Below are 72,089 nucleotides of genomic sequence, written 5' to 3'. Positions count from 1 at the left end.
AGCTGCCAGAGGGCAGGCCACCCACATGCATAAGCTGTTGCTTGGAGCGCAGGTGCGCCTGCAAGACTTGCGGGGCGGGTCTTCAAAACGTGTGGGGCGGGTCCCAGGGCGGGGTGGGTCCCGGGGCGGGGCGGGGTCTCAGGGCGGGGCAGGGTCTCAGGTCGGGGCGGGGTCTCAGGGCGCCAACAGGCCATGGCGCGGCGAACCGCAATGGCTGCGAGTCTGCTCCTTCTGCCTTCCACGTTTCTAAGCCCCCTCGTTCCGCACTCCAGCGCAGCAAACACTGATTGCTGGGTGCACCTCCGCAAGAGTCCCGCCTCTCCCCGCAGGTGTCTGGGTCTCCCGCGCGTCCCCAGAAGCTGGATTTCAGCGTGATGGGGAGCTAATCTCCCCTAGGTTTGGAACAAAAGCCCCCTTCCCCCGCCACCAGCCCGACCCACGCGCCTCTGCACCTCATCCCCTCTGATTTCGCTGGTTTCCTCTTCCCTCTTAGCTGTAAATCCACCATTCAGCCATCTCTCCTGTAGTTCTGGGTGGCAGATGCTCTGTCCTCCTGAAATTGCTGTGTGCGGCGCAGTTCGCAGTTCCTTTGTTTAACTTTGCCGCCTTCTTGGTTCTCCTCTGTCAAAATGGCTAAAGGACTTGAATGTAAGATGGGAAATCCTAAGAATCCTCCAAATCGGTGTTGGCGGCCTCCGGGGCCCCGAGGATCTCTCTGGGCAGCTCGGCCAGGTCGGTGGCGCCGATGAGCCCCTCCTGCAGAAAGATGGTCTCTTCCTTCACCGAGAGCCGCTGCGCCGAGTCCGTGGCCGCCGCCACAGCAGCTGCCACGGCGCCCACGAGCCCATGGCCCCGGCTGCGGTGCTGACTGAGAGGAGCAGCCGCCCGGTCTGGGGAGACGCGAGCAGCAGTCGCCACCCTCACCAGTCCATGTTTCAGTTGTATTTCCGAAACTGCAATGCAAGGCAACAGATCAGCCTTTCACCTCCGCCGCCATCTTTCTCGGTCTCCAGTCGCCCTGTTTTTGAGGTCTCTTTTTCTCTCCTTTACACCATGGTTCTCACAGTATTTGGGGGAGGGGGCGGAGGATGTACCTTGAGCAGAATATAGTGGGAAAAGAATTTTTGCCCCTTTCTGTTCCAAATTCATTTTTATCCCTTCCTTTCTCAAGAAAAACTTAATGGAATCAACACCATCCTGCTCTGTGAGAAAAAAGAAAAACCTTCTGCTCCCTTAGCTCTGCTGGGAGCTGGAGGTTGCTAGGCCCCTGTGTAGGAGTGCATAGAATTCTTGCTTTTCCCTCCTTTCTCTGTATATTGGGCTCAGAGATTACACTGTATCTCTATGTGAATATGGATACTTAGCATTTACCAAATGTATCTGTCTATTTTCTCTTGTTTAAAACTAAAAAAGGGGCGGGGGGTTATAGATTTTTACTTAGCATTTACCAAATATATCTGTCTATTTTCTCTTGTTTAAAACTAAAAAAGGAACGGGGGGTTATAGAGCAAGGGGTGGGTTTGAGATTTTTTTGGGTGGGTTAAGTGGATTTTTGACAACATGGCTTCTCCTTTTGCATGTTTAATTGGGATGTTTAACGGACATCCTTGCAGTCTAAGATGGCACCTTTAAAATAAAATTCTCTCCTAATGATGACTTGAGCACTGCCACTCGATGGGAGAATCAGCAGAACCTGTAGGATCTTATTCGGAACTGACATTTCTCTATTGTCATTTTGTTCCTGTTTATTTTTAAATTTTCCTTTTGTTTCACTGGAAAGAAAAGATGATGCTCAGTTTTAAACGTTAAAAGTGTACAAGTTGCTTTGTTAAAATAATACTAAATGTGTACACACAAAAAAAATTGAAAAAGTTTCTGAGCAGAACTGTCAACATAGAGATAAAGACAGTGTAAATGCATAAAGAAATGCTCGCAATAAAAATTTCTTATGGAAATGAATTAAAACAACACTGTACTGATTTGGGGCATTCAATTTAAAAATATTAAAAATCGCATGTGTTTATAGGGATAAAAATACTAGAATTTTCATTATTCTGTGTGTCTGGGAAGGCAAAGGAAATGAGCATTTTAGGTGACAGTTTTGTATATCTTCAAAAGCAAAACATGCACCTTCACCGTAACATTTAGGTAAGTAAAACATACATTTATATAAAGAACTGAACACAGTATTTCCAGAAAATTTATTTATAATACCCTACACATGGAAATAACAAAAACTATAGACAACAGATCAACAGATAAAGTTTTTATACACAGAGCACAATACTACTCAGCAATAAAAAAATAACATTTCACAGAAGCATTAGTGTTCAATCTCAAAATAACTGTGTAGCATGAAATATACCAATATTTATTAAAGAATAGAAATATTATAGTGCTTACAATATTATGGAAAATATGAACTAATCTTGTAAAGGAAGAAAAACCAATGAATGCATTTAGGGATAGGGAAGGCAGAAGACAAATTATAAAGGAAGGAGGTAAATATAGGGTGTAGTAAAGTAGCTTTTGAGTTGTTCTATGGAAATTAATTCAACAATAAATAAATAATAATACAAGTATACACTCTTCCCTGGCCATTGTACTTCAGTTGGTTGAGCACCACCCCTTGCCCTGAAAGTTCACTGCTTCCATTCCAGGAGAGAGAACATACTTATCTGGATGCCCTGTAGGTGGTGTACAGGAGGCAGCTATTTGATGTTTCTCATATCACCATTTCTTTCTCCCTCTCTCTCTCTCTCCCTCCCTCTCTTTTAAAAAGTCAATGAATATATTTTTAAATATATAAAATATTAATTTAAAATAGAGAATAATCTCTTTTGTATATATACTCACTACTGTAACTGCTTTTGCCCTAACCTGTATATGGGTGAGAGATAAATTTATTTCACATGTGATGGTTTTAAAGTTTGATCCGTTTGTCCAAGCTCAACAAATAGTACACACATTAGAAAATGTTGCATGTCAGTTATAAATATACCTAAATAAAGCCTTAAAAAGTGCTTCCAAATGAAGACCTAGATATCTCTGTCTTGCTGGAAAATTGCAATGGCAACCCTATATGGGCTCTACCATCTCTCTCCTAATTTCCTGGGAGGACCAGCCTTGCCTCATTGAAAGCAAATATTGCAAGCAGTGAAGACTATTGCCATCAGAATCAGCATGAATGCTGACTGGTTACAAAAGACACACCCTTGGATTGAGTACAGGATTATCCTTCCTCTAGCTTTGAGAATGTGCTGATCAGGAAACCTTGAGGTGAATGCCCTAGATCAGTGGTCGGCAAACTCATTAGTCAACAGAGCCAAATATCAACAGTACAAAGACTGACATTTCTTTTGAGAGCCAAACTTTTTTAAACTTAAACTATATAGGTAAGTACATTGCTATTAACTTAATTAGGGTATTCCAAAGCTGGCCTTTGCTAAAAACTCAAGGGGCCAAAGAGCCGCATGTGGCTCCAGAGCCGCAGTTTGCCGACCACTGGGTTAACAGAACAAAAAAGTCAAAATGAGCACCTGGAAAGAAACACCCAAACCAATCAACACTGGATAATACCCCTGGCCTGGGCTTTCATTGGCTAAATGCAGCCATGATTAGACGCAGTGCGCTTTGGGTAACTTACCTTTTCAGGCCCAACAGGTAGAATTAGGATCTCAATCACTGACTGATCATTGTAAATTCTGGTGTTGGGGCAACCGAGTGGTGCAGGAAAATGACAAATGTAGGATTTGGGGGCTGGTCGCAGGTTTCTTGGACGTGTTGTCTGCAACTGATCTCTTGTTTTGAGATATAATTTTAGATTTCATGAAGTTCAGGGGAGGTGAAAAGCGTTATTTCAATTATTCCTGAAGACCACAAATCTAAATGGATATATTGTTTTAACTTTTTTATTTGATTTTTATAGAGACTGAGGGGGGAAAAAAGGAAAGAACACTGATTGGTGCCTCCTTTATGGCTCCCACACACCTACTAGGCTTACACCCAAAGAACCTGGCTTGTGCCTCATAAGGAATCTAACTGGTAACCTTTCTGTGCATGGGACTACACTCAACCAACCGACTCACTCAAACCAACAGATATTATATTTTTATCAAAAACATCATATTATTAAGAGAAAAAATCAAGATAGGAGAAAATACACATAATTCTGTCCTAGTTGTTTAAAACCAAAAATTTAAAGGATACATAAGCCAACAAGTTGATATTTCCTACATTTTTTGCATGTTTGTAGTCATTACACAGTGTGAAGCTATGTAGCTAAGAGTTACTGAATTTTTACTACCTGGGAAACGCCCTGGATTCAATGCTTTACATGAATAATTATTTCAATGCAAATTGCATGATTATAGATTTAATAAAAGGCAGGGCGGGAAGTCAAACCCATGTGTCTCTAAGAGCAGAGCTCTGACTTCCACTGTAAGGGTCTGTGGCTGCCTAAAGAATAGATTCGGTACTGCATAACCATTAGGATTGGCTAGATGTTATTGAAGATTACAAACAGGCCCAAAAATTGTTGCCTTATTTTAAACTAGGAGTCCAGTGCCCAAAATCCATGCAACAGTTGGCCTTCCTTCCCCTGAGTGCCGGCATCAGCTTCCCTCTGGCACCCAGGACCTGGGCTTCTCTTTGGCCACCAGCAGGCACCTGGCTTCATCTAGAAGGTCATCTGGAAGGACGTCTGGAAGGATGTCCATTCTAATTAGCACATTATGCTTTTATTATTGTAGATAAGGCATCTTTCTTGTTCATGGCACATGTTCTCCCTGGCTCTCCTGGGACTTGTATAAAGAGAAGCTACTCTGTACATGCCTCCTGGGTATATCAGAGATGTACAGAGAGGTTGGCCAGTCTCAGTGCTTCAGATGCTTCTGTTATCAGTGACAGGCTTCACTCACAGTACATTTCATTGGTCAAAGTATATCACAGGGCTGCGGCCAAATTCAGGTGGTCAAGAGGGAAGTCTGACATACTTGATGGGCCTCATTCATGTGACTACATGGGGCCAGCCTCTTTGGGGGCTGTATACGGGCAAAGAAGAGCAGTGAGGATTGGTAGGAAATGACAGTTGAAATTATTTCAGATGTTTCACTTTCCATTCATCCAGGCGCACTTTGTCCCAGAGCTGCCCACAACCACCACTGTCAAGTTTCAAAGGAGTGAACTTCAATAAAAGGAATTTGGTCAGAAGTCATTGGCCATGACCTCAGAGCCCACTTCTGAGTGTGACCTTTGACAAATCCCTGGCTGCCTTGGTTCAATCACTTTGGTTGAGGTGAAGACCCACATGTTGAGAATGTTGATTAGGAAGGGTACAGGATTGCAAGCATTCCAGCATCCATGTTCTTTGAAAATAACATCAGTCACTACTCTGTCTCCAAGTCTCTTTATCCTTTGCTTTGCTCAGCTGAAGTCTCCATCAGGTGGGGTGATTTTAAAAATGCTGACATTAACATCAATGTTGATCCTGGGTTTCCATTCATTTGTGCCTGAACCTGTGCTAAATGTGGTCCCTCCATAGTTCTCTCCAACCCCAGGAGAGGGAGCACTAGACCTAATTTTCCCTCCTTGTCCCAATGTTCCTGGGTGTCCAAGCTCACCCATTAAATGATGAGAGCCCAGAGGTCATAAAGTGATGCACTGAGAAACCCCAGGCACCCTCCTTATTAGGTGTCAGAATAGATTACACATGGGAAGAGATTGATCTTCTCTTCAGGGACCAGAAGTACCACCTGACTATCCCAGCCCTCTCCAGGGGTATCCAGTTCCTCATTTCTAGGGATCAGGATTCTAGGATTCTTCACCATCAGCTTTCCCCCATATGCACCCACCCACTGATTTCTTTTTTTTTTTTTTAATATATTTTATTGGTTTTTTCAGAGAGGAAGGGAGAGGGGTGAAAAGCTAGAAACCGATGAGAGAGAAACATCTATCAGCTGCCTCCTGCACACCCCCTACTGGGGATGTGCCTGCAACCAAGGTACATGCCCTTGACCAGAATCGAACCTGGGACCCTTGAGTCCGCAGGCCAACGCTCTTATCCACTGAGCCAAACCAGTTAGGGCCCACCCACTGATTTCTTTTCAGGGATCCAGGATCTTTCAGCTTCTCCTCAAAGGCTTTTTTTTTTTTTTTTTTGAGTCCTCCCAAAACAGCACCTCCACACTCCATTCTTCCTTTCTGCCACCAGTCTTTCCCAATTACCCAACTTTGCTCAGCCTGCCCTTCAGCTCATCTATTCATGATCCTGATATGGGACCCAAAGGGGTAGAACAGTGGCTTGGAAGAGCAGGGGCAGAAGAGGCTCAGCCTGGGGAGCATAGAATATAAACACATTGTCCTCTGAATCACCCCTTTGGAGATTGCCTATGCATTTGCCTGTTGTTGGGGTGCACACATACACAATCTCACAGGGAACATACAGACACCATAAGCACAGAAACGCACAGGTACAGAGCACCCCCAGGCAAAGATGGGCTCTCAGGTGCAGGGCTTGTGGCCAGGCTCACACAGACCAGACTATAGACTCAGACATAAGAACACATGGGAACAAGACAGTGTCACGATGCATACCCACACACACAATGGACACACACAGGCACACACCAGAAGAGACATACATGGACACAGAAGACAGACACAAAGAAATAAAAACACACAGAAATAGAATCAGGAACACCCAAAGGGGCAGCAAATTCACACATATAACCAACACTGACACATGCAAAAGCAACACTCCCTTTAATGCTGAGTCATACAAATACACTGTTCTGAAGAAAATATTAAAAATTGAGGTGCTGTCTTGGCAAGGTGGCACAGTGGGTTGGAGAATCATCTCATAATGCGCCACACACACACACACACACACACACACACACACACACACACACATAATAGATTGTGGATGGGAGGCAACTGATGCATGTTCCTCTCCCATTGATGTTTACTTCTTTCTCTCTTTCTCCTTCCTCTTTCTCTAAAATCAATAAACATATCCTCAGCTGAGGATTAAAAAAGAAAGAAATCATAATTAAGGTATTGAATTCTCAAGAACATAGCATTAAATCCAGAGCAATCTCTCTAGAACAGTTACCAGAATCATTTGAATGTAGTCAATGTGTCTTCTTTCACCTGAGAAGCTAATAGAATCAATATTGCTGATCTCAGAAAAATGCCACATGTTTAGTGTCGTAGTCATGATCCCCTCCTTGCTTTCATTTAAGGACTAAAATATGATGCTTTCTGAATAAAGTCATCTCTTCATTTTCATAACTTAGGATAGACTTTGAGTGATAAACATTAACTTACTCTTAGTAGAAGCTGTTTCTATGAGATTCCAACATAACTTCAGGCACTCGGGTGCCTAATTCTCCCTCCAGGCCCCAGTGTCCATGTGGCCATCCTCCCCCTGTAGATGTCTGGAAACCAGAGGTCCAGGAGAGATGCTATGAGTAGCCCAGTGACTTTCATCTATTACTTGTCAGCCTAGCTTTCACATGGGCAAGAGACACCCTCTCCAGGGATGTCCAGTTCCTCATTCCTAGTGGGGACTTAGGAGCCTAGAAGTCTTCCCCTCAGCTGTCCCCCAGATGCATCCATCTTCACATTCCTTCCCAAGGATCCTGGGCTATCCAGCTACTCCAAGAAGGCAGAGTCTTCCACAGACATTTCCAGTCCACACTCAATACCTCCTGTCTGTCATCACAGTCTTCCCCCATTTCCCACCTTGCTACAGCCTGAGGTTCTATGAACTGACCCTGTGCTTAATCCATCCCTGAGATGATACCTTCAGAGGGACACCAGATGCCCGGATGAGCAGGAGAATAAGGGGCTCACCTGGGGGTGAGGAAGAAAAACAGATAGTCCTCTACATCACCTCTCTGGAGATCGACTATGCACTTGCCTGTGGTGGGGGTGCACAGATTCAGAGAGAAACATACAGATAACATGAGCACAGAAACATGCAGGTAGAGGACACCTCCAGCCTCTGCTGGGCACTCAAGTGCTGGACTTCAGTCCAGGCTCACACAGACCCTCTCTGTAGACATAAGCAATACCTTGAGGGAAACACACGTGTGTGCAAGAACACACACATGCACATACATGCAGTGCACACACAGAGAAACACACATGGAAACAAACAATTGGGTGCCACAGTACACACACACACACACACACACACAATGGACACTCGCCCATATGCATGCAGGAAACCCCATCACCAATCCTGTCCCAACACCCAAACTCTCTGCCCCCTCAACCTCACATCCCACAGTGTATTGTCCCTCAGAGCCCCGGCTCCACCACCTCCCTTCAGGTGAAGGGTCTGCTCTGTACAGGCCAAACTTGTTGGAGGGAGGAGGCCACCTGTAATGCATCCCCCCAATGTGGTATCATGTGGAGACCAAGCCTCTCCTTCTGGAAATGCCTGTATTGCAGAATGGTCTCACCATTTAAAAAACACCACACCGTTTCCTGGAGAATCCATGATACCTCCAGGACTGGTTGGGTAGTGGTATTTTTAATGAAATCAAAATGGAAAATTACCCAGAAATGCAAAAATAGAGAGATTCAAAGAATGCCTGTGGGGCTCAGGGGTGTGTGTGGGATGCTCATCGGTATGTGAGCTGATTTGAGGGCTTCAAATTTCAAAAGCTGCTCCACAACATCTGGGAGGGATAGGGGCTCCTCAAATACCTGAATCCAAAATAGCCCAGTCTCAACCCCTGGCTGGAAGGTGCTGAGACCACAAGGCCCATGTCCAGGCCCAGAGCTTTTCCCAGCCCCTTAGGGTTTAGTCTCAGGGAGCCCAGAGGTCATTACCTGTGGGTGACTGCACCTCAGCCACAGTTCCCGACCCTCCACACTGACAGCAGGGGCCCCTCCCCTCCTGTTCTCTCCCTCACTGTGAGCTCTGCCCTCATGAGAACCCTTATGGCTGGTTCACCACAGGGTCCCTCGTCTGTGATGGTGTTCACATGTGTGACTCATTTGGTGAAAAAGCACACACAAATATACTGATTAGAGAGCTACCGAAGACTAGGGATAGAGAAACACCCATTTGTTGTTCTACTAATTTTATACAGTCATTGTTTGATTCTTGCATGGAGCTTGACTGAGGATGGTGCCTGCAACCTTGGTCTAATTGAAATGCTTTAATCAACTAAGCTATCTGAGAATGGATAGATAACAGAAATACTGTGATGAGAGAGAGTGATGAAAGGCTAGACTGGGATTCATGAAGTTTCCAAAGTGTTTTCTTTATATGGATCTATTTGAAATAAGCTATTACAAAGGTGGATTGTGTCCTTACATCAGTAATTTCATATGCCAATTAGGGAGCACTGAAAAGGGGAGGAGGATTTGGTTTCAGGGATGCAGGTATGTATGGAAACATAAAAGTGCATGTTAAAAAATGTGTTTTACCCTGGCTGGTGTTGTTCAGTGGTTCAGGATCAAGCTATGAACCAGGAGGTTACAGTTGGATTATTGTCAGGGGAAATACCCGGGTTGTAGCCATGTTACCCAGTGTAGGTCTTCAGGAGGCAACTTATCAATGATTCTCTCACATCATTGATGTTTCTCACTCTCTCTCCCTTCCTCTATGAAATAAAAAAAAACACATATCTATATCTATCTATCTATCATCTATCTATCTATCTATCTATCTATCTATCTGCCTAATCGACCACAAGACCGGTTGCTATGATGCACAATGACCACCAGGGGGCAGACGCTCAATGCAGGAGCTGCCCCCTGGTGGTCAGTGAGCTCCCACACTGGAAGCACTGCTCAGCTGACCACCCTATCCCAGTGGCCCACTAGCCCCACAACAGCCTCTCACGCCCTCAGTAGCCCTGCAGGTCCAATCCTGAGAATGGGCCAGGCCAGGATGGACAGATGTCGCTGGCAAGACCTTGAAAGTGCTGCAGGCCTCCTGGAAGTTGGCCCCGGGCACCATGGCCACATCCCCTGAAAGCAGCTGCCAGGTGTCTCCCAACAACCACTGTGAACATCAGCGGGACGGATCTGGATCCCGGCATAGCAATAGTGTCCCTGCGCCCACCAAGAGCCAATGATGTCTCGGCTCCCAACCATCCCCCTAGGGACAGGTGCCAGACACAGGGCTCCCAGCTGGCGAGTGCTGCTGCAGAGGAGCAAGCCTCTCCTGATCAGGACTGACTGGGTGTGAGCCCGCAGGAGGTACAGTGGAAGCTGGACAAGCGGGAGTGGCAGGCATGAGCAGCAGGAGGCTGCTTTGAACTGCAGGATTCAGCCCAATTCCCGCAGGCCATCCTGAGGGACGCCACCCATGCACGAATTCATACACTGGGCCTCTAGTTTTTTATATATATATATATATATATATATATATATATATATATATATATATATATATATATATAAAGTTTTATATATATTTATAGTTTTATATATATATTTAAAGTTATATATATATATAAATTATATATATTAAAACTTGTTTTAAATCAATTACACATATATCAAAATTTAAAAAATCTTTAAAACTTACCCGTTTCCAATAATTCCGCTGTTTAATTATGAATGTTCTAGAGCACATTCATTGCTACTGTATCAGTATGCTAAAAATCTATTTATATGAAAGGCTAAGCAACCGCCCAACGTCCTCACAGGTAGCTATGACCTGCAATGACCACCAGGCGGCAGACGCTCAACACAGGATCTGCCCAGTGAGTTGTGGTTACTTGACAGCAGTGGTTCACAGGTAATGCACACCAGAACCAGAGAGGAGGGAGCCTGATTCTGGGTTGTTTCACCCAAGAACTGCCCTCTTGAAATCAAAGACACCTCGGGGGATGTCGAAGAGCCTATTTCGGCCCAATATCCACAGGCCAGGCCCTCCTTTTGAAAGGGAGAGGGAGAGAAACAGCAATCATCTACCTCCTGCACGACCACTCCAGGGGATTCAGGAAGGCATGTGCCCTGCCCTGGAATCAAACCGGTGGCTGAGGGACCCCACCCATTACACAGATGCCCTTCAAGCCTCAGCAGCGCCGGCCAAGGAGGGACTGGGAGAGGTTGGCACTAGGGAGTGTGAGCCGGATCTCACCAAGTTCCGACCCACCAGACACTATCAGATTAATTTAATTTCAATGTGCATTCATCCATGTACCTGGTCAGAAGTAAAATATACTGATGTACTACTGAAATATCTTATGTCCATGTTCAATGCCATAATTTTGACAGTTTGAATGAGCTGAAATTGTCAACTACTGCTAACCTAGACTTCATTAATGTATTATTAAATGCTTAGACTTAAAGAACACTGGTGGAGGATGTTAACAATGCAGATTAAACTTTTAAGTGTATGGTACAAGTGGGCTATAAATAGTACATAGGGTAAAAATTGAGAAAAACTATATTGTTTTTAGAATTCAAAAGCACGAATTCCATATGGCAAAGAAGTCACTAGAGTCATTGAGGAATGAATGAAATTCAAACATATGTCTTAGAGGCTGCACAATCCTCCTATTGGTTAGGATAATAAATTAACTTTAAAGTAGACAAAAATCCTGAGCAGACATTTTAACAAAGGACATAAAGACAATGTAAAGAAATGAATAAGAAATGATCACCATCAAACATTTTTACAGAAATGGAAAGAAAACAAAAGCACGTTAACAATACTCGCTAATAGAGCGAGTATTTAAAAAGATTAACCTTCACATGTGCTGGCAGGGTTGCAGAAAAATGGAATTTCCATTACTGCGGGTGTGTCGGGAGGCAAAATGATTGACCATTTTAGATGACAGTTCCCCAGGTGTTAAAATATAACACATTGACTGACACTGAAACAGTTTGGTAAGTAACACATACACCTGTAGAAAGAACTCAACCTAATAATAGACAAATATGCAAATTGACCATACCTCCAACACTCCAACAAGCCACACCCACCATCCAATCAGAGCGAGTATGCAAATTAACCTATCCAAGATGGCTACAGCCACAGAGAGCAAGGTTTCCTAGGTAACAGAGGAAGCCAAGCTTTCCACCTGCCCTTGCCAGGCCTAAGCCTCCACTCAAGCTACAAAGTTTCAATTATAGAAGGTAAACAAATTCAAACAGAAATGGCGTCAGAATAGAGCTTGAGAGAGCAGGCCAGGGTTGCCACCGGCAACAGGGGAAGCAAAGCTTTCTGCACACCCTAGCTGGGACCACCCGCTTAAAGCAACAAAGTTTCAATTATAACCCCAACACAAATGGCTGCCGCCGCGGAGTGACCCCCAGGCTTGGCTGCGCTCCAGGCTACAAAGGTTCAATTATGGAAGAAAAATAAATTCCAGATACCAGGGCCTCTGCTTGGGTTGCCAGGAGGCGTGGCCGGCCTTCAAACCACCACAGGCCTCTGGCTCAGGCCGCCCATGCCCCAAGCAAACCCCACCCTGATCAGGGACACCCTTCAGGGCAAAGCAGCTGGACCCCACCACTGTACCAAGCCTCTATCCTACCCAATAAAATGGTAATATGTACATTACCATCACTCCACTATGCCCAGGATTGGGCCAGAGGGAGGCACAGGGGTCGGGACTTGGGGTGGCCGGGGTAGCCAATTGGGGCAGCGGCGGGGCGAGCTCAGCGTTTGCGCTATGGCTGTGCTGCGGGACAGAAGGGGCCTCTGGGGCAGTGAGCTCATGTCCCGCCGCGGACCATCAAAAGTGGGGGAGCTGGGTTCCTGTCTGCTCCTGCACCAGCACACAGGCACCTAGCTCCCCTGCAATCGAAAGTGAAAGCGTAGGAGCTGGGTGCCTGTACACTCCTGCACCAGGCCTTTTGGAAGCCTCCACCGAGCTGGAGACTTCTGAAAGGCCTGGTGCACCAGCAGACAGGCACCCAGCTCCACTGCGATTGAAAGCGAAAGCGTGTAGGGGACCCTACATGTGTATGATTCAATCATGCACTGGGCCTGTAGTTTTATTTATAAAACCCCAAACTTAGAAATCACTGAAACCACAGGCAGCTCAATAGCTAAAGTGGTTACCCACAGAATACAGTATTTCCTGGAAATAAATATTTACATAAACTTTAGTGTCGAATCTCAAAACATCTGTGTAGCACGAAGGAAGCCAGTGTTTCTTAAAGAGAATACACCTTTTAGTACCAATAAAATTATGAAAAATATGACTCTATTGTACAAGAAGGTAAATCAGTGCCTGCATGGAGGGCTGGGAGGCAGAAAGATTACAAAAGGACTTGAGGTAAATACAGTGTGTGACAAAGTAGGTTTAAAGTTGCTGCTACTGAAAATACAATAATTATTAAAGAACACAAAATATAAACTCTACATGGCCACTGTGCCTCATTTTCTTTGGCGTGATCACATCAACGGAAAGCCACTGGTTTGATTCCAGGTCAGGGCACAGGTCCAGGTTGTGGGCTGGATCCCCAGAGTTGGGCATGCAGGAGGCAGCTGTTCAATGATTCTTTCATTGATCTCTCTCCCTTTCTCTCTCTATGAAATCATGTAAGTCTATCATAAAAAAAAAACTATTGCCATCAAATTCAATAGGAATGCTGACTACATACAAAAGACATCGTGGGACAGATTGCAGTGTTATCCTTCCTGTACCTTTGACTTCTTGCCTGTTGAGGTAGTACATTATGTGAACACCCTAGAGGGGCCAGGGAATACACAATACCATTAGATTATTCTGCCAATGACGTCAGTTACACTGAACAGTTTTGGAGGTCCTGAGAATGTTTGCACATAAAGGCTACACAATCCACAGGCCACCTTATGTTCAGAAGAGGCACTTATCATCTAATTTCCTGCAGGCTTTCCCACTCACTATTGAAACAGTGTTTCTGTCCTCATTGTGGTTCCACCTCAGAGACTTAGAGCCTATGAAATGTCATGCTTACTGGCACATGTCTCCTTTGCAGTACATGGAGAAAAAATTAAATGCATAAAGTTACGTGGTCTTTCTTTTAAGGCCATGGGCCGCAGTAAGTAATAAGCCAATATTGGACAAAAAGTGATTTCCAGACATTATGTTGTCCCTTTCAAACCGCATACACTTTTGGATAAACACAATATCTATTCATCTCTACATGCTGAAAGATCACATTTGTGTTTGCAAATCATCTGTGGCAGTGAATAAAACCAAAATTAAAGGTACAAAGATAAAAATACCTTTACAAAGATTCTAAACTAGAGCACAGGAGAACAAGGGGTTTGCAGGTTGGTGAATAAGAATCCCCCCACATTTATCAAAACATAATGTGAATACCACTATGTCCCTGAAAGAGGTGGCACTTCTTAGCTGAGAAGGGGTGCTCTGGATGAATCCTGGGTTAGGTCCATTTTCTCGTCACAGAAAAATGAATAAAGATACTGCCAAGAGCTGGGAGGAACCATAATTACTTTCAGCAGAAGTGAGAACGCAGAATACATTCCCGAGCACCCAGGAGTGGTGACTGATGCACACTCCTCAGGTGAGTCGAGTTCTAGAGGTGAAATCTCTTCAGCGACAAAGAGACAGTGACATCATGTGGGTAGTAGGTCTGGGCATGTTAGCAAGTACAATGTAGTTCCTTCAAGTCTCACTTGTACCTCAAATTTATGAGGAATCTAACAGAGTGTATGTTCCCATAAAAGGGGTTTACATTCATGGAAAGGGTCTCATAGGGCCCCTTAAGTGTTCTTATAATAAGTGAGCAAAATAAACCATTCCCTGCACATTTACGGCTTTTCTCCAGTATGAACTCTGCGGTGTCTAGTGAGGTTACACCTTCGACTGAAATGCTTCCCACATTCACTACACTCATATGGCTTTTTTCCAGTGTGAACTCTGTGGTGTTTAGTGAGGGTAGACCTTCGACTGAAATGCTTCCCACATTCACTACACTTATATGGCTTTTCTCCAGTGTGAACTCTGTGGTGTTTAGTGAGGGAAGCCCTTTTCCTGAAATACTTCCCACAGTCACTACACTCATATGGCTTTTCTCCAGTGTGAACTCTGTGGTGTATATTGAGGTTAGACCTTTGACTAAAGGACTTCCCACATTCACTGCACTCATATGGTTTTTCTCCAGTGTGAACTCTGTGGTGTTTAGTGAGGGCAGCCCTTTCAATGAAATACTTCCCACATTCACTACACACAAACGGCTTTTCTCCAGTGTGAACTCTGTGGTGCATAGTGAGGGTAGACCTGTGACTGAAGGATTTCCCACATTCACTGCACTCATATGGCTTTTCGCCAGTGTGAATTCTGTGGTGTACAGTGAGGCTTGACCTTTGTCTGAAGGACTTCCCACATTCACTACACACAAATGGCTTTTCTCCAGTGTGAACTCTGTGGTGTCTAGTGAAGTCAGACCTTTGACTGAAGGACTTCCCACAGTCACTGCATTTAAACTGCTTTTCTCTAATGTGAACTTTGTTGTGTTTAATGAGAGCAGGGTTTTCACTGAAGACCTTCGCACAATCAGTACTATCACTGGGCTTTTCTGCAGTGTGAACTCTCCCATGTTCTAGGTTGTTAAAGACTTTTCTAAACACTTTCCCACATTTATTATACTCATTAATCATATCTCCAGAGCAGAGACCTTTCTGATAAGCAACTTTCTGTTTCTGACTGGCAGCTGTTTCACATTCAACCCACTGGTGATGTCTTTTTCCACGGAGACATTCCTGTGAACTCTCATTGTTACTGTGTGGCTCCTCAGTGTTAAGAGAGACCTGGTACTGGAGAAGCCCTGAAGTGGCTGGGGAGTCTACCCCAACCTCAGTACTAGCTTCAGGCACTCCAGAGAAGTAGAACCAGCAAGTTGTCATGAGGGAAGCTCTCTCTATATCTTCTTTCCAGGGCTTTTCTCCACAGGCATCCTTCTGCTGCTGGTGAGGGTTTGCAATGAAACACAAGTCTTTCACACATGCATCACTTAAGAACACATTCTTCTCAAAGTATGCCACTTGTATCTCAGTCAGGTGCAAAATACCTTTTAACACTGAGAAGCACGGCTTACAAAGATGGGTCCTCTGGGTGGCTGCGGCTGTCTTGGAAGCCCTGACCTGAGAATCTGCTACAGATACACTGTGCTCAGAATAGGCCTCCCCATCATCCATTTTATGCCAAGGACCTGAAAACAGAGGAATGATGAGGAAATGAATGTTGACTGTGGTGACAGAGGGAAGTCCCATTATAAAACTCAGTTGCACATAATACATTGGTCTCATGCAATGGCCTGAAAATAAAAGACCTGAAAGATGAACTAATAAGATGCACCTGTGAAGTTATTCACCACTGAAGATCACAAAACAAGAGAGATTTCAACAGAACTAGAGCAAAAACATGGCAAGCACCACATGAAAGAGAAGCGTACTTTCCAGCTCATTCTGCTACTAACAGCATTCAGTAGAACTTCACTACTGGTGTCATGGGCAAGCTGTGCGGAAGGTTGGTTACATGTCATTCCAAGTAAAATTAAATCAACAAGTAGGTGGTGTTTAAGGGGTAGTTAAGCATGTATGTGCTCCTTATAACACTTGCATAGGTGCATATAGTCGTATACTGCAGAAAGAGATATGCAGAGTAATAGGTGATGTAAAAGGGACACAAAGGTGAAGACAGCCAAATCTAAGAAGTCACCAATGAAATGACAAGTCAGCAAAGTGTCAAGTGTGGAAAAGAAAGGTATGAATGAGGTGTGGCCACTGAAACCTGCACCATACACTGTTGTATAGGAGTAGGTCCTCCGTATAACCAGAACACCATCCTTACATCAAACCTCCCCCAGTTGCCACTCAGACGGGCTAAGCCTCTTCTAGGACCATGCTGTACGTTCACCCTGGAGAAACCCAGGGTTCTCCCTGCACCTCCTCTTCTAGAAGTATGTATAAACTAAATATTCTGAGTATCAATGAAAAGACAACTGAGGTGAGCAGCCAAAACTTGCCCATAGCATTAAGTTTGCAATAGTATCCAGGGTAGGTAATATTACAAACAATAATTGGAGGGTCTTACAAGAACAGCCCCTGGTTCATGTATGTAAAGAAGATAACTGACACAGGGTCTTTATCGACAGGAAAGGTGCAGAATTGGAAGCCACGGATCTGGATAGAGTCACACTGCGTGGAGTGGAAGAGTAGGAGGGACCCATTAAGTGTGTTCACTGAGACTGCTGACACCCAGACACTTCCTGCAGTTTCTGAGGCAACTGGTGTTAGAGAGATTCATGGAGTCTATTGCTCAGGGCTCATTGCACAGCTCAGCACTGGCAGCCACAGCCCATTTGACAAGACAGTGAGGGAAATGAGCTGAGCCCATGGTCTGGCTTTGAGAGAGAGAGAGTGCTAAGTGTGGAGAATAAATAAAGAGTGGGCATCACCTCAGGACACTAGGAGAGATGTGAAGGTCTTACCTATGAATGATACAAGTGCAAACACTTCCAGCATCACATCACTGTACAGACGTCTCTGAGCCTCATCAAGGATCTCCCACTCCTCCTGAGAGAAGGCAATGGCCACATCCTCAAAGTTCATATCCTGTCATAATGGGCACAGAACATCCCATGATAAGATTCCCTCTTGAGATTCCAACTTTGCCATACTACCCACCCTGCACATGCATATGCTCCCCTACTCCCCACATCAGAGAAGAAAGCAGCCCTTGGTCCCATTAAAGTCAATCTCTCCTTATATTCTTACTGATGCTGTGTCTTCCCACAACAATAAAGGCAGATGAACAGATACAAGTTACCTGTGCACTCATCCTCAAATAGGACTCACACTGCTCCCTTTCAATAATAGTTGGTGTCAGGAACTTAGGGTAGGAAGAGATGTAATGGGAATGTGATCGATTTGACTCTGGTCTTGTCAGGAAATAGCCATGTTGTCCTCCAAATTGTCCCTCCAAGACACCAAACAACATAGTAATGCCCATTGAACTTCTGACTCCAATCCCAGTTTGCTGAGGCCATCACTCTGCATTACCTGCTGCCCATAGTTCTTTGATCCACACTTGTCTCACACAGCTTCATTCCCAGAGGCACAACTTCACTGGTAACACAAATGAGCCATGACAAGGACACGGTATTTTCTAATCAGTTTCTTTCCCCAAATTCTAGTTCACCACCTCTGTAATACATTTCTCTCTCACCCTTCTCTCTTCTCCTTTCCCCATGCCAGTGGGGATTTTCAAGTGCAGGTGAAACTGATGTATCCTATCTCATTCCTAGTGTTCACTGGGTAAGCCCTCAACAGGAAATGGCAGGTGGGCACATATATGGCCTCTAAGCTCTACACTTGTCATGTAGCATCACAGCAACCCATCTTGTTAGAAATTATCCTAAAATTCCCCATATCATATCATAAAGACACCATCAGAAATGGACTTCCTTTTCATTCATTTGCACGTCATTGTTAGTGTCCGGCCGCTTTGCTTTTAGTCCCAGGGACCACACTGATGTCATCATCTCCCGTGTGTGATTGTGCAGCTCAGCCCGGGTTCCCTATCTGCCACACTGACATAGATGGCACCTCCCATACTATTCTCTGGGTCACTGTATGCTCTGCCCTCAGGAGAACCTTGGCTACTGTAGGAAGCGGTTATAGGGCTAAGCCTCGGACTGACCTGCTGGCAAAGTCACAAACAAGTCCCAAGCTTGGAAGGGCACAGTCCTATAAGCATAATTAAGCTTGATCTTGTAACTGCTCCCTAGATCTTTCCTGGGTAGCTAGTGGGCTGTGGGAGGGGCAGCAAGTGCTGCCAAAACAAGTGAAACTTAGAAGAACATTGTCAATTGCCTTGTTTGTCCCTGACAATAAATAAAGCCTCAGCTTTGTAGTCTGGATCTGTTCTATGGCCTCAGCTAGGCACAGAAAGATCCACCTAGACCCAGCTTTTTCTCTTTGTCTATCAATTCTCCATCCTTCACCACGTCCCTCAGGCTCGCTGAACCCTTAGCTGTGGTGGGGCGGCACAAGCTACTTGTCCTCACAGGTCTCCAGGCTGTACTGGTGTTCAGATGTGTGTGGACTGACTAGGTGATTAAAACATATATATTGATTTCAAAGAGAGAGAAATGGGGATATATATATATATATATATGCACACTAATAAAAAAGTAATATGCTAATTCAACTGGGAGACCTTCTGGATAAAGTCTGGGGCTTGGCTGTCCTGTAAACTACCCCCAAACGACCCTCAGCCCTTTGCCCAGGGCGGCCACACACCCCAGCGGGTCCCCTCACCCCGATCGTGGCATGGCCAGCCTGCAAATAGCCCTCAGACCCTCATCCAGGCTGGAAATGCCCCCAATTGGGGACCCTCAACTCGATGGGGGCATGGTTGGCCTGCATACTACTCCAGTTCCTCACCCAGGCAGACAACGCTCCCAGTGGGGACTCTCACCATGATGGGGGCATGGCCAGCATGCAAACTTCCCCAGGCCCCTCACCCAGGCCAGCCACGCACCCACAAGGGGACCCCCACCCTGATCAGGGATCCCTTCAGGGCACACCAGCCGGCCCCCACCTGTGCATCAGACCTCTATCTATACTAACAAAAAGGTAGTATGCTAATTAGACAGGGAGACATTCTGGACCTCCTTCAGGAGAAAGCCATGGTTGCGGGACCAAGGCAGAGGCAGTTAGGGGTGATCAGGCCAGCAGGGGTGGGCATTTGGTGGTGATCAGGCCAGGAGAGGTGGGCATTTGAAGGGGGGATCAGGCAGGCAGGGGTGGCCAGTTGGAGGTCCAGGCCAGGAAGGGGGTAGTTAGGGGCGAGCAGGTTAGCGGGACGACAGTTGGGGGCGATCAGGACAGCGGCGTGGGGCAGTTGGGCACGAGCAGGCTGGCATCAGAGTGGTTAGGGGCAGGCAGGCAGGTGAACGGTTAGGAGCCAGCGGTCCTGGATTGACAGAGGGGTGTCCGACTGACATTCCCCCAAGGGGTCCCAGATTGGAGAGGGTGCAGGCCAGGCTGAGGGACAACCCCTAAACCTCAAACCCCTTGTATGAAACTCATGTATTGGTCCACTAATACACACACACACACACACACACACACACACACACACACACACACACACTGAGTGGCCAGATTATTCTGATCTCTGAACACATAATAATCAGGCCACTCAGTGTATATCCTACATAATAAAAGGCTAATATGTAAATTGTCCCCTTGACCTGGAGTTCAACCAGCAGGCAGGCCAGCCAACCGGCGATGTTCTCTCCCCCTGGCCAGGCTGGCCAGACCCCACCCATCACCCATGCACGAATTCATGCACCGGGCATCTAATACACACACACACACACACACACACACACACACACACACACACACACAATATGAGTGGCCAGATTATTATGCGTTCAGAGGTTATAATAATCTGGCCACTCAGTGTATATACTAATAAAAGAGTAATATGCTAATTCAACCTGGAGACTTTCCGGATGTCCTTTTGGACAAAGCCAGAAATTTGGCTGGCCTGCAAACAAATCATAAACGGCCCTCAGCCCCTGGCCCTGGCTGACCACACCCCCCAGCAGGTACCCTCAACCCAATGGGGGCATGAGAAGCCTGCAAACGGCCCTCAGTCCCTAGCCTAGGCCGGCCATGCCCCCCCATGGGAGACCCTTATCCCGATTGGGGCGTGGCTGGCCTGCATACTGCCCCAGTTTCTCACCCATGTTGGTACACCCCAAGTTGGGACGCCCACCCCAATGGGGACATGGCCGGCTTACAAACCACCCCAGACCCCTCACCCAGGCCAGCCCCGCTCCCCAAGTGGACACCTACCCTGAACTAGGATCTCCTTCAGGGTAGACCAGCTGGCCCTCACCCATGCACCAAGCCCCTATCTATACTAAAAAAACGGTAGTATGCTAATTAGACTAGGAGACATTCCAGACATCCTTGCAAATAAAGCCATGGTGGCGGGGCTAAGGCATAGACGGTTAGGGGTGATCAGGCCACGAGGGGAGGGCATTTGCAGGTGATCAGGCCAGCGGGGGGGCTAGTTGGGGGCGAGTAGGCTGGCGGATGGGGGCAGTTGGGGAAACAAGCTGGCAGAGGGATAGTTGGAGGGCAATCAGGTTGACAGGGGGACAGTTGGAGACAAGCAGGCTAGGGGGGGGCAGTTGGGGGCAACCAGACCAGCAGGGGATGAATTTGGAGGTGCGCAGGCTGGTGGGGGGGGCAGTTGGGGTGAATAGGCCGGCAGGGAGGGCCAGTAGATGGCGAGAAGGCCAACGCGGAAGGATAGTTGGGAGAAAACAGGTCAGCAAGCAGAGTGATTAGGGGCAAGCAGGCAGGCAGGCAGTTGAGCGATTAGCCGCCAGTGGTCCTGGATTGCAAGAGGGATATCCTACTGCTGGTTTAGACCTGATCCCACAGGGGATCTCAGATCGGAGAGAGTGCAGGCCAGGCTGAGGGACATACCCCCCTCACCATGCAGGAAATTCATGTACTGGGCCAGTAGTATATATACACTGAGTGGCCAGGAAATTATGATCTCTGAATGCATAATAATATGGCCACTCAGTGTATTTCCTATATAATAAAAGGTTAATATGCAAATTGTCACCTCGACCAAGAGTTCAACCAGCAGGCAGGCTGGCCAAGTGCCCATGACCCATCCCCCTGGTCAGGCTGGCCAGATCCCACCCATTAACGAATTCATGCACCAGGTTTCTTATATATATATATACACACTGAGTGGCCAGATTATTATGCATTCAGAGATTATAATAATCTGTCCACTGTGTGTGTGTGTATATGTGTGGAGAGAGAGAGAGAGAGAGAAAGAGAGAGGGGAAGAGTTCTATTTTTTGTTCCATTAATTTTATACATTCTTGTAACTGATATATATATATATAATAGGACTTCGGCTTACGTCGGAGATCTGTTCCTATGGTGCGACATAATGCAATTTTCGCTGTAAGTAAAAACCCACCTACATAGGCACCTACGTCGCTCACATGGCACACATACACAGCAGAAATGAAGTGAAACAGTAAAAAAAAATTTAAAAGAAAAATAACAATTCCTGACCTTTACTTATAGAAAGTAAATAATAAAAAGCATAAAGCACATACGTACATATAAGGGTAAATACTGGATTATCCTTAACTTTACTACTGTTGTTGACTTGCACACTGGACATTGCAAAGTGGGAAAAGACAGGCTTACACTAGGCTGCTGCGGGGAGGAGGTTTGAGAGGCAGAACCTGCAGAAGGTGCTGGAGATTCTAGATCAGGTGAGTCAGGAGAGGCATAACCTGCAGAAGGTGCTGGAGATCCTGGGTCAGGTGAGTGCGGAGAGGCAGAACCTGCAGAAGGTGCTGGAGATCCTGGGTCAGGTGAGTCCGCAGAGGCAGAATCTGCAGAAGGTGCTGGAGATACTGGGTCAGGTGAGTCCGAGAAGGAGATAAGGTAGAGGGTACTGGATCTCTTGCAGGCCTCTCCACCTTCTTAACATAATGTTCGAGGCTAGTTTGGAAGGATACCTTCTTCATGTCCTCCCAAATCTCCTTGTAACACCGCAGGCTATCCATGACCCCTATGGCAACCTTAGTGTACCTGTCACTGTTGGGGTCCTGAGCCTCAAACCTTGCCAAGGCATCCTCTATCATGGCAAAGGCCCCCGCTAATTCCTTGCTTGTCAATCTCCTGGGCTCTGGGGTTGGTGTGTCTTCCTCTTCAATGAACTGTTTCAGTTGAGTGAGGTCCTCGGCCGATAGCTCCTCTCCATGAGATGCCAGCAGCTCTGTGACATCCTCAGCCTCCACCTCCAAATCAAGCTGCTTACTCAACTCAACAACATTCTTGATGACAACCTCCACTGAATCCTCAAAGCCATGGAGATCGTTCACAAACTGGGGACACAATTTTTTCCAAACACCATTCAAGTTCGTCTGCTTAACTTCATCCCAAGAATCAGAAATATTTTTTATAGCAGCAAGAACATTGTAAGATTTCCAAAAGTCATTGAGAGTCAACTCTTTATTCTTCTCCATTGCCCTAAAAGCCATAGCAAATGTCCTTCGGAGGTAGTAGGCCTTGAAAGAGGCAATGACACCTTGGCCCATAGGCTGTAAAAGGGAGGTGGTGCTAGGTGGAAGGTAAACCACCTTGACATTTGGGTGAAAGTCATTCAAATCGGCAGGGTGACAAGAGGCACTGTCCAGCACTAGCAACACCTTAAAGGGCAGCCCCCTTGAAGCACAGAAGTCCCTGACTTCTGGCACAAAATGGTTGGCGAACCAGTCCTCAAATACGCTGAGTGTCACCCATGCCTTCTTGTTAGATTTCCAGATGACTGGTAGTAGACCCTTCCATATGCCCTTCATTGCCCTTGGATTCTCGGCCAGACACACCAAGGGCTTCAGCTTGAATTCACCAGCAGCATTAGCCCCAAGGAGCACACTCAATCTCTCCTTGCTGGCTTTATGGCTTGATGCTGTCTTCTCCTCCTTGGCAATGTACATACGTGTAGGCATATGCTTCCAGAACAAGCCTGTCTCATGCACATTAAACACTTGTTTATCACAGTAACCCCCTTCCTAATGATCTCAGCCAACGCACTAGGAAAATCACCTGCTGCTTTGGCATCATCACTAGCAGCTTCCCCTGACAATTTAAGATTATGCAAATTAGCATGAGCCTTAAAATCCATAAACCAACCTTTGCTAGCCACAAACTCTTCACTTTCACTCTCTTTTTTCAAGGCCTCAAACAATCTTTTAGCCTTCTCCTGAATCAACATCTGGCTAACTGGGATACGCCATTGATGCTGCTCATCCAGCCAAAGCACTAATAATCTTTCCATCTCAATAATGAGACCACTCCGCTGCTCTGTAACCACAGTTGATTTCATAGGAGCAGATCCTTTCACATGTTCAAGTATATGGTTTTGATTGTCGATGGTTGTCGAGACAGTTGTAGGACTTAGGCCCAGCAACCGGCTGATGTTTGCAGGTGTTTCGCCCTTTTCCGAGCGTCTTATTAAGTCTCCTTTCACTTCCATTGCAAGGGCTTTCCTTCTTTTTGTAGCACTTCCATCAGAAGAATCTGCCTTATGCTTAGGAGCAATAAGGAAGGGCAAAAAGTGTTCAAAATAACAGTACAAACAAAAGAGAGCTAATGAAGCACAATCCAAAACGGCTTATAAATGGCGACTGAATGACAGCATCTTCCTTGTATAGCGCCACGTGGTGACTTATTCATCCACTCCAGTGGCCAACTTGTTCCCCGGTGACCTTGGTACAAACGCCTTACATTGAATGACAGAACTTTTTTTTTATATAAAAGAATGGCAAATGGCATGTAAACAGAAAACGACTATGTCGAGTCTGAAGTAACCTGAGGACTGTCTGGAAGGAGAGGGAGGGGGAGGGGGGGGAGGGGGAGGGGGAGGGGAGGGGGAGGGGAGGGGGAGGGGGAGGGAGAGACATCGATTTTTTGTTCCATTATTTTTATACATTCTTTGATTAACTCTTGTAATTGATGTGACCAGGGTTGGAACTTGCAACCTTCCATTATTGAAATTATTCACTGACCCACTTAGCTGTTTGGCCTCAATCAGACATATGTGACATTTTAAGTAACAACCCAATAATGTACGTGAGGATAGATAGCGACAAAAACCATCATGATGACCTAGATCAGGGGTCCTCAAACTACGGCCCACGGGCCACATGCGGCCCACAGAGGACATTTATCTGGCACACTAGGTGTTTTTGCAGCCGCTGCGTGTCCTGCTTAGCAGCCAACTTGGCAGTGTGCATAGGAATTTGTTCACAGGTTTTTGTTTTTTTTTAAACTATAGTCTGGCCCTCCAACGGTCTGAGGGACAGTAAACTGGCCCCCTGTTTAAAAAGTTTTGAGGACCCATGACTTAGATGGTGGTGGAAGGCTAGAATAGCATTGATGGGATTATAAAAGTGTCTTTTTTTCCAAGGAAATATTTAAAGTAAGCTATATCAATGTCAGACTGAATGATTGCATCAATTATTTTATAGTCTGAGAATGAAGCACTGATAAGGTCACTAGGAACTTGGTATTAGCATTGCAGGCATGCAGGGAAACACCAAAAGTGTATTTTTTTTACTGTCCATTTTAAATAAATTCTACTTAAATCAATCTTTAGAAAAGGTTTAATCTTGATGCTTCCCAATAATTTTACTGTTCTATTGTGAAAAGTTTTTCACATATTTAGTTCTACTGAATAAGCATATTGAAAATAAAATATAATGATGTACTACTGAAATATATTATCATGTCCATGTTCAAAATCATCATTTTGGCTGTTTGAACCTCAAAAGGATGAGAGTATTTACACCACAGATATTAATAAAGGTTACAAACTTCCCATAATCAGTACACGCATATAGCTTTTCTCCAGTGTTAACTCTCTTGTGGATAAGGAGGTGATTATTGCAGGTAAAAGATTTCCCACATTCACTACACTCATAAGGTTTTGCACCACTGTGAACTCTCTGGTATTGAGTGAAGTTACTCCATTGCCTAAAGGACATCCTACAGTCACTACACTCTTAGGGCTTTTCTCCACTGTGAACTCTGTGGTGTTGAATGAGGGTAAACTTGTGTGTAAATGACTTCCCACAGTCATTATGCTCATGGCTTTTCTCCAGTGTGAACTCTCCTGTAGATAAGGAGGTGATTATTGTGGGTAAAAGCTTTCCCACATTCACTACACTTATAAGGTTTTCAACAGTGTGAACTCTCTGGTGAGGAGTGATGGTACTGCTTTGATTGAAGGACATCCTGCAATCACGACACTCATACAGCTTTTCTACAGTGTGGACTTTGTTGTTGAATGAGTTTAGACCTCAGGATGATAGACATCCCATGATCACTACACTCCTATGGCTTTTCTACAGTGTAAACTCTTCTATGATGAATGAGGTTAAAGATTTCTCTGAAAGATTTCCCACATTTTTTGCACTTATAATTCACTTCATAAAGGTCAGGCTACTGAAGATCACAAAACAAGAAAGACCTCAAACGAAATGACACACACATGGCAAGCACCACATGGAAGAGAAGCAGGATTGTCAGTTCATTCTTCTGCTAACAGTGTTCAGCATGGTTTGTCTGCAGGTGACATGGAAAGCTGTGCTGAATTATGATTATGTCTTATTGCAAGTAATCTCTCTCTCTTTCTCCCTATGTATATATCTCTATCTCTATCTCTATCTCTATCTCTATATCTATATATACATTCACAAGTGTAATATGCAAAGTATCCCTCGGGAGTTCAAGCAGGAGAACAATCGCTCGCCATGAAATGTGCTGACCACCAGGGGATGGTGCGGAACATGATAGGTGACCATTGGCAGCAGCAGGGCGCTGAGGGAGCGAGGGAAGGAGGAGGCGGGCAGGTGGGGGGAACCATGCCGTGGCAGTACACGTGCAGTGAGGGATGGAGGAGGTGGGGAAGCAGGTAGTCTGATTGGCCCTAATCGCTGGCCAGGCCTAGGGACCCCATGAACAAATTTCATGCGCCAGGCCTCTAGTATTCAATAAATTAGTAGCTGGTGTTAAAGAACTATTTAAGCTTGTATGTACATCTCATAACACATGTACAGGTCAATGTTAGAGAAGACAGAGCAATGCAGAGGAAGAGGTGATGCAAAAAGTCCACACAGGTGAAGGTAGTCAAAGGCCAGGAGGTCACAGGTGAAATGACAAGTCATCACAGTGTCAAGTATGGCAGAGAAAAGGAAGAAATGTGCTGTTGCCCATGATACTTGCACCTAAACACTGTTGGAAATGAGCAGGTGCTTGGTATGATCTAAACACCACCCTTATACCATATCTAGCCCACATGTGAAACTCAACAGGGCCAGGCTTCTTCAGAGACAATCCTGCATGTTCACCCTGTAAAAAAAATCTGGGTTCATGCTGCATATTCCTCTCTACAAGTATGTACAACAGAAAAATTCCAAGTATTAATGAAAGATGACAGAGATGGGCAGCCAGCACTGGTCTAGAGCCATTTGGCTTGCAATCGTATTTAAGGAAGATAATATTACAAACAACGGAAGTGTGATCTTTTAAGAACAGCTCAAGGTTCATTTAAGTAAAGATCATAACCTGGCACAGGCTGTCACCAAAGACCTTTGCCTAGAGGAAGCAGGTAGAAATAGAAGCCATGGATCTGGACATAGTCACCCTGCCAGGGAGAGGAATAGCAGGTGGGACACATTAAGCTGTGTGTAAGACTCCTGACTCCCAGACACATCCTGCACTGTCTGAGGCAATGTTTGTTGAGTCCTTCGCTCAGGGCTCTCCACAAACCTCACCCATGGCAGCCACAGCACATCTGACAGGACATTGGGAGAAATGAGCAGAGCCCATGGTCTGGCTGTAGAAGAGTGAAAGCTACATCAGAGGAATAAAGGAAGAGAGAACATCATCCCAGGACACTGGGATAATGTGAAGGTCTTACCTACTGATGATACAAGTGTCAAAACTTCCAGCATCACATCGCAGTACAGAAGTCTCTGAGGATCATCAAGGAGCCCGCATTCCTCCTGAGAGAAGACAATGGCCACATCCTCAATGTTCATACTGTCATAATGGGGACAGTACAGCCCACAATCAGATTCACTCCTACGGTTCCAACTCTGTCATATTGCCACCCTCCACATCAATCTGCTCTCTCCACTCCACACACCAGAGAAGGTACCAGGCCTTCATCCCATGAAAGTCACTGTCATGTTATATTTCTACCAATGTTATATCTTCCCACAATAAAAGCAGTTGAGCAGATAGAAGATAACTGAGCTTTGGGATTCACATGTACACCACACTTCCTCTTGACAGTAGAGTGTGTGTCAAGAACATAGGGCAGGAAGAGATGTCAGCCATACAGGGAGTGTGAGTGATTTGATACTGGTCTTATCAGGCAATACCTGTGTAGTCCCTCAGATTGTTCCTCAAAGACACCAAATACATTGCATCAAACTTCACCTTTACAACCACAATCCCCAGAATGCTGAGGCCATAGCTTTGTATTACCTGCTGCACATAGTTCTTTGAACAACACTTCTCTCACACTGTTTCTTTCCCAGAGGCACAACTTCAAAGGTAACACAAATTTGCATTGGCGAGGACAGGTTGTTTCTTCATCACCTTATTTTCCAAATTTACACATCACCATCTCCATAATCCATTTCTGTCTTACCCTTCTCCCTTACCCATTCCAGGGGAAAGTTTCAAGCCTGTGGAACACGGATGTATACTCTCATTCCTACCAATCCCTGTGTCACCCCCAACTACAAAAGGCAGGTGGGTATATAAATGTCATCCAAGCCCTAAACCTGGCAGGCAGCACCAAAACATCACCCTTTCCAGGCATTATCCAAAAATTACCCTTATTTTGTCATCCAGACTCCAGCAGAAATGGACTCTCCCTTCTTTCACTCTTATGTCAATGTCACGGTGCTCTGGCCATGAAGTCACACTCCCTCTCCAAGTGCTCATCACTCTTTCTGCCACACCTCTCTCACACCTGCACTGCTACAGTCCCGCCCCCTATAATCATCTCCTCCACCCTCTTACTTATTATTCCGCATGTGTGGTCCAGAGAATGCTTGCCAAATTCAAACAGGATCAAGTACTGCCCAGACTCTGACAGTCCACACTCATAGAGGCAGCCTTGGAGTCCTGCTCTGAGGGCCTCTCTCCATGACTGTTTTTCCCTTAAATCTAACCTATTAAGAACCACAGTCAGATCTCAGATACTCACACCTCCCTTCCCTGGTGCTGCAGGGTTCAGTGGGGTCAGGCAGAAAGAACTCTGCAAGCAGAGAGGCGTGGAGGACCCACCAGCCTGATGGTGCTTAAAAAGCCTCAGAAACCCCCTACACAGCTAGGACGCTGCCTCGTAGGCCTCCTACTCACCACCAGTGGGCTGAAGCCTGTGAGTCCTGGAAGAAACTGAAGAGGTCAAAATGCCCAGCTGGAGGAGGAAAGCGGAAGTCCCGCCCTAACCAGATGCATTGACAGGAATGTCCTTTAGCTCCGCCTTCATGGCGCATTCCTTTCTGGGTAATGTAGTATTCTTAAACGCTAAGGGGAGGGCTAGCATCCCAGCCAATGACATTGGTGAATAAAGGTGATGTGGTTCAGCAAGTGGCCCTGGGGAAGGACAAGATTGGGCCAGAGGCCTGGTTAACTGGAACAGACTGTAAGACCTCCCAGGAGAGGTGTGTGGGGAGGACTGGGAGAGATGCCCCAAAGAATATATGCACAGGCTGAAATGGGAGACATCTATAATACTATCAACGATCAAAAAGACATATTAAATTTTTAAAAATATATAATATAGCCCAGCTGGTGTGGCTCAATGGTTGAGCACTGATCTATGATCCATGATGCCCTGGTTCTATTTTTGGTTAGGGAACATATAAATCGAGAAAATTCCACCATGGTGGGGCCCAGAATTTGAGAGACATCTTCCTCTGGACCTGCGCGTAATAAATGTAACTCCATCTCTAAGTGTTGCTTGGTTCCTCTCCCGTTTTCTGTAACAGTACTGGCACCTTCCTGGGCCCTCAGCCTGAAGCAGGGCCTTGCTTCTTCCCTCATCAGAAGCGCAGGGGCAGGTGTTCGGCTCCTTTGGGACCACGGTCCCTTCACCAGGGACGTATTTCATTGCCCCTTTAGAGAGCTCGCCTTGCTCAGGGGCAATGAACAAAGAGATGAGGGCTGGGCGCCGCTTGATTTGGCTGAGAGGCTTCAAAGACGCATGTTGGTCCCACGCATAGCTTCTGCCACTGGTTCTCTCCCCTAGTGCCCAGAGACTACAGAAAAAAGCCATCCCGTTCCAAAAAATTCAGAGGCAAATGGAGCCCCGAGGGGCCCCGCCCAGGACTCTGACCAGGGAAGCCAGGGAGCAGATCCGGTATTTACATGAAGGATTTCCAGAGTCCTGGTCAGTTCCCAGATTGGCGGAAGGCTTGGATATTAGCAGCAATGTGATCAGAAGCATTTTAAAAAGCAAGTTTGTGCCCACATAGGAGAAGACACTGAAGCAGGATCAAAAGGTCCCTCAGAAAGCGGGGCCTGCCCACTCGCTCCACCAGCTTCCAGGCCGTGGGGATGCCTGGGAGCTGCTTTCTGCAGGCCGCCCTGTGTCAGGAGCTGAAGCCTCATCCCAAGGCCACGGTCACAGCACAGCTTTGAGGGTGACAGAACCGAACACTCAGAGTACAAACACACCGAGGAGACAGAAGGGAAGGAATAAAGGAGTCCTGAGCCTGGAGAAGGAAAGGTTTGTGCTTGTTGCTGCAGCCCAAGGTCAGCACAGAGAGCTGCAGAAGTACTCCACCAGTGGGTGTGAGGGCGCCAGAGGCTCTGACAGTGATGGATTGCCAAGTGCGAAGGAGCTGGAAGCATTGAAGGCAAGAGAACTTGGTGAGCAGAACTTTAGCAGCAAGGTAGTGCAGAGGTGACGAGAGTTCTTTGACGACAACGGGAACTTCCTGTACAGAATTTGAACTGGAGCCTGGCTGGTGGAGGTGTCATGTAAAACACAGCTGAGCGTGCAAATTAGAGCTGCCTGGATTTGTGAGTGTGGATTGTCCACCTTGGAAATGATGAGTCTGAAAATGTAAGGAGCCACTTGGATTTCAGTCTGACAAGGGACAGTGAACTTCAGATGTATATGCGGGCAGCGTGAACAACAGGCTGGGTGTAGTCTAGCTCCTGGAGTATGGCTCCTGGTCTGACCATGTGGATATTCAGTACTCACCCTTCTTGCTTAGGTTTTCTATGTGATGAAACCAGCCTGTGTCACAAATGTCAGGAGTCTGTTGTCTTTACAATATGTGTATGGGAGGAATTGAAAAGTGTTCCTTCTGACATCGTTTACTTCTTGATTAATGAACACTAACAGGTCTGGAGCTGCTTAGTCAATTGGTTGTATTTATTTTGTGCAAAGGAAAGTGAAATGCAGCAAAAAAAAAAAAAGTATATACATATATGCATAGTCCATGGACATAGACAATAATTTGCTTAGTGCCTAGAAATGGTGGGGGCAAGGTAGAGGAAGGCAAAGGGGGGTGAGGATGGGAAAATTGGGTCTATTTGTAATAGAGCCAACAATAAAAAAGATAGTTTTCCTACATGGCATGGCTCAGTGATTGGGCATTTACCCATGAAACAAGGTATCTCTACTTGGATTCCAAGTCATGGCACTTGGCATGGTTGGGGAGCTCCATCCCTGTAGCGGGCATGCAGGAGAGAGCTGATCAATGATTCTCTCATCATTGATGTTTCTCTGTCTCACTCTCTCTCTAAAAAATCAATAAAAAAAGAAGAGTGTTAAAATTGATTTGATTCAACAACACCAATTTGAGTGAAGACCATCACGTTTTCTCCCAGGTCCTCTAAGCAAAACCATGCCTTGGTCTGTTGTGTAGAAGATGTCCCAGGCACACCTGTGTTCAGGAACAGGAAGCAGCTGGAGCAGGTCGGCCTCACCTTGGTCTGTAGTGTTAGAGTTCATTGCTTCATGTTCAAAAAGATTTCACTGCACAAGTTCAGAAGATTTTGAGGGTACATTAATTGAGACTGGGGATAGTGAAAAAATGTAGGCCTTATGATAGAACAGGAAGCAGCAGGCTCCTTTGACTCTCTAGAAACATTGTGGGAAATAAATGAGCCAAAGCGAGGCTGCTGGTAGCTCACTGGGCATTGACAGTAAAGGAGGCCTTGAGCGCAGATTCAGGGGTTAGGCCAGGACGAGCTGCCATTGCTCATTGCTACCCTGGTTGCAGGTTGTGTGGGATCCCTGAAAATCTTAGGAGAGCCGGGCAAGCATGGTTCAGTGGTTGAGTGTTAACCTATGACCCTGCAGGTCACTGATCAATTCCTGGTCAGGACACATGCTCAGGTGGTGGACTGGATTCATACTGTGGTGCATGCAGGAGGCAGCCTATCAGTGATTCTCTCTCATCATTCATCTTTCTCTCTCTCTCTATTCCCCCTCTCTTCCTCCCTGAAATCAATAAAAATATAGTTTTGAATGTATATTTTAAATCAATTACACTTACATCAAAGTTTAAAAAATAATTAAAACTTGCCACTTCCCATTATTTTACTATTTTATCATGAATGTTCTGGAGTATATTTGTACCTAATGCATCAGCATGTTTGTAATAAAATATAATGATGTGCCACTGAAATATCCTAGCAGGCCCATGTTCAGTGCCAACATTTTGTCATTTTGAAAGTAATCATGATGAGCGTATTTACCACCAGGAATAAATGGTGGAGAATGTTAGCAACATAGATTTAACTTAAAAGTGTATCATGCAAGTGGGCATTAAATTGTGCATAAGATAAAATGTGAGAAAAACAATTTTCCTTCCAGTATACAAAACATACTGTATAGTTCCAAATGGAAGAGAAACCAATTGAGTCCTTAAGGAATGGGTGAAGTGAATAGAGATGTCTTAGATGCTGAACTGCCCTCCTATTGGTTAAATCCTTAATTCATTTTAAAAATTGAAAAAGTGAGTGCTCAGTGTGCCTTTGAGCCTGGCAACTTCCCATTGATCAGATCCTAGGACTTGCCTCACAGCATGACCCTGTAAGGCCAGTCCTAGCTCCCACCTCAAACAAAGCAACCGAAACTGGCTACATCCCCCAAGCAGGAAAAGAAGCCAACCCCTCTGAAGGTGCTGAAGGGAGAAAAAGAACAGCAAGAAGGGATTGAATATATTGATGAAGTACAAAATGAAATAGACAACTTAATGAAGAAGCCAGTGAGGAGATTTTGAAAGTAGAACAGAAATATAACGAACTCCATTTACAGAGTAAAATAAGATTGTTGTTAGACTAATAAATTTGACAGTAAAATAGTAGTCGTTTTCAGGCTAATTTAAATTGGCTAATTGAAGCAAGCGAATATTCTAGAAAAATTAATAGTACTGGACAAAAAACAGTTCCTAAAGTGTTTACTAAAACTTTTATTGGTAGTTCATCTCATGATAAAATTTCATAACATGTAATGAACCTAAAGCAGTCATATTATAGTGCAAAAAATAAAATTTAAAAGCTATCAAGACTAGATTAAAAAATTTTTCAAAAGCCTCCTAATATTTAAATAAAAAAAGGGGGGATAGGAAGAATATCATGTAAGGAAAAATATCCTGTAAGTAAATTACATCTAGAGAATTTGTACTTTAGAAAAATAATTGTAATGCTAAAAGCAAAACACACATGAAAAACACACATGGTGTCAAAACAAGCCAGAGGAAAATCATTTGGGCAAAAAATGAAAAAGGATCCCAAGTCAAATTTATAGGTAATATTCCTTTATTAACTATTGGTCGAGAATATGTTTGTATGTTTTCAGAAAACAACTTCGAGACCATGTGGATTCCGGCAACAGAGAAGAATCGACAGGACTACTCCAGCCATGAAGACAGAAAAGAAACAGTCCAGAGATGGAAAATGCTGATGTCGCCTTGCCATACTAGCAGTCAGCAGCTGTGCGTCACTGCAGGTTGCCCAGGACCAAACCAGAGAGGGTCGGACCTGCATTACCACCATTTGTCCACCATCCAGAACTGAAATATCATTGCTGACATGTGCTAAGGAATTGTTTGACATTGAAATTGGGTCTCAAAAGAACTGTTGGCCCAGAAAGAAACTCACTACAGACTGATTCATTTGCCTTTCAGCATAACCATTATTGCTTGTCTCATTTTCGGTTCTTACAAGTGTATTTCTAGTAGCACATGATCTCACTCATCTAGGGGAAATGATAAACATAGACTGATGAACAAGAACAGACCCAGAAACAAGGAGGAATGGATCAGACTGTCGGGCCTCAGAGGAAGTGTAGGGGAGTGTGGGGATATAGGGGAGAGATCAACTAAAGGACTTGTGTGCATGCATATGAGCCTAACCAGTGGTTAAGGACAACAGGGGGGTGGGGGCATGCGTGGGGAGGGGTGTGGGATGGGAATGGGGGGATGAGGACAAATATGCGATACCTTAATCAATAAAGAAATTTAAAAAAAGAAAGAAAGAAATATAACAAACTCCGCCAACCGTTTTTTCAGAAGAGGTCAGAACTGATTGCCAAAATCCCAAAGTTTTGGGGTAAAAACATTTGTCAACCATCTACAATTGTCTGCACTGCTTGGGGAAGAAAGAGAATGAAGAGGCGCTGCATTATTTGACAAGAGTTGAAGTGACAGAATTTGAAGATATTAAATCAGGTTACAGAATAGATTTTTATTGTGATGAAATTCCTTCCTTTAAAATAAAGTTCTCTCCAAAGAGTTTGATCTGAATGAGAGTGGAGATCCATCTTCAAAGTCCACTGAAATCAAATGGAAATCTGGAAAGGATTTGACAAAACGTTCAAGTCAAACACAGAATAAAGCCAGCAGGAAGAGACAGCATGAGGAACCAGGGAGCTTCTTAACCTGGCTTACTGACCATTCTGATGCACGTGCAGAGGAGTTAGGGAAAGTCATCGAAGATGACATTTGGCCAAATCCTTTACAGTACTACTTGGTTCCTGACATGGATGAAGAAGAAGGGGAAGGAGAAGATGATGATGATGATGAAGAGGAAGAGGAAGGGTTGGAAGATATAAATGAAGAAGGGATGAGGATGAAAGTGAAGAAGATGAAGATAATGATGAGGGGGAAGGAGAGGAGAGAGGAAGATGAAGATGACTAATGAACACTGATGGATTCCAATCTTTTTTTAATTCCCTGGAGCAAGTTGCAGTCTTTTTTCTTTCCTCCCCCCCCCCCCCCGCCCTTGTGCTCAGTCTCCCTGATTTTGAGGTCTCTTTTTCTCTCCTTTACACCATGGTTATCACCTTATTTGGGGGATGGGCGGGGGGGGGGGGGAGATGGACCTTGAGCCTTGAGCAATACAGTGGGAAGAGAATCTTTGCCCCTTTCTGTTCAAGTACAATGCAGCTCCTTCAAGTCTCACTTGTACCTCAGATTTATGAGGAATCTAGCAGAGTGTATGTTCCCATAAAAGGGGTTTACATTCACGTAAAGGGTCTCATACAGGCCCTTAAGTGTTCTTATAATAAGTGAGAAAAATAAACCATTCCCTGCACATTTATGGCTTTTCTCCAGTATGAACTGTGGTGTATAGTGAGATTAGACCTTCGATTGAAATGCTTACCACATTCACTACACAGAAATGGCTTTCCTCCAGTGTGAACTCTATGGTGTTTAGTGAGGAAAGCCCTTTCACTGAAATACTTCCCACATTCACTACACTCATATGGCTTTTCTCCAGTGTGAACTCTGTGGTGTACAGTGAGATGAAACCTGTGAGCTCCTGGTGAGCTCCCATCTAGAGAGGGGACACCTTGCTGACCGGACACCACTTTTCTCTTTGTCAAAAGGGTGTTGATAGAAGCCAAAACCCCTCCACATTTATTCATTATGCTAGTCCTCTATAAAGCAATTTTCAGTTATCCAACCCTGGCCAAATATTTGGGTAGTTTTTTTGTTTACCCCTCACCTTTATGCTGAGGGATAGTGCGCATACTCCATAGGATATCACTCATTTTCAACAAAGTCTAGAGCGGCCGGGCTGGCATGGCTCAGGGGTTGAGCATCAACCTATGAACCAAGAGGTCATGGTTCGATTTCCGATCAGGGCACATGCCCGGTTGCAGGCTCGATCCCGAGTGGGAGTCGTGCAAAAGGCAACCAATGATTCTCTCTCATCAATGATGTTTCTCTCTCCCCATTTACCTTCCTTTCTGAGATCAATAAAAATAGATTTTTAAAAAGAAGAATGGGACAACGGGACGGGCGAGACAGAGAGGCAGAGAGCCAGAGGGAGTGGTTCCCGCACCTGTGGGAAGCTCTTATCCCATCAGCATCTTCCTCTGCAGCATCTGCAGGATGTTGGCCAACTGCTGGTGTTAGTCTAGAGCCGCCTGGATAACCAGGGCCCACTGGGCCACTTCCTCTACCTGCAGGGAAGCGGATGTTACTCCCTGGAGGCGGGACATGAGCACAGGGACCAGGCCTTGCAGGGAAGCCCCGTCCGCCTCGGCTCATTTAATGTCACAGGAGCTGGTGAGCATCACGCAGGTCCAGGTGTATAGAGCTAGCGATGCCGGCCGCGCATGTGCTCATGGAGTTCTGATTGTAAATGTGCTTTAACTAAATCAAATGCTGACTATCCCACAGAGAGGATATTCTCGGGAGATTTTCCTTTATGCTATAAAATTCATCGATCTCAGAGGTTCGGCCTGCTGACTAAAGGGTCCCGGGTTCAATTCCAGTCAAGGTCACGTGCCTTGGTTGCAGGCTCCTCCCTGGCTGGGCCCTGGTCTGCGCAACCACAGGAGGCAACCAATCGACGTTTCTCTCACAAGGATGTTTCTCTCTGTCTCTCCCTCTCTCTTCCATTCTCTCTAAAAATCAATGAAAAAATATCTTCGGGCGTGGATTAACCAAAAATAAATAAATAAATAAAATAATGTTTCTTTAAAAAAATAAAAATAAAGTTCATCGTCCATGTGGAAACAGAGATCCAGCTTTTCCTATGACAAGGGAAACTGACACTGAGCGGATGAGCGGCTCCCTCACTGAAGTGTCTCTTGGGGTCCTTTCTGCTCAAGTCCAGTCAGGAGACTAAGTACATCCTGCTCTTCTCAGACAAGTAGGACCTAGGACAGCGCCCCCTGTAGGTTCTTGCCGCTATGACAGCTTTCCCTGAGACAAACAGCTGAAAGGAATAAACTCTAAAGATGGTGGCATCTCTCTTTCCCACCATCCACACATTTGTGAAAGCAGTGACCAAACATCAGTGGACATAAAACAATCACATCAGCCCGGCCGGCATGGCTCAGTGGTTGAGCATCGACCTAGGAACCAGGAGGTCAGGGTTCGATTCCCGGTCCGGGCACATGCCCATGGTTCGGGCTCGCTCTCCAGGGTGGGGTGTGCAGGAGGCAGCCAACCCATTATTCTCTCATCATTAATGTTTCTCCCCTCTCCCTTCCTCTCTGAAATTTAACCTTTTGATTTTATTGAAAAAATGAAAAGGTTAAAAAAATCAAAAGGCCATGTCCCCTAAGGAAGCCCTGGAGATGCATCATTTGGGGGAGAGGAGTCTCCAGCAGGCCCGCCAGCTGCCCAGGTTCCCCACCTGTCCGAGGTGCTGCCACGGAAAAGAGGGGCTCACAGAGCTCATTTCTGGGGGCTGCAGAGGCAATCCCTCTGGCTGGAGGCCCCCAGCATGAATCCCACACACTCCAGATCCAAACAAAGACACAAAACAAGACCAATCTTGTTTTGTGTCTTTGTTTTTTTGAAAAGGAGATTAGAGGAGACAGCAGAAAGGCCTAAATTTAAGAAACGAAGCAAGTTAAAAATTGGGAGAAGAGCAAGACAAGAGAGAAAGAAAATAAAAAACATAGTGAAGATGAAGAGAAGAGAAGGGGATAGAATAGGATCAGGGAAGAGGAAATTAGATATATGAATAAACCAACAGAGACTAGAATAATAACACACCAATAAATCAGATAAAGTAGATTTATTATTTAAAAGGAGGAAAAATGAAATAGAAAACCTAAAATGGGTAAAAGATGAAAAACGGGAATAAGAGAAGTGAGAAAGAAAGAGGTGCAAGAAAGATAAAAGTAAAACCAATCATAAAATTTTAAAATAACTAAAATAAAAAGGTGAAGTGTCATTCACATCAGCTGAGTTTTAGTGCCCCATGGCTGCTGGTGTAGGACCCCACTCTTCTGTTCTGTCTGCTAATCCTGGGCTTCCTGTTAGGTACTGAGGTGCTGGCTCTGTCAGTCACTGTCTTTTGGCTTTTAGCTCCCCGTTTGAAGCTGCAAGAGATACATAGGTCCTCTGCTTGTATCTGTATGCACAGGCCATGGCTGCACGCAGGCAGAGCCAATCTGCCCTCTTTGCCTGTCCGCTGGCTGTCAGTCTTAATGACTCAAGCATCTGTTTCTGACAGGGCTTTAGGTGGAGATGGTGCTGATTTTCTTTCAGGGAATAAGATGGGTGTTTTTTCCTCACCCAGAGTTGCTCCTCCATGTGTGTCCCAAAATATGGCTCTGGCCTTGGTTGGTCAGAGATTCATATATATATATATATATATACCAATGGGGTTAGCTGGCAACCTGGAGTTTTTATCAGTCTGGTTGCAAAAATATTAGGACCGACCAGTCCCTCTTCCTATACAGACACTGAAGGCTCTTTGGTTCTACTCAGACCCATAAGCATGGTCTTTGCCTCTTTTTCTTCTGTTAAGCTCAAAATGCAGGGTGTGGCAGGAAGTATCTCCTGCCCTGAGCCTACTGGGAGGGGCTAGCTCTTCTGGGGAGAAATGGCCACTTAGGTTTGGAAGCTTAAGTATGTCACACTTCTAGCAATATATCCCCAAAAATCAGAAACACCAATCAGAAAGCATATATGCACCCCTATGTTCATAGCTGCACGATGGTAGTTATAAGAGCTACGATTTGGAAACAGCCTAAATGCCCATCAGCAGATGAGTCGATTAAAAACCTGGGGTACATCTACACAATGGAATATTATGCTTTCTTTTGTGTTTTTTTGTCCTTCCTTTTCTTTCTCACTTCTTCCCTCATTTTCTTTATATAGTATCTCAATTGGCCATCAAAGCTCAGTGAAGGCACTGGGACACGCTTCATCCATTTTATTTATTTTTTTTATTTTTTATTTTTTTTTAAATTTCTTTATTGATTAAGGTGTCACATATTTGTCCTCATCCCCTCATTCCCATCCCACCCCTCTCCCCACGCATGCCCCAATCCCCTGTTGAACTTAACCGTTGGATAGGCTTATATGCATGCATACAGGTCCTTTGGTTGAACTCTCCCCCTCCCCCCACCCTCCCCCTACCCTCCCCTATCCTCCCTCTGAGGCCCGATAGTCCGATCGATGCCTCCTTGCTTCTGGTTCTGTTCTTGTTCCTCAGTCTATGTTGTTCACGCTTCATCCATTTTAAAGACCAGGAAACTGAGGCCAATTCCAGTTGGCTGTGGAACTTGACTCAGGAAGCCCTCAGAGCACACAGGAAGCCCTCAGAGCCATGCTCTTTGCGCTTCCTAAGGGGCAGCGGCCCAGCAAACAGAACAAACCTTCCAGTCAGGCTTCCCAGCCTCTTTCTCAAGCACCTCTTCATTGCGGATGCTCCACATTCTTTCCTCTCCCCCCATTCTTTACTGCCCCCCCTTCTCCGAAGCAGGTGGAAGGCTTCCCACTCACTGCCTAGGCATGCTCTGCTATGGGGCAGGGTGTAGCGAGCTTGCTTTTGGGTGAAGGCAGGAGCAGTAGTCACTGCCTCTGAAGTGTGAAGGCCGCCTGAGCGAGGCCCATTAGCACTGGGAGCTTCTCTGAATCACGTCAGTCAGTCCAGTACCCTGCAGTGCAGTACCCTTCACTGAGGTGGCTCCATCCCTCAACCCCCGCCTCAGGGGTGAGGGTCCTTGCCCCTCTGCCAGGAGTCCTTCCATGCCCCTTGACCCCTGGCTGGGCCCACCCACGTCTTGGGGGCACTGCAGAACCTCTGTCTCTCTGCAGATGAAGCAGATCCCTGCCCTAGGTCTCCGCAAAGCTATGAATCTGTGGCCAGAGGCCTGGTCTGGGTCTCAGCAACCACATGCCTGCAATGTTCCCAGGGACCCTGGGAGGGGCTGGGCGAGTCCTGCCACGCCCCACCCAGGGTGGCGATGGCCCCCGGATCCCCCGGAGCGCCTGGCTCAGCCGGACTCGCCCCCCCAGGGTGGCCATCACCTGGCTCCGGACACCCGTATGTGCCTGGCTCGGACTGCACACACCCCCGCGGGTGGCAATCGCCTGGCTCGGGACCCCCGGCAGCGCCTGGCTCGGACCGGACACGCCCCCCGGGTGGCGATCGCCGCCCGGGACCCCCGGCAGCGCCTGGCTTGGACCGGACACGCCCCCCAGGGTGGCGATCGCCGCCCGGGACCCCCGGCAACGCCTGGCTCGCACCTGACACGCCCCCCAGGGTGGGGATCGCAGCCCCAGACCCCTGGCATCGCCTGGCTCGGACCGGACACGCCCCCCAAGGTGGCGATCGCGGCACCAGACCCCGGGCAGCGCCTGGCTTGGACCGGACTCGCCCCCCCGGGTGGCGATCGCCTGGCTCGGACCCTCGGCAGCGTCTGGCTCGGACCAGACACGCCCCCCCAGGTGGCAATCGCCTGGCTCAGACCCCCGGCAGCGCCTGGCTTGGACCGGACACGCCCCCCCGGGTGGCGATCGCCTGGCTCGGACCCTCGGCAGCGCCTGGCTCGGACCGGACACGCCCCCCAGGGTGGCGATCGCCGCCCGGGACCCCCGGCAACACCTGGCTTGGACCGGACACGCCCCCCCGGGTGGCGATCGCCTGGCTCGGACCCTCGGCAGCGCCTGGCTCGGACCAAACACGCCCCCCCGGGTGGCGATCGCCTGGCTCAGACCCCCGGCAGCGCCTGGCTCGGACCGGACACGCCCTCCCGGGTGGCGATCGCCTGGCTCAGACCCCCGGCAGCGCCTGGCTTGGACCGGACACGCCCCCCCGGGTGGCGATCGCCTGGCTCGGACCCTCGGCAGCCCTGGCTCGGACCAGACACGCCCCCCGGGTGGCGATCGCCTGGCCCAGACCCCCGGCAGCGCCTGGCTCGGACCGGACACGCCCCCCAGGGTGGCAATTGCCGCACCAGACCCCCGGCAGCGCCTGGCTCGGACCGGACACGCCCCCCGGGGTGGCGATCGCCTGGCTCAGACCCCCGGCAGCGCCTGGCTTGGAACGGACACGCCCTTCCGGGTGGCGATCACCTGGCTCGGACCCTCGGCAGCGCCTGGCTCGGACCGGACACGCCCCCCAGGGTGGCGATCGCAGCACCAGACCCCCGGCAGCGCCTGGCTCGGACCGGACACGCCCCCCAGGGTGGCGATCGCCGCTCGGGGACCCCCGGCAGCGCCTGGCTTGGACCGGATACGCCACCCCGGGTGGTGATTGCTGCCCCAGACCCCCGGCAGCGCCTGGCTCGGACCGGACACGCCCCCCAGTGTGGCGATCGCCGCCCCAGACCCCTGTCAGCCAGACCCCTGTCAGCGCCTGGCTCGGACCGGACACGCCCCCCCGGGTGGCGATCGCCGCCCGGAGACCCCCGGCAGCGCCTGGCTCGGACCGGACACGCCCCCCGGGTGGCGATCGCCTGGCTCGGACCCCCGGCAGCGCCTGGCTCGGACCGGACACGCCCCCACGGGTGGCGATCGCCTGGCTCGGACCCCCGGCAGCGCCTGGCTCGGACCCCCGGCAGCGCCTGGCTCGGACCGGACACGCCCCCACAGGGTGGCGATCGCGGCACCAGACCCCCGGCAGCGCCTGGCTTGGACCGGACACGCCCCCCCGGGTGGCGATCGCCTGGCTCAGACGGACACGCCCCCCGTGGCGATCGCCGCCCCAGACCCCCGGCAGCGCCTGGCTCGGACCGGACACGCCCCCCGGGTGGCGATCGCCTGGCTCGAACCCCCGGCAGCGCCTGGCTTGGACCGGACTCGCCCCCCAGGGTGGCGATTGCCACCAGGTACCCCGGGCAGCGCCTGGCTCGGACCGGACACGCCCCCCGGGTGGCGATCGCCGCCCCAGACCCCCGGAACTAAGAGGATTGCGGGCCGCCATCTTGCTCTTCTCAACGGCCGGATAGGCCACCCGGAGTCCCGCCCCCAGCCTGTCGCAGGCCCAATCATGGGCATAGCGGAGGTGCGGTCAATTTGCATATTTCTCTATTATAAGGTAGGATACCAATGGGGTTAGCTGGCAACCTGGAGTTTTATCAGTCTGATTGCAAAAGTAGCAGGATGAACCAGTCCCTCTTCCTATACAGACAGTGAAGGCTCTTTGGGTCTACTCAGACCCATAAGCATGGTCTTTGCCTCTTTTTCTTCTGTTAAGCTCAAAATGCAGGGTGTGGCAGGAAGTATCTCCTGCCCTGAGCCTACTGGGAGGGGCTAGCTCTTCTGGGGAGAAATGGCCACTTAGGTTTGGAAGCTTAAGTATGTCACACTTCTAGCAATATATCCCCAAAAATCATAAACACCAATCAGAAAGCATATATGCACCCCTATGTTCATAGTAGCACAATGGTAGTTATAAGAGCTACGACTGGGAAACAGCCTAAATGCCCATCAGCAGATGAGTCGATTAAAAACCTGGGGTACATCTACACAACGGAATATTATGCTGCTGTAAAAAAAGAAGGAAATCTTATTATTTGCAACAGCATGAATGGACCTAGACAGCATTATGCTAAGGGATATAAAGCCAACAGAGAAAGATAAATACCACATGATCTCACTCATTTGTGCAATATAATGAACATAAACTGATGCACAAAAATAGAGCCGGTGTCATAGAAGCATTGAACAGACCATCCAAACTAAGAGGGAAGGCATAGGAGGGGAAGGTGTCAAAGATCAACCGAAGGACTTGTATGCTTGCATATGAGCATAACCAGTTGACCTAGACAGAAGGAGGGTGAGGGCATGTACTGTTGGGTAGGAGCAGGTAGGGAGAGGTCAATGGGGGAGGGGAGGAAGGAGACTTATCTAATAATTTAAAAAATAAATAATTTAAAGTAAAAAAGAATGTTCTAATGCAGGACTCTTGGCCATGTCTCCCCGCCCTGCTTTCCTCCTCAGCCTCTCCTCAGGCATCTTAAGCGTGTGCCTCTCTCCCTGCTCCAAAGCCCCAGGTGCGTGTTTGGAATAGAAAAGTCCCGTGTGCTGGGTTTAGAGTATAAAAGCAAAGACAAAACCAAACCAAAACAATGAAACTGCTCTTCTGCTCTCCCCAGCACCACGCTGTTTGGGCCCCTTTCATGGGGCAGCCTTTTGGGGCTGTTGCCTCTGGTCCAGTTTCCCCAGCAGCCATCTGCCCGGTGGCTTTTCCTTTATGCAGTTGGATGTTACCCACCTCGTGAAGGGACACAGCTTCGGTGCAACACAGCTTTGATCTCACCTCTTGACCCACTGGCTTGCTGTCCCTCGAAAGCCCACTTCCCAGTTCTTGCCATTCTCCTCTGCCCTTCCTTGTTGTTAATGGTCTGCTGAGCTGCATCTAATTTGTTAATACCAAGTGGATGTTCTTTGATTTACTTGTATTTGCAATCGGGCTCAGGACGATGCACAATACTACTGCCTAATCGGCCACCATTTATTTATTTATTACCACTTTCTGTTAAAACCAGCCAGTGACTTCCATACAGCCTGCAAATGCACAGGGCATGCTCCCTGCAGACTCCCACCTGGAGCCTGCCAGCCCTTCACAGAATTCTTCAGTGAAGTCCCCACTGACCAACGCTAGTTTCACCTTCCCCCATACTGCTGTTACCAGTCACAGGTATCCTGGTCCATTCTTTGTGGACTGTCCTCCTCTAGATGCCAGTTCCCAAGGACAGGGGACTCTGCATTTACGGTATCTGAAACAGTTGGGCTCAACAGTATCTACAGCTTCACTCTTTACATGTGTCCCTTATGCCCACCCATGGCTGCTGACCCTCCATTCAGCCTGATTCAAGTCCTCATCGCTACAGCCTTCCCTCAGCCCACCCACTGCAGGAACCTGACCCATGAGATGGCAGAAAGACGTTCACAGGCATCCGAACTCTCTGCCCGTCAACCACACACCCCAGCAACACACTATTCCCTAGAATCCAGGAACTATCACCTAATTTCAGGTCTTCTATGCACAGGAAAAACTTAGGGAGGGGGCACACCAACCACAACTCATCCTCCGAATGTGGAATTATATTGAGACCAAGCCTCTCCTTCTGGAAATGCTTCTCCCAGATACAGAAGAATGTTCTCACCATTGAAAATACACAGCACCATTTCCTGTAGCATCCATGCTACCTCCAGGACTGTCTGGGTAAGGGGATGGGGAGAGGAGTGCTTTATTTAATAAAATTGAAGTGCAAAATAATCCCTAAAATGGAAAAAAGAGACTTAAAACACCAGTGGGTCTCAGGGGTGTGAGTGGATTGGCTGGAGGCAGGACTCTCTAAAGGTGAACTGATTTGGGGGTCCAAAGTATCAAGGGGCTTCTCCCAGATACAGAAGTAGGTTCATTTGCAGCAGGCAGGTGCCTAGCGGGTGGGGAGAAGCAGTCTGGATGGAGATAGAAGAGCCCTGGCCAGCACATCTCAGGCAGACACAGAACCCAAATCCCTCCCAGGGCCTTGACTGGGCCTCCTCTCTTCCAAACCCTGGGACAGACACAGTGTGCCCAGCTACAGTGGGAACATCCCAGGCAAAGGCAGGGAAGAGTGAGGAAAGGGGGGCTGTGCAGGCAGAGGCCCCATCTCAGGGCACCAGAGTGAATGTTTGGATATTTTGGTAATCCTCATCTGAGGATATTTTAGAGATAGTGCAAGGGAAGGGGGAGAAGAAGAGAGATATTGAGAGAGACATCAATATGAGAGAGTAAAAAAATTAGATGCCTCCCACATCCCCATATGTGCTGGGATCAAACATGCAAACTGGAACCACAAATTCAAGCAGTCTTTCTTTCAAGGCCTTGGCTAGCAATGCACTATAAGCCAATATTGGCCAAAGAGTAATTTTCTAGTATTATGCTGTCCCTCCTAAGGCACAGAAAGGTTGGGATTCAAACAATATCTATTAACTCTATGATGATAGATCATAATTGTGCTTGACAATCATCCCTGGAAGTGAAAATAACCAAAACATTTAAGGTACTAAAGAAAAATATCTTTACTAAAAAATTATAAACCAGAACAGAGTACAGTAAGCAATTTGCAGGTTGGTGAATTAGAAAGTAAAACAATTCATAAAAGCATAATTCAATAAAAAATCTCTTCAACTACAAATGTATCAGGTAGTAGATCTGGGCATGTCCTTCAAGACTCACTTGTACTGGAAACACATGAGGAATATAGTACAGTGTATGTTCCATTAAAAGGGTTTAAATTCAGAAAAATAGGTCCCAAACAGTCGCATTCAGTGTTGTTACTCTAAGTGAATAAAACATTCCCTGCACATTTAACACTTCTCTCCAGTGTGAACTCTCAGACGTTTAATAAGACTAGATTAGAAAGGGCCGAGACCGGTTTGGCTCAGTGGATGGAGCGTCGGCCTGCGGACTGAAGGGTCCCGGGTTCGATTCCGGTCAAGGGCGTGTGCCTTGGTTGCGGGCACATCCCCGGTGGGGGGTGTGCCGGAGGCAGCTGGTTGATGTTTCTCTCTCATTGATGTTTCTGGCTCTCTGTCCCTCTCCCTTCCTCTCTGTAAAAAATCAATAAAATATATTTAAAAAAAAAAAAAAAAAGACTAGATTAGAAAGGTTAGATTTTTGGCTAAAAGACTTCCCACATTCAGTATACTCATATGACTTCTCTCCAGTGTGTACTTTCCGATGTCTAATAAGGTTATATTTTTGGCTAAAAGATTTCCCACATTCAATACACTCATATGGCTTCTCTCCACTGTGGCCTCTCTGGTGTTTAATTAATGTACCTCTTACATTGAAGGACTTCCCCCATTCAGTACACTCATATGGCTTCTCTCCAGTTTGAACTCTCTGGTGTTTAATGAGTGTATTTCTTGCACTGAAGGACTTTCCATATTCAGTACACTCATATGGCTTCTCTCCAGTGTGAACTCTCTGGTGATTAATGAATGTACTTCTTGCACTGAAGGACTTCCCATATTCAGTACACTCATATGGCTTCTCTCCAGTGTGGACTTTCAGATGTTTAATAAGGTAAGATTTCTGGCTAAAAGGCTTCCCACATTCAGTACACTCATATGGCTTCTCTCCAGTGTGAACTCTGAGGTGTACTTTGAGGTGGGCTCTTAGATGGAAGGAAACCCCACATTCACTACACTCATACATCTCTTCTCCAGGGTGAACTCTCTTATGTCCAATGAGGTTAAAGAATCGTCTAAACACTTGCCTACATTTCTTACACTCATAAATCACTTCTCTAGAAAGTTCACCCTGACACTGAACAACTTTCAGGATGTGGCTGGCAGCATTTTCACAGTCACCCCACTGGTGATGACTTTTACAATCAAGAAATTCGTGTGAAATCCCGCTGCCAAAATGTAGCTCCTCGGTGTTGAGAGTGGCCTGGTGCTGGGGAAGCTCTGAGTTGTATCGCAAGTCTTCCCCAACCTCCCTGCTGGTTGAAGGCACCATTGATAAGTAGAAGCTGCACCTGCTCACATAGGATGCCCTGTCCATAGCTTGTTTCCAGGGCTCCGCTCCACATTCATTCTTCTGTTGCTGGTGAGGGTTTGCACTCAAACAGAAGTCTACAACACATGCATCACTACAGAAGGCTTTCTGCTCAAAGTATGCTGAAGGTGACTCAGTCAGGTGCAAAATATCTTTTAACACAGAGAAACACCACTTACAGAGAAGGGTCTTCTGGGTGGCTAGAGCTGTCTTAGAAGCCCTGTCCTGTGACTCTCCTTGTATAGATACACTCTGATCAGAACAGACCACCTCATCATCCATTTTATGCCAACAACCTGAAAAGTGAGAAAGGGTGAGGAAATGAATGTTGAATGTGGTGACAGTGGGAAATCCCATTGCAAAAGTGTGTTACACATCACACGTTGGTTCCATGAAAATATCTGAAAATAAGAGATGTGCAGGAAGGATTAATAAGAGGCTCTTGTGACTCTTTGGGCTAATGAAGATCACAACACAGAGAGGCCTCACCAGAAATATGACATAAACAAGGTAAGCACCACAAGGATTAAAATATGAATCTCCAGCTAATCCTTCAACTAACGGCACCAAAAACATGGCATCACACTTCACCCTCTTGACCCCAATCCCAATGTGCTGAGGCCATTGCTTTGTACTACCTGCTGTACATAGTTTCTTGAACAACACTTTTCTCACACAGCTTCATTCCTGGAGGTACAACTTCAAATAAAATGCAAATATGCCGTAGTGTGGATAAATTATTTCCTAATCACCTTCTTTTCCAAAATTATAGTTCACCACCTCCATAATCTATTTCTCTCTTACTCTTCTTCCTTACCCGGGCCAGTGGAGATTTACAAGCCTGGATAACACTGATTAATGCTATCTCATTCCTTTCAACCAGTGCATCTCAACCAACAATAAAAGGCAGGTGGTTAGTTAAATAGCACCTAAGCTCTTAACCTAGAAAGTAGCACCCAAACTCCTCTCTTTACAGGCAGTTACCCTAAAGTTCACCTTATTGTTACATCCAGGGACCACCGAAAACAGACTCTTCCTTCATTCACTCTATGTCAATGTCACGGTGCTGTGACCATGAATTCACCTTCCCTCTCCGAGTGTCCATCCCTCTTTCTACCACACCTCTCTCACACCTGCACTTCCACAGGCCCAGCCCCCATACTCATCTTCAGGCCTTTTACTTATTACTCAGCATGTGTGGTCAGAGGATGATGCCATATTGAATCAGGATCAAGCACTACCCACACTCTGATAGTCCACACTCATAGAGGCAGCCTTGATTCCTGCTACGTAGGCCTCTCTCCATGACTGTTTATTTCCTTCAACCTCAACTATTAAGAACAACCATCAGATCTCAGATATCCATAGCCCACCTCCTGTGATGCTGCACTTGATGTCCCTTCACTAGTCACAGCCAACAACTCTCACTTAACCTTCACTCAAGTCCCAGCCCCAATGACACTCTGCACCATCCCCAGTGAGTCTCATAGATGAACACTCAAGCCTCTTGGATAATCCACAAGACTGACTGCAACTCCCCACAGCCAGGCCACACCAAGAGTCACAAGAAAATCCTGGTGAGAGTTTAGAAAAGTTGATATGTACCAGCCTCAGTCTCATCTTGTTTGAATTACTCTTTGGCCTCCAATTAATCTCAGGTCCACTCACCTTTTCAAGGCTTTGGCCACTGCTAAGCGATTATCTCTCCCCCACACTCTACAGGACAACTTCTGTCCCTACGCTGTGTTGTGACACCCCCTTCTCACAAACAGTGGCCCCAGGAAGAAAGCCATTCCTCAGGCTCACACTGTCCCTTCTGAACTACTACTACCATTAACAATGATTCCCTGTATTAAAGTGATATACTGTCCTGGATGATGTGTCTCAATTTGTTGAGCATAGACCCATGCACTGGTGTGAGGTCACATGCCCGGGTTGTGGGCTGGATCCAGAGTAGAGATTGTGCAGGTGGCAACCAATCCCTATTTTTTGCTCATCCCTGTTTCTCTGTCTCTCTCACCTCCCCCCACCCCATCCTTTCTACATCTAAAATCAATAAAAATATAGATGTATTTTTTAAAAAAACATACCTGCACGTTCCTGATTCAGCTCCTTCTTTATTCCAAGCCTTTGCACATTCTGGAACCTCTGTCTGGAGGACCTCGCACTGATTACACTGGTTGCCAAAAACAAGGTCCACTCCATGAAGCCTCCTCCTGGCCTTTGGAGTCTGGGCTCAGTGTCTGTTCAAAGTCCCCAGGTCCCCGGGATACAAGAGTGGCTGACAGGCCCAGGACTCTACTATCTCAGAGGCCACAAGGGGGTGAGGCCCTGAAATAAGCTCCACAAACCCGTACACCTGATCGATTCTGCATTTGCAGGAATTTGTGGAAACATAATGGTCTGTTGGGAGCCTGGCAACCACCAGGCTCTCTGGGCTCAGGCTACTCAGTGCCCTTGCCAAGTCTGGAGGCCAGGTGCCCTCCAGATGCCTGAATTATCTCACGGCTCAGTCCTCAGTGCTCACTCTTGCCAGTTACCTTGTCATCCTTGTCATTTACAGGACTTCCCCTTCCTGTCCACAACAGCTGTCCTCTGTCTTCTAGTTATGAGCAATGTTAGGAAAAGTTAGAATCCTGCCTCTGAGCAATGTTAGGAAAAGTTAGAATCCTGCCTCAGAAAATGTCCCTCTTTTTTTCACAACCATCTATGGTCCCAGCATTCTGAGAATGAAAGTAAAACTCCTCACGCAAAACCACACCTCATCTCGTTGATGCCTTTGGATCCCAAACAGGCCCGGGTTTCCGAATCCTCCCAGCTCAGTGTCACCATCACGTCCTCACAAGGTGGCACTGCAGCCTTCCACCCTCTTCCCCATCACCCACGTGTCACCACCAGGGACTCACCATTCTGGACGCTGGGACCTGGGCGGCAGGACCTGAGCGGCGCCGGCCCCCAGGCTGGAGGGTTCAGGGGGTCAGGCTGCGGGAACGCTGTGAGCAGAGAGGCGTCCGGGAGGCACGGGGACCCCGATCTCGGTCTGTTGGGGCTCCAGGGGCCTCAGACACACCCTGCACCGCAGGCAGCGGCCTCCCAGGCCTCCTCCTACTCACGACCAGGGCCCTGAAGCCTGTGACTCTGTGAACAACAGACCTAAAACTTTAAAATGGCCACCGCGAGGAGGAAGGCGGAAGTCCCGCCCTAACCGGATGCGAAGACAACAAAATGTCCTTTGGCTCCGCCCACTCTGGTGCAGTGCTTTCTGGGTAATGTAGTTTTCTCAGCAGCCGAGCAGGGCTAGAAACCCAGCCATTGAGTTAGGTGAATAAAAGTGTTGTGGCAGAGAGAGTGATGGCTGGGGAGGGACAAGATGCGTCCACAGGCTTGGCTAACTGCAAAAGACGGACAGATCTCCCAGGGCAGTGGTTCCCAACCTTCCTAATGCCGCGACCCTTTAATACAGTTCCTCACGTTGTGGTGGCCCCCAACCGTGAAATTATTTTCGTTGCTGTCATTTTGCTACTGTTAATGAATCGTAATGTAAATATGTGTGTTTTCCGATGGTTTTAGGCTCTACTAAGACCATCGGAAAACATAACCATGCCCAGACATAACCAGCCTAGAACAGCTGTGCCTCAGCTTCGCCTAAAGTACGTGAGGTCTTACCGAGGCTGGTTTGGCTCAGTGGATAGAGCGTCGGCCTGTGGACTAAAAGGTCCCGGGTTCAATTCTGGTCAAGGGCATGTACCTTGGTTGCGGGCACATCCCCAGTGGGGGGTGTGCAGGAGGCAGCTGATTGATGTTTCTCTCTCATCTATGTTTCTAATTCTCTATCCCTTTCCCTTCCTCTCTGTAAAAAATCAATAAAATATATTTAAAAAAAAATAATAAAGTATGTGAGGTCTTGACTTCATGAAGAAAAGATTTCACACCATGAGTTCAGAAGATTTTGAGGTTACATTTATTAAAGCTGGGGATGATGAAAGAAAGTGGATTTCTTAGATGCTGGACTATCTGCCTATTGTTTAAATCATTAATTCATTTTAAAAATTGGCAACATTTTCTGACCAGACTTTTCTTTTTGTTTTGTTTTGTTTTCTTTTTTTTAATTACTTTATTGATTAAGGTATCACATATTTGTCATCAACCCCCTCCCCCCCGTTCCCTTCCCAAACCCCCCCACACGCATGCCCCTCTCCCCCTGTTGTCCGTGATCACTGGTTAGGCTCATATGCAAGCACACAGGTCCTTTGGTTGATCTATCTCCCTTGTCCCCACCCTCCCCTACCTTCCCTCTGAGGTCTGACCGTCTGATCGATGCTGTTCTTGTTCTTCAGTCTATGTTGTTCATCTTTTCCCCTAGATGAGTGAGCTCATGTGATACTAGGAATACACTTATAGGGACTGAAAATGAGACAAGCAATAATGGTTATGCTGAGAGGCAAATGAATCAGTCTGTAGTGAGTTTCTTTCTGGGCCAACAGTTCTTTTGAGTCCCGGTTTCTATGTCCAACAGTTGTTAATGTGTTCATAACAGCAATGATATTTCAGTTCTGGATGGTGGACAAATGGTGGTATTGCAGGTCCGACCCTCTCTGGTTTGGTCCTGGGCAATCTGCAGTGACGCATATCTGCTGACTGCTAGTATGGCAAGCCATCGTCAGTGTATTCCATCTCTGGACTGTTTCTCTTCTGACTTCATGGCTGGAGCATTCCTGTCAATTACTCTCTGTTGCAGGAATCCACATGTCTCGGAGTTGTTTTCTGAAAATATACAAACATATTCTCGACCAAAAGTTAATAAAGGAATATTTTCTATAAATTTGACTTGTGATCCTTTTTCGTTTTTTTGCCCAAATGATTTTCCTTTGGCTTGTTTTGACACCATGTATGTTTTACCTGGGTGACTTGCTGTTAGCATTACAAATGAAAGTTAATTTTCTAAAGTAAAAATTTTCTAGATGTAATTTATTTGCAGGATATTTTTCCTTACATGATATTCTTCTACTATCCCCCTTTTTTTGGTTTAAATATTGGGAGGCTTTTAGAAATTTTATGCTATAATCTTGATAGCTTTTAAATTTTACTTTTTTGCACTAAAATGTGACTGCTTAAGGTTCATTATATGTTACGCAATTTTACCATGAGATGAACTACCAATAAAAATTTTAGTTAACACTTTAGGAACAGCTTTTTTGTCCAGTACAATTGCTTTTTCTAGAGTATTTGCTTATTTTGATTGGCCAATTTAAATTAGTCTGAAAACTTGACTACTATTTTACTGTCAAATTTAATACTCTAACAACCATCTTGTTTTACCCTGTAATTATTAGTGGAGAGGATTATTTGCCTTCTTGAGTAGGCCCTGAGCATTCCTGGTGCTAGGCTGGATATCCTAGACCCCAGTTCCCCGGATCATGGGTGCAAGACATCTCCATCAAGTCTTGTTGCGGTGAGAGGGCATCTGCTGTCAGCCAAGACTCTGTTACCTGGGTCCCGATTTGAGCTGGGCATGTGAAGCTGAGCAGCCATGGGGGCAGGAGATCTCCTTCTTCAGGGATGAGGGTTCAGGCCCCTGCAAACTTGGGGGGGATGAAGGTCTGTGCCCCACCTCTGAGTTCTCTCCTGATGGCCCCTGTGCGACTGTGCCTGTCTTAGGTTGCTCCTTCCCTGAGGAATCTTACCCATCTCTGGCTAACCAGCCATCCTCCGGGGCCAAGCAGGGTGATGTGAGGTTTAGTTCTGTCTCCTTGGTCGCCTATGCCCCCATGGCCTCCGAGCCCAGCACCTGCCTTGGGATCCCCTCGCCTGCTGGCAGGGTCCCAGCACTGATCACATATCTTGTGGAACCCAGGTTTCTTCTCCAAGGAGGCCCAGCTCACCCCACTGGGCGAGAGACAGATCCATGGTACCAGCCATCACGAGGTTTCACCCTTGGCATGAACAGAAGCTCAGGCAACAGCTGTGGACAATTGGATTGTGAGAAGCAGGTCCCTCTTGGTTAAAAGGGCAAGAGGAGCCAATTTAGAATGCTCAGGTGCCTTCCCAGGTGGCCCTCTATATAGTGGAAGGGAATAAACCCTTTCATGTCCTTTTTAAATTGCTGCCAGACATTCAAAGAATTAGTAAGTTTGTTTGGGGTAATTATATAATATGCTGTTGTAATTCTAAAATATCTAGAGATGTGTTACGTTTGTCTCCAAGCACCAAACAGATGATCGCCCCCCCCCCCCCCCATGGATGTGAGGAATTATTATATGTAATGGGGGTGATCCAAATCTGGGAAAATTTTTAATGACAGTGTAGAATAATATCATGTAAGGATATTCTTTGTTCTAGTCCATGGCAATACCCTTTCAAACTGGCTGTCTATTTCTTTTTGTATAGACAAGGTCTTGGGTACATTTTCTGCACTTCTACCATGGGCAAGTAGTGATAATAGTGACACCCTTTCTTTGGTGTCCACACAAGCCAGAAACCTCTCTTTAATTTTACACACAAAGGGGCATTGTTTTGATTTTGTGTCATACAAAAGGGAAGCTGGGTGGAGACCCCTGTGTATTTATACTTTCTTGCCCCCCCACCTATGGACCTCCTGGATAACCAAGGTGTTTGGTATTATTGGTGACTACATTAGTCAGGGGATCAGCCTATATGAGTGTTGACCAGACTTTTCAACCAAAGAGATAAAGGTGGTGTAAATCAATGCATCAAGAAATGCTCACCATAAAAATATTTTAGGGGAATGGATTTAAAACAAAACAAGTTAACACTATACTGATTTTTAGGCCTGCAATTTAAAAATATTAAATATTGCATGAGCTCACAGGTATAAAGAAAAACTAGAATTTTCATCATGTGGGTGTCTGGAAAGGCAAAGGGAATAACCATTTTAGTTCAAAGTTCTGCATGTCTTAAAAAGTAAAACCCTCACCTACACTACAACACTTAGATAAGTAAAACATACATTTACATAAAGAACTGAACCCAATATTCCCTGAAAATTTATTTCTAATACCCCATACCTGGAAATAACAAAAACCATAGTCAGATCAATAGACAAAGTGGTTATTGACAGAACACAATACTACTCAGCAATAAAAAATAATAAACTTTTCACATAAGAATTAGAGTTCAATCACAAAATAACTGTGTAGCATGAAAGAGTTGAATATTTGTTAAGATTTACACAAATTATAGTGTTTATAATATTATGAAAAATATAAACTAATCTTTTTAAGAAAGGAAAATGAGTGACTGTATTTAGAGCCGGGGAAGGCAGAAAGAGAGATTACAAAAGGGCAGGAGGTAAATTTAGGGTGTACTAAAGTAGGTTTAGAGTTGTTGGTATGAAAATTAATACAATAGTTAGTAAATAATAACACCAAGAATAATCTCTACCCTGGCCATTGCACTGCAGTTGGTTGGGCAGCATCCCTTGCCCTGAAAGCTTACTGGTTCCAGTCAAGGTCAGGGCACACGCCTACCTGGATGCTTTAATCTCTTCAAGGAAACATTAAGAATTAAGATGCTGCACTGCTCAGGGGGCTCAGTATGTTGGAGCATCCTCCTGTAAAGTACACCCTCAAAATTGATGGCTGGTTTGATTCATGCTAAAGGAACTTAACTAACTCGTTTGTAAATTAAATTCTTGTTCACAAAGACAAGGAGGAGGCAATTGATCCATGTTTTCTTTTTTTTAAAAAATATAATTTATTGATTTTTTACAGAGAGGAAGAGAGAGGGATAGACAGTTAGAAACATCGATGAGAGAGAAACATCGATCAGCTGCCTCTTGCACACCCCCTACTGAGGATGTGCCCGCAACCAAGGTACATGCCCTTGACCTGAATCGAACCTGGGACCCTTGAGTCTGCAGGCCGACGCTCTATCCACTGAGCCAAACCGGTTTCGGCCATGTTTTCTTTTTTATCGATGCTTCTTTTTTCTTTTCTTTCTCTCTCTCTCCCTTTCTCTCTCTCTCTCTTTCTCTGTCTCTCTCCCCCTCAAATTAATACACAATTCCCTGGGATAGAATTTTTAAAAATAAGCTGTTTATGTTTCAAGTATATATGGTTAAATCTAAACCTATATCTCTAGAACAGGTGTCAGAATCATCTGAACTCAGTGGAAGTCTGTCCCCTTTCATGTAAAGAATAAATATCACGGATTTCTAAAAAGAAAAACAACATCAAAACACACACACACACTATTAGTGTCATAGTCATGATCCCCACCTTGTTTTTATTTAAGCCCTTAAATCTATGGTTTTTGATTAAAGTCATCTCTTTGTGTTTTAAACTTCGGTTAGTCTTTGAGTGATAAAGATTAACTTTCCCACGGGAGAAGCTGTTACTGAGGGATTCCAACATAACTTTAGACACAGGAGTGAGCAGAGCCAATGGTGGACTAGAAACTGTGCTTTCCCCAGTGAGACCCATGTTTCAATGTCTATAAATATGGCCAGTGACACAGGAGGCAGGAGGTCGCCAACTTGCAGTCTTTCTTAAAGCAGAGAATCCTCCAGGGATCACATGGAGGCTGGTGTTGGGATTAGAAAGATGATTTCCTGAGACAGATATATTGTAAGTGTCTAAGGCTCCTCAGGATCTCACACAGTATTCCATCTATTGCATATCCTGCCCCATTACTGTGTCCTCCAACCAGTTTTGTGAAATTCTGTGGAAGCTGACCATCATCACTGTCTCCTTGTACATTTCTGTGATTGTCATTTTCCTCTGGAGAGCTATCCTTGTGGTGAGTAAACTAAAGCACCTTCCAGATGCACTTTTACTCCTAAATAAGCAAACGTGTTTAAGCCCGTGGATTCTTCATGTGCATTCAGGACTGTAAATTTCCCGCTGCAAATGATTTTTCTGAAGGGGCTGCCCATCAGGTCTTCTGAAGTATTGGTAACATAAGCAGAGCAAAGGTCTCATCTTCAGACTGACCTTTGCCCTCACCAGTAATCGAGGCACTAGGCTGAAAATTAAATGCACAAAATCACGTGGTCTTTCTTTTAAGGCCACGGGTTGCAATAAGTAATAAGCCAATACTGGACAGAAAGTGATTTCCGGACATTATACTGTCCCTTTCAAACCACATACACTTTTGGATAAACACAGTATCTACTCATCTCTTCATTCTGAAAGATCACATTTGTGTTTGCACATCATCTGTGGCAGTGATTAAACCAAAATCAAAGGTACAAATGTAAAAATACCTTTAAAAAGATTGTAAACTAGAGCACAGGAGAACAAGCGGTTTGCAGGTTAGTGAATAAGAATCCCCCCAAATTTATCACAGCATAATGTAACACTATGTCCCTGAGACAGGTGGAACTTCTTAGCTGAGAAGGGGTGCTCTGGATGAATCCTGGGTCAGGTTCATTTTCTCATCACAGAGAAATGAATGAAGATACTGCCAAGAGCTTGGAGGAACCATAATTAATTCCAGCAGAAGAGAGAACACAGAATACATTCCCCTCAGCACGCAGGGGTGGTGACCGATGCACACTCCTCAGGGGAATCAGGTGTTAGAGGTGAAATCTCTTCAGAGACAAAGAGACAGTGACATCATTTGGGTGGTAGGTCTGGGCATGTTAGCAAGTACAGTGCAGCTCCTTCAAGTCTCACGTGTACCTCAGATTTATGAGGAATCTAGCAGAGTGTATGTTCCCATAAAAGGGGTTTACATTGATGTAAAGGGTCTCATAGACCCTCAAGTTTTGTTTTTTAAAAAAAATATATTTTATTGATTTTTTACAGGGAGGAAGAGAGAGGGATAGAGAGAAACATCGATGAGAGAGAAACATCGGTCAGCTGCCTCTTGCACACACCCTACTGGGGATGTGCCTGCAACCAAGGTACATGCCCTTCACCGGAATCGAAACTGGGACCCTTCAGTCCACAGGCTGACGCTCTATCCACTGAGTCAAACCAGTTTCGGGCTCCTTAAGTTTTCTTTTAAGTGAGAAAAATAAACCATTCCCTGCACCTTTATGGCTTATCTCCAGTATGAACTCTGTGGTGTCTAGTGAGGGCAGCCCTTTCACTGAAATACTTCCCACATTCAATACACACATATGGCTTTTCTCCAGTGTGAACTCTGTGGTGTTTAGTGAGGGCAGCCCTTTCACTGAAATACTTCCCACATTCACTACACTCATATGGCTTTTCTCCAGTGTGAATTCTGTGGTGTATAGTGAGGTGAGACCTTTGACTGAAGGACTTCCCACAGTCACTACACTCATATGGCTTTTCTCCAGTGTGAACTCTCTGGTGTATAGTGAGGGCAGCCCTTTCACTGAAATACTTCCCACATTCACTACACACAAAAGGTTTTTCTCCAGTGTGAACTCTGCGGTGTCTAGTGAGGGCAGACCTTTGACTGAAGGACTTCCCACATTCACTACACACATATGGATTTTCTCCAGTGTGAACTCTGTTGTGTACAGCGAGGTGAGACCTTTGACTGAAACGCTTACCACATTCATTACACTCATATGGCTTTTCTCCAGTGTGAACTCTGTGGTGTATAGTGAGGGAAGCCCTTTCACTGAAATGCTTCCCACATTCACTACACTCATACGGCTTTTCTCCAGTAAGAACTCTGAGGTGTACAGTGAGGTTAGACCTTCGACTGAAGTGCTTCCCACAGTCACTACACTCATATGGCTTTTCTCCAGTGTGAACTCTGTGGTGTCTCGTGAGGGTAGACCTTTGAATGAAGGACCTCCCACAGTCACTGCACTTATACCGCTTTTCTCTAATGTGAACTCTGTTGTGTTTAATGAGAGCAGGGCTTTCACTGAAGACCTTCCCACAATCAGTACACTCACAGGGCTTTTCTACAGTGTGAACTCTACCCTGTTGTAGGTGGTTAAAGATTTGTCTGAACACTTTCCCACATTTATTAGACTCATTAATCATTTCTCCAGAGCAGAGACCTTTCTGATAAGCAACTTTCTGTTTCTGGCTGGCAGCTGTTTCACATTCAACCCACTGGTGATGTCTTTTTCCACGGAGACATTCCTGTGAAATCTCAGTGTTACTGTGTGGCTCCACAGTGTTAAGAGTGGCCTGGTGCTGGAGAAGCCCTGAGGTATCTGGGGAGTGTACCCCAACCTCAGTACTAGATTCAGGCACTCCAAAGAAGTAGAACCAGCAAGTTGTCACAGGCGAAGCACTCTCCATATCTTCTTTCCAGGGCTTCTCTCCACAGGCATCCTTCTGCTGCTGGTGAGGGTTTGTACTGAAATACAAGTCTCTCACACATGCATCACTTAAGAATACATTCTTCTCAAAGTATGCCACTTGTATCTCAGTCAGGTGCAAAATATCTTTTAACACCGAGAAGCACGGCTTACACAGATGGGTCCGCTGGGTGGCTGCAGCTGTCTTGGAAGCCCTGACCTGAGAGTCTCCTACAGATACACTGTGCTCAGAATAGGCCGCTCCATCATCCATTGTATGCCAAGGACCTGAAAACAGAGGAATGATGAGGAAATGAATGTTGACTGTGGTGACAGAGGGAAGTCCCATTATAAAACTCAGTTGCACATAATACATTGGTCTCATGCAACTGGCTGAAAATAAAAGACCTGAAAGATGAACTAATAAGATACAACTGTGAAGTTCTTGACCACTGAAGATCAAAAAACAAGAGAGACTTCAACAGAAATAGAGCAAAAACATGGCAAGCACCACATTGAAGAGAAGCGGACTGTGCAGCTCATTCTGCTGCTAACAGCATTCAGTAGATCTTCTCTGCTGGTGACATGGGCAAGCTTTGCAGAAGGTTGGTTACATCTCATTTCAAGTAAAATTCAATAAACAAGTAGCAGGTGTTTGAGGGTTATTTAAGCATGAATGTGCTCCTTATGACACTTACATAGGTCCATGTTGTAGTATACTGCAGAAAGAGATGTGCAGAGGAATAGGTGATGTAAAAAGGACACAAAGGCGAAGGTAGACAATGCTAGGAAGTCTCCAATGGAATGACAAGTCAGCAAAGTGTCAAGTGTGGAAAAGAAAGGAATAAATGAGGTGTGGCCATTGGAACCTGCACCAAACACTGTAGTACAGGAGCAGGATCCCGGTATAATCTGAACACCATCCTTATGTCATACTTCCCCCCAGTTGCTACTCAGCCGGGCTAAGCATTCTCTATGAACATCCTGTACGTTCACCCTGGAGAAACCCAGGGTTCTCCCTGCACCTCCTTTTCTAGAAGTATGTACAAACTAAATATTCTGAGTATCAATGAAAATTCAACAGAGGTGAGCAGCCATCACTTGCCAATAACATTCAGCTTGCAATAGTATCCAGGGACGGTAATATTACAAACAATAATTGGAGGGTCTTACAAGAACAGCCCCTGGTTCATGTATATAAAGAAGATAACTGACACAGGGTCTTTATCGACAGGAAAGGTGCAGAATTGGAAGCCATGGATATGGATAGAGTCATCCTCCCTGGAGTGGGAGAGCAGGAGGGACCCATTAAGCTGTCTGTGAGACTGCTGACACCCAGACACTTCCTGCAGTTCCTGAGGCAACTGGTGTCAGGGAGGTTTATGGAGTCTATTGCTCAGGGCTCTCTACACAGCTCAGCACTGGCAGCCACAGCCCATTTGACAAGACAGTGGGGGAAAGTAGTTGGGCCCATTGTCTGGTTTTGAGAGAGAGAGAGTGCTAAGTCTGGAGAATAAATAAGGAGTGGGCATCACCTCAAGACACTAGGAGAGATGTGAAGGTCTTACCTATGAATGATACAGGTGCAAACACTTCCAGCATCACATAACAGTACAGACGTCTCTGAGCCTCATCAAGGATCTCCCACTCCTCCTGAGAGAAGGCAATGGCCACGTCCTCAAAGTTCATATCCTGTCATATTAGGCACAGAACATCCCATGATAAGATTCTCTCTAGAGATTCTAACTTTGCCATACTACCCACCCTGCACATGCATATGCTCCCCTACTCCCCACATCAGAGAAGAAAGCAGCCCTTGGTCCCATTAAAGTCGATCCCTCCTTATATTCTTACTGATGCTGTGTCTTCCCACAACAATAAAGGCAGATGAACAGATACAAGTTACCTGTGCTCTCATCCTCAAATAGGAGTCACACTGCCCCCTTTCAATAATAGTTGGTGTCAGGAACATAGGGTAGGAGGAGATGTTGCACATAATGGGAATGTGATGGATTTGACTCTGGTCTTGTCAGGCAATACCCATGTTGTCCTCCAAGTTATCCCTCCAAGACAACAAACAACATAGTGAAGCCCATTGCACTTCTGACTCCAATCCCATTTTGCTGAGGCAATCACTCTACATTACCTGCTGCCCATAGTTCTTTGATCCACACTTGTCTCACACAGCTTCATTCCCAAAGACACAACTTTACTGTAACACAAGTAAGCCAGGACGAGGACAGGGTGTTTTCTAATCAGTTTCTTTCCCAAAATTCTAGGTCACCACCTCTGGAATACAGTTCTCTCTCACCCTTCTCTCTTCTCCTTTCCCCACGCCAGTGGGGATTTTCAAGTGCAGGTGACACCGAAGTATGCTATCTCATTCCTAGTGTTCACTGGGTCAGCCCTCAACAAGAAATGGCAGATGGGCACATATATGTCCTCTAAGCTCTACCCTTGTCATGTAGCATCACAGCAACCCATCTTGTTAGAAATTATCCTAAAATTCCCCATATCATATCATAAAGACACCATCAGAGATGGACTCCCTTTTTATTCATTTGCACATCATTGTTAGTGTCTGGCCACTTTGCTTTTAGTCCCAGGGACCACACTGATGTCATCATCCCCTTTGTGTAACTGTGCAGCTCAGCCCGGGTTCCCCACCTGCCACACTGACATAGAAGGCACCTCCCATACTGTTCTCTGGGTCACTGCATGCTCTGCCCTGAAGAGAACCTTGGGGGAGGAACCAAGATGGCGGCATAGGTTAAACACCTAACCTGCAGCCGGGCACAACAATTTCAAAAATACAACTAGAGGTCAGAACGGACATCGTCCAGAACCACAGGAAAGCTGGCGGACTGAAATGCCCACAGCTGGGGGGAAGGAGAAGGCCACGGGGATAGTCGGGGGAGCCGTAAAAGCCTGAGGTTGGAGAAACGGGCGGAGACACGAGCACGCGCGCCTGCGGGGAGCATGGAGCCGGAGAGGAAGGGGCGGCTGACGGCCTGGCCGGCGTTCACTGGCAGGAAGGAGATAAAGGCTCCGGATTGCGCTGAGCGCTGGCTCCGACTGCACTGAACCCCAGGTCCGGACGAAACCCTGGGAAGACAGGCGCAGGCTGGGGGAATGAATCTGGGATGTGGGGCACAGGCACAGAGGAGCGGCGGAAGGCAGAGCTCCAGAGGCGCGCACGGGAAGGGGCGCAAAGGACGGACTGTTGCCTGCGCCACTGAACTGCCCTAGCGGGAAGGAGACAAGGGCTCCGGATCGTGCTGAACCCCAGTTCCGACTGCACTGAACCCCAGTTCCGGGCGAAACCCTGGGAAGCCAGGCGCATGCTGGGAGAATGAATTTGGGCTGTGGGGCGGAGGCACAGAGGAGCAGCGGAAGGCAGAGCTCCAGAGGCGTGCACGGGAAGGCGCACAGAGGATGTACTGTTGCCTGCGCCACTGAATGGCCCTGCTGGGTAGGAGACAAAGGCGCCAGACTGCGCTGAGACCCAGTTCCAACTACACTGAAACCCAGTTCCAGGCGAGAATCTGGGAATCCAGATTCATTAGGGGAGAGACTGGACTGTTTGGCAGCGGGCGAAACTTCAGGGCGCGTTTCTCTCAGAGGTCTTTGCAAGGAGTACAGAGGGACACAGACACAGGAACCTCATAGGGCGGGGCTGACAGGAAGCCAAGGTTGTAGGCTCCACCCTGTGACCCCGCCACATCCAAGCTGAGCACAGAAGCTTTTCCCTGCTGAGTGCCTCAGGCAGTAGCTGACCTACACTCCATCAGAGACCCAGAAACGAGGGCATCTAGTGGTTGGTGTGAGATGACACCAGATTTCAACCACTCGCATAAGGGATACATTCCAGAGGCAGACTCAGTGAGCGCCAAAGCATTACTGCATCAAGACTCGGCCCATAAACATGTCTCCTGCACAGCAACTCTTCCTATATAGACAAGAGGGTCCTCACGGACAATTGGCCTGGAGGACAATTCCTCCCAGTCACACCAACAACAATCAAGACTTAAGTGTACAAAGGAGGACCAAGATGGAGACATAGGGCGGCAGCCTGATCGTTGCCTACCACAACAATATTGAGACTACGACGGCAGAGCAGAGCAGACACCATCCGGAACCACCGGAGGGCTGGCTGAGCAGATGCTCTACAACTAGAATAAAAGAGAGGGGTACGCGGGATGATGCTGATGCCGGTGACCCAAAGTCCACACTTTAAGAACTGTGGCTCAGGCGACACAATGGTGGCCAGGAACGTGCTCGGCGCAGTTCCCCCGGCGGTCTCCGGCTGAGGGGACGGCTCCACTCGCTGCCGAGCACGGACAGACGAGCCCCTGGGAGACATGGGGTGGGAGACTCCGCGCTTGCTGACCTCCGAGTCCTTCAAGAATCTCAACGCTCCGAAAGTGGCCAGGTGCGCACGCTCGGCGACCGGCCACCCCTGCAGACCCAAGGGCCGACGCAGCGACACCGGACCAGCCCGCCGCCACGCACCGGGCACACTGGAGCTTCGCCGAGCCCGTCGCCCAACTAATTCTGCGGCAGCCGCCCTGGAGCTCTGAGAAAATGACCTAAGGAATTGCTGAGAGGGAATTGACCAACAGGAATTAGGATCAAGAAGACAAAACCCCGCAGAGACCCGAGTCCAGGCGAGGATGCAAGCCTCGGGGCTCAGGTGTGGTCACACGCACTTGGGTCTAGGTGAGGCCTCACGCCCCTGGGTCTGGGTGAGGCCACGCGCCCCTGGGTCCAGGTGAAGCCGGATTTCGGGTTCGGGTGAGGCCATGTGCCCCTGGGTCCGGGTGAAGCTGAATCCTGGGTCCGGGTGAAGCTGTGGGCACCTGGATGCGGGTAAGGCTAGGTCCCGCGTCCGGGTGAGGCCGTGCGCCCCTGGATCCAGGTGAGACCACGTGACCAGGGGTCTGGGAGAGGTCATGCGCCCCTGGGTCCGGGTGAGGCCACGTGCCCCTGGTTCTAGGTGAAGCTAGATCCCGGGTCAGGGTGAGGCCATGTGTCCCTGGGTCTGGGAGAGGCCACGCGCCCCCGGGTCCAGGTGAGGCCATGTTTCCCTGGATCCGGGTGAGACTGGGTCCCGGGTCCAGGTGAGGCCACGCGTCCCTGGGTCTGGGAAAGGCCACGAGCCCCCGGGTCCTGGTGAGGCCGTGTGTCCCCGGGTCCGGGTGAGGCCTCGCGCACCTCGGTCTGGGTGAGGCCACGTGCCCCTGGGTCTGGGAGAGGCCACGTGCCCCTGGGCCCGGGTGAGGCCATGTGTCCCCGGATCCGGGTGAGGCCTCGCACACCTAGGTCCGGGTGAGGCCACGCGCCCCTGGGTCTGGGAGAGGCCACTCGCCCCCGGGTCCGGGTGAGGCCATGTGTCCCTGGATCCGGGTGAGGCCTCGCGCACCTAGGTCCGGGTGAGGCCATGTGTCCCTGGATCTGGGTGAGGCCTCTTTCACCTAGATTCAGGTGAGGCCACGCGCCCCTGGGTCTGGGAGAGGCCACGCGCCCCCGGGTCGAGGTGAGGCCATGTGTCCCTGGATCCGGGTGAGGCTGGGTCCAGGGTCCGGCCACGCGCCCCTGGGTCTGGGAGAGGTCACGCGCCCCTGGGTCCGGGTGAGTCCATGTGTCCCTGGATCCAGGTGAGGCCTCGCGCACCTAGGTCCAGGTGAGGCCACGCGCCCCTGGGTTTGTGTGAGGCCACGTTCCCCTGAGTCCGGGTGAAACCGTGCCCCTGGGTCCGGCCGAGGCCAAACCAGAGGGAGTCGGACCTACATTACCACCATTTGTCCACCATCCAGTGCTCAGGGGTCAGTGCTGACATGTACAGATAAGGAACTGGTGGACATTGAAATTGGGTCTCTAAAGAACTGTTGGTCCAGAAAGAAATTCACTACAGACTGATTCATTTGCCTGTCAGCATAACTATTATTGCTCAGCTCACATTCAGTTCTTATAAGTATGTATCTAGGGACACATGATCTCGCTCATCTAGGGGAAATGATGAACAACATAGACTGATGAACAAGAACAGAACCAGAAACAAGGAGGCATCGATCAGACTAGTGGGCCTCAGAGGGAGGATAGGGGAGGTTGGGGGGAGGGGGGAGAGATCAACCAAAGGACTTGTGTGCATGCATATGAGCCTATCCAATGTTTAAGTTCAACCGGGGGTTGGGGCATCCGTGGGGAGGGGTGTGGGATGGGAATGGGGGGATGAGGACAAATATGTGACACCTTAATCAAGAAAGAAATTAAAAAAAAAAAAGAAAAAAAAAAAGAGAACCTAGGCTGCTTGTCCTCACAGGTCCCTAGGCTGTGCTGGTGTCAGATGTGTGTTCACTGACTAGTTTCTTAAAACATATATACTGATTTCAGAGAGAGAGAGAAATAGGAATATAATACATATATACTAATAAAAAAGTAATACGGTAATTCAACTGGGAGACCTTCCGGATATCCTTCAGGATAAAGCCTGAGGCTTGGATCCCAGGTCCGGGTGAGGCCGTGCGCCCCTGGATCCGGATGAGGCTGGTCCCGGGTCCGGGTGAGGCTGGGTCCCGGGTCAGGGCGAGGCCGCACCCCTGGGTCCGGGAGAGGCCACGCACTCCTGGGTCCGGCTGAGGCTGGATCCCGCGACTGCGTGAGGCCGCACACACCTGGGTCCGGGTGAGGACATGCGCCCCTGAGTCCGGGTGAAGCTGGATCCCGGGTCCGGGTGAGGCCGTGTGCCCCTGGATCCGGGTGAGGCTGGGTCCCGGGTCCGGGTGAGGCCGTGCGCCCCTGGATCTGGGTGAAGCTGGGTCCCGTGTCCGGGTGAGGTCATGTGCCCCTGGATCCGGGTGAGGCTGGGTCCCGGGTCCGGGTGAGGCCATGCCCTTGGGTCTGGGAGAGGCCACGCGCCCCTGGGTCCGGGTGAGGCCACACACCCCTGGGTCTGGGTGAGGCCACGCGCCCCTGGGCCCAGATGAGGCTGGATCCCGGGACCGGGTGAGGCCGCACACACCTGGGTCCGGGTGAGGCCATGCGCCCCGGGGCCTGGGTGATGCTGGGTCCCAGGTCCGGGTGAAGCCGCGCCCCTGCATTTGGGCGAGACCAAACCAGAGGGAGTCGGACCTGCATTACCACCATTTGTCCACAATCCAGAGCTGAAAAGTCAGTGCCGACATGTACACATAAGGAACTGGTGGACATTGAAATTGGGTCTCTCAAGAACTGTTGGTCCAGAAAGAAACTTACTACAGACTGATTCATTTGCCTGTCAGCATAACTATTATTGCTCGTCTCACATTCGGTTCTTATAAGTATGTTTCTAGTGACACATGATCTCGCTCATGTCGGCCTCAGAGGGAGGGTAGGAGAGGGTGGGGATCGGGGGGAGAGATCAACCAAGGGACTTGTGTGCATGCATACGAGCCTAACCAATGGTTAAGGACAACAGGGGTGTGGGGGCATCCGTGGGGAGGAGTGGGGGATGGGAATGGGGGGATGAGGACAAATATGTGACACCTTAATCAATAAAGAAATTAAAAAAAAAAAAAAAGCCTGAGGCTTGGCTGTCCTGTAAAGCATCCCTAAACGACCCTCAGCCCTTTGCCCCGCCGGCCCTCACCCATGCACCAAGCCCCTATCTATACTAATAAAAAGGTAGTATGCTAATTAGACCAGGAGACATTCTGGACATCCTGCCAGACACAGCCGTGGTGGCGGGGTTAAGGTAGAGGCGGTTCGGGGTGATCAGTCCAGGAAGGGAGGGCATTTGCAGGTGATCAGGGCAGCAAGAGGGGCCAGTTGGCCGGCGGCAAGGGGCAATTGGGGGCAAGCAGGCTTGCAGGGGGACAGTTAAGGGCATACAGGTCGGCAGGGGGACAGCTGGGGGCAAGCAGGCGGGGGGGAGGGGTGGCGCAGTTTGGGGCAAGCAGGCCAGCAGGGGGGGAAGCTGGGGGTGAGCGAACTGGTGGGCAAGGGGGGGGGCAGTTGGGGGCAAGTAGGCAAGAAGGGGTGGAAGCTGGTGGTGAGCAGGTTGGTGGTGGGGCGGGCAGGTGAGCAGGTTGGTGGTGGGGCCGGCAGGGAGGGACAGTTGAGGGCGAGAAGGCCAGCGGGGTGGGATAGTTGGGAGCGAGCAGGTCAGCAAGTAGAGTGGTTAGGGGCGATCAGGCAGGCAGGCAGGTAGGTGAGTGGTTAGTAGCCAGGGGTCCTGGATTGCAAGAGAGATATCCTACTGGTGGTTTAGGCCTGATCGCAGAGGGGATCCCAGATTGGATAGGGAGCAGGCCAGGCTGAGGGACATTCCTTCCTGCCCCATGCACGAAATTCATGCAATGGGCCAGTAGTATATATACACTGAGTTGCCTTGTAATTATGATCTGTGAATGCATAATAATCTGGCAACTGAGAATATATCCTATATAATAAAAGGTTAATATGCAAATTGTCTCCTCGACCAGGAGATCAACCAGCAGGCAGGCTGGCCAACTGCCAGTATCCCCTCCCCATGGTCAGGCTGGCCAGATCCCACTCATGAACGAATTCATGCAACAGGGGTCTTGTATACACACACTGAGTGGCCAGATTATTATGCATTGAGAGATCATAATAATCTGTCCACTGTGTGTGTGTGTGTGTGTGTGTGTGTGTGTACAGAGGGAGAGAGAGTGAGAGAGATCTATTTTTTGTTCCATTAATTTTATACATTCTTGTAATTGATATATATATATATATAGTAGGACTTCGGGTTACGTCGGAGATCTGTTCCTATGGCGCGACATAATGCAATTTTCACTGTAAGTCAAAACCCCCCTACATAAGCACCTACGTCACTCACATGGCACACATACACAGCAGAAATGAAGTGAAACAGTAAAAAAAATTAAATGAAAAATAACAATTCCCTCCGGGTGAGGCCATGTGTCCCTGGATCCGGGTGAGGCCTCGCACACCTAGGTCCGGGTGAGGCCACGCGCCCCTGGGTCTGGGAGAGGCCACGCGCCCCCGGGTCCGGGTGAGGCTGGGTCCCGGGTCCGGGTAAGCCACGTGCCCCTGGATCTGGGAGAGCCCACGCGCCCCTGGGTCCGGGTGAGGCCATGTGTCCCTGGATCCGGGTGAGGCTGGGTCCCGGGTCCGGGTGAGGCCTCGCGCACCTAGCTCCGGGTGAGGCCACGCGCCCCCTGGTCCAGGTGAGGCCATGTGTCCCTGGATCCAGGTGAGGCTTCGCATACCTAGGTCCGGGTGAGGCCTCGCGCACGTAGGTCCGGGTGAGGCCACGTGCCGCTGGGTCTGAGAGAGGCCACGCGCCCCTGGGTCTGGGAGAGGCCACGTGCCCCTGAGTCCGGGTGAAGCCATGCCCTTGGGTCCGGCCGAGACCAAACCAGAGGGAGTCGGACCTCAGTTACCACCATTTGTCCACCATTGAGAGCTGAGGGGTCAGTGCTGACATGTACAGATAAGGAACTGGTGGACATTGAAATTGGGTCTCTCAAGAACTGTTGGTCCAGAAAGAAACTCACTACAGACTGATTCATTTGCCTGTCAGCATAACTATTATTGCTCGTCTCACATTCAGTTCTTATAAGTATATCTCTAGGGACACATGATCTCGCTCATCTAGGGGAAATGATGAACAACATAGACTGATGAACAAGAACAGAACCAGAAACAAGGAGGCATCGATCGGTCTATCGGGCCTCAGAGGGAGGATAGGGGAGGGTGGGGGGAGGGGGAAGAGATCAACCAAAGGACTTGTGTGCATGCATACGAGCCTATCCAACGGTTAAGTTCAACAGGGGGTTGGGGCATCCGTGGGGAGGGGTGTGGGATGGGAATGGGGGGATGAGGACAAATATGTGACACCTTAATCAATAAAGAAATTTAAAAAATAAATAAAATAAAATAAAACAATAAAAAAAAGAAAAATAACAATTCCTGACCCTTACTTGTGGTAAATAAATAATAAAAAGCATAAAGCACATACGTACATATAAGGGTAAATATTAGATTATCCTTACCTCTACTACTGTTGTTGGTTTGCACACTGGACGTTGCAAAGTGGGGAAAGACAGGCTTACACTAGGCTGCTGCAGGGAGGAGGTTTGAGAGGGAGAACTTTCAGAAGGTGCTGGAGATCCTGGGTCAGGTGAGTCTGGAGAAGCATATGAGGTAGAGGGTACGGGATCTGTTGCAGGCCTCTCCACCTTCTTAAAATAATGTTCGAGGCTCGTATGGAAGGATATCTTCTTCTTGTCCTCCCAAATCTCCTTATAACACCGCAGGCTATCCATGATCCCTCTGGCAGCCTTAGTGTACCTGTCACTGTTGGGGTCCTGAGCCTCAAACCTTGCCAAGGCATCCTCTATCATGGCAAAGGCCCCTGCTAATTCCTTGCTTGTCAATCTCCTGGGCTCTGGGGTTGGTGTGTCTTCCTCTTCAATGAACTGCTGTTTCAGTTGAGTGTGGTCCTCGGCAATAGCTCCTCTCCATGAGACGCCAGCAGCTCTGTGACATCCTCAGCCTCCACCTCCAAATCAAGCTGCTTACTCAACTCAACAACATTCTTGATGATAACCTCAACTAAATCCTCAAAGCCATGGAAAACAGCATATGATTCATGTAGGTAAAGACCATAACACGGCACAGGCTGCCACAAAGAACCCTTACCTAGAGAAAGAGGGCAGAAGTTGAAGCCATGCATGTGGACACTGTCATCCTTCCATGGAAAGAAAGTGAAAGCTGGGACCCATTAAGCTCACTGCAAGACGCCTGACTCCCTACCACTTCCTGTACTTTTTGAGGTTATAGGTGTTAGGGTTGTTTGTGGAGTCCTTTGCTCAGGGCTCCCCATCCAGCTCATCCCTGGCAGCCACAGCACTTTTGACAGGACAGTAGGGGACATTAGCAGACACCATGTTCTGCCTGTGGGAGAGAGAAAGCTACGGCTGAGCCATAAAGGAAGAGAGGTCATCACCGCAGGACACTGGGAGAATGTGAAGGTCTTACCTACAGATGACGCAAGTGCAAACACTTCCAGCATCACCTCGCAGTACAGAATTCTCTGAGCCTCATCAAGGAGTCACCATTCCTCCTGAGAGAAGGCAATGGCCACGTCCTCAAAGTTCACATCCTGTCATAATGGGGACAGTACAGCTCATGATCAGAGTCACTCCTAACATTATAAGTCTATCCTACTACCCACCCTCCAAACACATCTGCTCTTTCCACTCTACACATCAGAGAAAATACCAGCCCTTCATCCCATGAAACCCACTGTCTTCTTATTTTCCTGCTCACATTTTTCTTCCAACAACAATTAAGGCAGTTGAGCAGATAGAAGATACCTGAGCTCTGGACATCCCATGTACGCCACACTGCCTCTTATCAATACAGTGGGTGTCAATATATAGGTTAGAGATATGTTGGCCATAAAGAGAGTGTGAGTGATTTGTTACTGTTTTCTCAGGAAATAGCATTATAGTCCCTCAGATTGTAGCAATAAGACACCAAAAACATGGCATCACACTTCACCGTCTTCACCCCAATCCCAATGTGCTGAGGCCATTGCTTTGTACTACCTGCTGTACATAGTTCCTTGAACAACACTTCTCTCACACATCTTCATTCCCAGAGGCACAATTTCAAATAAAATGCAAATATACCATAGTGTGGATACATTATTTCCTAATCACCTTCTTTTCCAAAATTATAGTTCACCACCTCCATAATCTATTTCTCTCTTACCCTTCTTCCTTACCCGGGCCAGTGGAGATTTACAAGCCTGGATAACACTGATTAATGCTATGTCGTTCTTTTCAACCAGTGTATCACAACCAACAACAAAAGACAGGTGGTTAGTTAGATAGCACCTAAGCTCTTAACCTAGAATGTAGCACCCAAACTCCTAGCTTTACAGGCCATTACCCTAAAGTTCACCTTATTGTTACATCCAGGGACCACCAGAAACAGACTCTGCCTTCATTCACTCTATGTCAATGTCATGGTGCTGTGGCCATGAATTCACCTTCCCTCTCCGAGTGCCCATCACTCTTTCTACCACAATTCTCTCACACCTGCACTGCCACAGGCCCAGCCCCCATACTCATCTTCAAGCCTTTTACTTATTACTCAGCATGTGTGGTCAGAGGATGGTTGCCATATTGAATCAGGATCAAGCACTACCCAGACTCTGATAGTCCACACTCATAGAGGCAGCCTTGATTCCTGCTACGTAGGCCTCTCTCCATGACTGTTTATTTCCTTCAACCTCAACTATTAAGAACAACAATCAGATCTCAGATATCCATAGCCCACCTCCTGTGATGCTGCACTTGATGTCTCTTCACTAGTCACAGTCAATATCTCTGACTTAACCTTCACTCAAATCCCAGCCCTGATGGCCCTCTGCACCATGCCCAGTGAGTCTCATAGATGACCACTCAAGCCTCTTAGATAATCCACAAGACTGACCGCAACTCCCCATAGCAAGGCCACACCAAGAGTCACAAGAAAATCCTGGTGAGAGTTTAGAAAAGTTGATATGTACCAGCCTCAGTCTCATCTTGTTTGAATTACTCTTTGGCCTCCAATTAATCTCAGGTCCACTCACCTTTTACAAGCTTTGGCCACTGCTAAACGATTATCTCTCCCCCACACTCTACAGGACAACTTCTGTCCCTACGCTGTGTTGTGACTCCCACTTCTCACAAACAGTGGCCCCAGGAAGAAAGCCATTCCTCAGGTTCACACTGTCCCTTCTGAACTACTACTACCATTAACAATCTGCCCATGATCCCCTGTATTAAAGTGATATACTGTCCTAGATGATGTGTCTCATTTGGTTGAGCACAGACCCATGCACTGGTGTGAGGTCACATGCCTGGGTTGTGGGCTGGATCCACAGTAGAGATTGTGCAGGTGGCAACCAATCCCTATTTTTTGCTCATCCCTGTTGCTCTGTCTTTCTCACCTTCCCCTCTCCTCCTCCTTTCGACATCTAAAATCAATAAAAATATAGATGTACTTTTTAAAAAAACATACCTGCACGTTCCTGATTCAGCTCCCTCTTTACTCCAAGTCGTTGCACATTCTGGAACCTGTGTCTGGAGGACCACACACTCACTACACTGGTCGCCAAAAACAAGGTCCACTCCATGTAGCCCTCCTCCTGGCCTTTGGAATCTGGGCTCAGTGTCTGTTCAAAGTCCCCAGGTCCCCGGGATACAAGAGCGGCTGACGGACCCAGGACTCTACTATCTCAGAGGCCACAAGGGGGTGAGGCCCTGAAATAAGCTCCACAAACCCGTACACCTGATCGATTCTGCATTTGCAGGAATTTGTGGAAAGATAATGGTCTGTTGGGAGCCTGGCAACCACCAGGCTCTCTGGGCTCAGGCTGCTCAGTGCCCTTGCCCAGCCCGGAGGCCAGGTGCCCTCCAGATGCCTGTGTGATCTCAGGGCTCAGTCCCCAGTGCTCACTCCTGCCAGTTCCCTTGTCATTTACAGGACTTCCCCTTCCTGTCCACAATGCTGTCCTCTGTCTTCTAGTCTGTTCTTCCTCTGAGCAATGTCAGGGAAAGTTAGAATCCTGCCTCAGAAAATGTCCCTCTTTTTTTCACAACCATCGATGGTCCCAGCGTTCTGAGAATGAAAGTAAAACTCTCACGCAAAACCACACCTCATCTCTTTGTTGCCTTTAGACCCAAACAGGCCCGGGTTCCCGAATCCTCCCAGCTCAGTGTCACCATCACGTCCTCACAAGGTGGCACTGCAGCCTCCCACCCTCTTCCCCATCACCCACGTGTCACCACCAGGGACTCACCATTCCGGACGCTGGGACCTGGGCGGCAGGACCTGAGCGGCGCCGGCCCCCAGGCTGGAGGGTTCAGGGGGGTCGGGCTGCGGGAACGCTGAGAGCAGAGAGGCGTCCGGGAGGCACGGGGACCCCGATCTCGGTCTGTTGGGGCTCCAGGGGCCTCAGACACACCCTGCACCGCAGGCAGCGGCCTCCCAGGCCTCCTCCTACTCACGTCCAGTGCCCTGAAGCCTGTGACTCTGTGAACAACAGATCTAAAACTTTAAAATGGCCACCGCGAGGAGGAAGGCGGAAGTCCCGCCCTAACCGGATGCGAAGACAACAAAATGCCCTTTGGCTCCGCCCACACCAGTGCAGTGCTTTCTGGGTAATGTAGTTTTATCAACAGCCAAGCAGGGCTAGAAACCCAGCCATTGAGTTAGGTGAATAAAAGTGTTGTGGCAGAGAGAGTGTTGGCTGGGAAGGGACAAGATGCGTCCATAGGTTTGGCTAACTGCAAAAGACGGACAGATCTCCCAGGGCAGTGGTTCCCAACCTTCCTAATGCCGCGACCCTTTAATACAGTTCCTCACGTTGTGGTGGCCCCCAACCGTGAAATTATTTTCGTTGCTACTTCATAACTGTAATTTTGCTACTGTGATGAATCCTAATGTAAATATCTGTGTTTTCCGATGGTCTTAGGCTCTACAGCAGCAGTTCTCAACCTGTAGGGTTGTCTAAGACCATCGGAAAACATAATCAAGCCCAGACATAACCAGCCTAGAACATCTCTG

General features: G+C 47.6%; 1 protein-coding gene and 2 pseudogenes across 7 annotated transcripts; 2 read left to right on the top strand and 1 right to left on the bottom strand.

The window, feature by feature from the left end:
* The first annotated feature begins 29,853 nt into the window (after positions 1–29,853).
* LOC103304309 (neugrin-like) lies at positions 29,854–30,600 on the top strand (annotated as a pseudogene).
* A 1,756-nt stretch (positions 30,601–32,356) lies between these two features.
* On the top strand, positions 32,357–34,744 carry LOC129148473 (protein SET-like; annotated as a pseudogene).
* Positions 34,745–53,292: 18,548 nt separating this feature from the next.
* On the bottom strand, positions 53,293–71,587 carry LOC129148479 (zinc finger protein 501-like). Of its 7 annotated transcripts, none has more exons than XM_054713462.1 (5): positions 71,323–71,587; positions 68,508–68,631; positions 67,520–68,168; positions 59,069–59,192; positions 53,293–57,788 (listed from the first exon to the last, which is right to left on the bottom strand). In XM_054713462.1, exons 3-5 carry the CDS (start codon positions 67,868–67,870, stop codon positions 56,305–56,307), a joined length of 1,959 nt encoding a protein of 652 aa, XP_054569437.1. In that variant the 5' UTR covers positions 67,871–68,168; positions 68,508–68,631; positions 71,323–71,587; the 3' UTR covers positions 53,293–56,304. The 7 variants fall into 7 exon arrangements, with proteins under 7 accessions (XP_054569437.1, XP_054569438.1, XP_054569442.1 ...); XM_054713463.1 differs by having other exon boundaries at positions 67,520–67,653; XM_054713467.1 differs by lacking the exon at positions 67,520–68,168.
* Positions 71,588–72,089: the final 502 nt, after the last annotated feature.

This window comes from Eptesicus fuscus, unplaced genomic scaffold, assembly GCF_027574615.1.
Source record: "Eptesicus fuscus isolate TK198812 unplaced genomic scaffold, DD_ASM_mEF_20220401 scaffold_52, whole genome shotgun sequence".
Classification (NCBI taxonomy): domain Eukaryota; kingdom Metazoa; phylum Chordata; class Mammalia; order Chiroptera; family Vespertilionidae; genus Eptesicus; species Eptesicus fuscus.
The sequence above is the reverse complement of the archived record's forward strand: the minus strand, read 5'-3'. Positions and strand labels throughout refer to the sequence as shown.

Coding starts and splice junctions, on each gene's coding strand:
- LOC129148479 (XM_054713462.1), bottom strand. CDS start 67,870: ATGATAGAGGATGCCTTGGCAAGGTTTGAGGCTCAGGACCCCAACAGT. Junction 59,193..67,519: donor AACCAACAACAGTAGTAGAG/GTAAGGATAATC, acceptor CTAATATGACAG/GATATGAACTTTGAGGACGT. Junction 57,789..59,068: donor TGCACCTGTATCATTCATAG/GTAAGACCTTCA, acceptor CTCTGTTTTCAG/GTCCTTGGCATACAATGGAT.